The sequence below is a fragment of the Panthera uncia genome, chromosome A2 (assembly GCF_023721935.1).
Source record: "Panthera uncia isolate 11264 chromosome A2, Puncia_PCG_1.0, whole genome shotgun sequence".
NCBI lineage: Eukaryota > Metazoa > Chordata > Mammalia > Carnivora > Felidae > Panthera > Panthera uncia.
In genome coordinates this window covers 275,034-335,885 of record NC_064816.1, presented here as the reverse complement: position 1 = coordinate 335,885, position 60,852 = coordinate 275,034, and the positions used below count along the sequence as shown (strand labels likewise).

General features: G+C 62.5%; 2 protein-coding genes and 1 long non-coding RNA gene across 6 annotated transcripts; 1 reads left to right on the top strand and 2 right to left on the bottom strand.

Annotated features, from left to right (window-relative positions):
• The first annotated feature begins 15,960 nt into the window (after positions 1–15,960).
• On the top strand, positions 15,961–21,790 carry PLPPR3 (phospholipid phosphatase related 3). The gene is made up of 7 exons (XM_049639488.1): positions 15,961–16,200; positions 18,680–18,865; positions 18,955–19,096; positions 19,206–19,401; positions 19,494–19,551; positions 19,641–19,814; positions 20,319–21,790. Exons 1-7 carry the CDS (start codon positions 16,126–16,128, stop codon positions 21,693–21,695), a joined length of 2,208 nt encoding a protein of 735 aa, XP_049495445.1. The 5' UTR covers positions 15,961–16,125; the 3' UTR covers positions 21,696–21,790.
• Positions 21,791–23,433: 1,643 nt separating this feature from the next.
• PTBP1 (polypyrimidine tract binding protein 1) lies at positions 23,434–38,665 on the bottom strand. Of its 4 annotated transcripts, none has more exons than XM_049639467.1 (15): positions 38,530–38,664; positions 31,773–31,803; positions 28,465–28,540; positions 28,137–28,309; positions 27,910–28,056; positions 27,632–27,802; positions 27,428–27,538; positions 27,179–27,353; positions 26,847–26,924; positions 25,984–26,132; positions 24,816–24,849; positions 24,290–24,382; positions 23,985–24,201; positions 23,820–23,897; positions 23,434–23,732 (listed from the first exon to the last, which is right to left on the bottom strand). In XM_049639467.1, exons 1-15 carry the CDS (start codon positions 38,550–38,552, stop codon positions 23,600–23,602), a joined length of 1,689 nt encoding a protein of 562 aa, XP_049495424.1. In that variant the 5' UTR covers positions 38,553–38,664; the 3' UTR covers positions 23,434–23,599. The 4 variants fall into 4 exon arrangements, with proteins under 4 accessions (XP_049495424.1, XP_049495425.1, XP_049495426.1 ...); XM_049639468.1 differs by lacking the exon at positions 38,530–38,664 and adding an exon at positions 34,470–34,581; XM_049639469.1 differs by lacking the exon at positions 26,847–26,924 and having other exon boundaries at positions 38,530–38,665.
• Positions 38,666–54,390: 15,725 nt separating this feature from the next.
• LOC125928794 (uncharacterized) lies at positions 54,391–55,227 on the bottom strand. The gene is made up of 2 exons (XR_007459752.1): positions 54,945–55,227; positions 54,391–54,821 (listed from the first exon to the last, which is right to left on the bottom strand). It is a non-coding gene; the product is annotated as an uncharacterized LOC125928794 (long non-coding RNA).
• Positions 55,228–60,852: the final 5,625 nt, after the last annotated feature.

The following is a 60,852-nucleotide window of genomic DNA, read 5'->3' as shown; positions in this document are numbered from 1 at the left end:
CCCCCCCCCCCCCCCCCCCCCGCCGAGCCTGGCCTGGCCAGTGCCCTGGCCCCAGCTGGGCCTGACCTCCAGTTAGCCGGAGTGCTCTGCCCAGGGGCAGCCGAGGGTCCCCAGGGCCCAGCCCCCTCCCCCGTGACCCGTTTCACTTCCCGCCTCCCCCGGGATGCTCCAACGGCCGCTGTCGCAATAGGCAACGTCCTCGGGGTTCGGGGCTCGGGCAGGGTGCGGGGAGGGAGCCAACGGACCTGCTGTGGGAATGGGCGGGCCGGGGCCCCAGGGACGCCCAGAGCCGGCGCCTCGGCTGGGGCCCAGTTGGTCCCCGGGCTCCCTCACCCTGTGGCCACAGGCGAGCCAACCCCACGGTCCCCAGCGATGAGGGTGACGGCCCTGCCCTCCGGAGCCCTGCACACAGCGGGTGCTTGGCACCTGCCCTTTCTCCCTGCCTTGGCCTGAGGCACAACCCTCCTGTCCCCGTGGCAGGGTCCCCCCCACCCACAGAGCACTTAGCAAGCCCGCGCTTGTAGTCTGGGGATGGGGGAGGAGGACGTGGCTCTGGCAGGGAGAGCAGATTTAACCAAAGCTGCCTCTATCGAGCGCCACCTGTATACTAGGTTCATCCGTGTCGTGGTGGTTACGTGTTGACTCTGGGCTCGTTCCCTAGTGTGGCCACTTGCCCACCGCACCAGCCCCGGCCACCGACTCGACCCCTCCCCGCCTCCGTGTCCTCGCCCATCAGATGGAGGTCTGAACACTAGGCTCCATCTGAGGCCGGACGCAGGGATGAAATGAAGGTTTGCAGAGTCCGCAGCTGAGAAAGTGCCGTCCTTGAGGGCCTGTTAGCCATTAACCGCCATCAGGAGGGCAGGGTGCTGCTGGCCTGGAGGGCTGCAGGCTGGGAAGCTTCTAATTCGAGATCACAGGGGTGGTGACCGGGTGCGGTGCCCGCACGACAGGCACTGGGTTCACGAGGCGGCCCCTGTATTGTTCCTGTGGTTTTGTGGCTGCCTGAATCTGCACCACCCCAGCCAAGCTCTGGCAAAGCCACCCGAAGCCCCGGTCCTCGCCTCCCCGCCGGGCTCTCGTCTTTGCCTTGTGCAGACCGATCCTGGCCAGCTTCACACGCCTGAGCCCATGGGAAACACCGGGGGCCGCATTTTCTGGGTCTTTCTGTTCCCAGCAATGAGCTCAGTCGACATCCCCTCCAACAAGCCTCGTTCACTCCCATCTCTGGGCACCAAAGGCCCCTCTGGGCTTTTTATAGGAACCGCTTCCCTGCCTTGGGCTCCTGGGAAATTCGGGAAATTCCTGGCCTCCTCCGATGCTCACCAGCATACATTTCCTGGGGTTTGGCAACGATTTGTTCCTGGCACCGCGGCTGTGAACCGTGGCAGCTCCTCCCCTGGGGTGGTTGGAGAGAGGGCCGGCCCAGAGTTCTCGCTCTTCTTGAATTTTTATGCTGCCACCAGGTGGCAGCAGAGTAAATCAATAAGGAAAGGGCTGCCTTCCAATTCTGTGTCCCCTCAGCGGGTAGGCTCCTCTCTGAGCCTTAATGGCCTCATCGCTACGACCAGTCTCCTGCTCCACAGCTGGCCGATGACCTTCATCTCTTCCTGCCTCAGACCTCGCCTCCAGGCCCACCCTACTTCCTTTCCGCGGCCCTGCATGCCACCCCCTCCCCGACCCGCTCTCCTCCTCTGCCCCCCTGCCTTGCTGCCTTCCAGCCGCACCGAACAGCCTGGCAACCCTCCTGAGAGTCCTGTTCGTGCGGGGCACTCAGCCCAGGCATCACCACCTCCTCCAGGAAGCTTCCCTAATAACCCCTGTGCCGCCCCCGCTTGGATCAAGAGCCCCCCAGGCCCCGGGCACTCCATGTTATCACGGCCTGGTCCTCAAGCAGTCCCCGAGCTGGGAGACGGATGCAGGGGTGGGCACAGTGTCACCGTCCCTGAGGGCCAGGGTGGGGCTCCTTGGACAGCTCTGGGAAATGCCTCGGGTGACTCCAGACAAGGAAACTGAGGCACAGAGATGGGCATCGACTTAACCAGGGTCGCCCGGGCAGGGCTGGATTAAAACCCACATCTGTGTGCGTCCAGGCAGGGAGACCACTGTGACCTGGGCCCTCTACTGATCTCCAGGCCTCTCCCTAGCCCCCCAGCCCGAGTTTGGGGCTCAGACGAGCAGCCCTCGGCCCTCTCCCCACGCGGGAAGGACAGACAGGAACCCGGGGCTCCTGAGAGCCCCGTAGGGGTGGGCGGTGCAAAGGGCCGTCTGTGGGCCCAGGCGTGGAAGAAGAAGTCCCTTTCTGAGGCCACCCTGTGTCCAAGCTCCCACCTCAGGGCTCGCTGGCCTCATGCTTGGGGCCCCCGTGGGAGGGGGCGGCCCTCCCCCCTGCACTGCTCGGCACAGCCCCAGTTTAGCCCCTGTACGTATGGGAGGCGGGAGCAAAGAAGTTGGAGCGCTCCTGGGAAGTTCATTCCTGGACCACGGCGGGTAGCGGCTGCTGAGTCCCCCAGGCGGGGAGGGAACCGGTCGGTCAGTCACCCAGGCTGGGCGAGGTGGCCAGGATGTGACTACATCAGGGAAAGGGGGCTGGGAGTGGTCTTGCGCCACTTAGGGGTGAAACGTGTTGAGTCTGGAATTTTCTTTAGGACACGTGGACAAGAGACAGGGCCACGCCAGAGGGGAGCAGGTGTTTACTGGCCTCCTACTGTATACCTGGACCCCTGGATTCTGGGTGTGGCTGCCAGAAAACACTGGACTGGTCACCCACACCTGCCCGCGAGGTGGGAGAGGCCCCAGACCCACGAAGGCTGTGGGGGTGAGGCCGCTCCACACGTCAGCCCGCTGAAGCCCCCACCCCCCTGCCTTCCCCTGGGCCTCTCGTGAGTTCCTCCAGCCATGGGACCGAGGCCCCAGGTGCTGCGAGCCAGGTGGGCATGGCCACAGCAGATGCCGGAGCTGTGACACGCACACGTTCCGTGGCCACAGTGCCTTTGGGCTCCTGTACAACCTGAGCAAGGTGCCAGAATCCCCCACCACGGCCAGGCGCCGGGTGCCATGGGCCCCCGCGACCTGGGCATAGAGGGTGGCCGGAGGTCCATCTGGGGCCGAGTGCTGGCAGGAAGTACCTCCTCCAGGGACCCTGCCACGTGGAGCCCCTCTTTGTAACATTTGTCACTGGCACACTAATTCACTTACAAAACCAACCGTATTCTTGGTCCTGTGCTGGCCCTGGGGTCCTGCCTCTGCCCAGGTGCCTGATTTTCAGGGTGGCAGGGCTGGGAGGAGGTGGAGGGAAGGTATAGTCGAAGGAAGTATGGCCTGATGGTCAACGTAACCCAGAGGAGGTCAGAGTCGCACCAAGTAGAGTGAGGGTGACACCAAGACTTGGGTGAGGTATCCGGGGGCGGCCAGGGCAAGGCTGGGAGGTGGGGCTGGGGGCGGGGTCCCATGTGTCCAAAGGGCAATTCTGGGCTCCCCTGGGTGGCTCTCTCCCCACCAAGCCTGCTGTATGCCAGGCTGTGTCCCCGCATCTGCACAGGGCTTTGTATACAGTAGGCGCTCCATAAATGTTTACTGCAGGATGAATGACAGAGATCCCACTGGCCTGCTGGCTCTGCCCACCTGCCTATAGGAGGGGAATGTCTTTGAGCTTCTGCTCTGGGTCCTGGACTGTAGTTGATTTCAAACAGGTGAGTGACGCTGACCTTGGCCGGATGGGCTGGGGGTCTATAGGTGGAGGGCCCGGGCACCGCACTCACCAGGATGGAGTTTCTGAGGGACCGGGGTGCCCATCCCTTGACACCCCCCCCCACTCACTGGTGCCCCCTGTCCTGTGAGACCCAAAGCACAGCCCCCTCGGTGACCCCCCACAGCCTCCCCAGGGCGTCCTGACAGCCTGCTCTGCACCCTTGGCCCTGAGTTGCCAACAAGAGGGACACTGGGGCCTGAGGTCAGGACACCCGTGAGCCCAGCCCTCCCGGAGCCTTGTCCCGATACCAGGGGTGGGGAGCGGCTCAGGCTGCAGAGCAGGGCAAGTGCATCGCCCAGTTTGGAATGGGGTGACCCAGGGCAGGGTCGCCTGCACGCACTCATGGGTCCCCAGGCAGTGGGCAGTGGGCAGCACGGAGCTTGGGTGGATGCCCGCCAAGGAGGGCCGTGAGTGGGGCTCAGCTTTGTGCCCACCCATGGTCTCTGGGGGGTGGGGCGGGCAGAGCCACGGTGCGACCTCGACCCTGGCGCATGGCCTCTCCGAGTCTGTGTCCCCATCTGCACAATGGGTGTCCTGTGGCTTACAGCACAGGGGGCTGCGGTCTGCTGGTGGAAGGGGGCCGGGCCTGGCAGGCAGCCACTGCTGGGGCCAGAGAGCCTGGCAGCTGGGATCCTTGCTGTTTCAGAAGGTTCCCTGGGGACGGTGGCACCCGGTCTGGAAGGCCAGGGAGGTTTCTAAGAAGGATGGCGGGGGTGGGGGGGGGAAAGCCGGTGAGGCGACCCATTTTGCAGATGAACAAACTGAGTCATGGAACATCTTCATCAGGATGAGGGCTCTGGAGGGCCTCTGCCTCCTGCCCCTCCTCTGGCCCTTACATCATTCACCTGCCCCCGCGTGTCCCCCCCCCCCCCAGACCCACACACACTCACTGAGCACTTGCTGTGCCGGCCAAGGCTCAGGAGCTCATGGCTTGCATGGAACTTGCCCGTTTTACAGGTGGGGAAACAGTCGAATGGCCCAGAGACCCCCCATTCTCTCTTCTTCCCCTCCCCTTGGGGCACGCATCCCAAGGGGCAGACAGAGTCCTGGTCTGGTCCTGCCTCGGTGTCCCCATTTCACTGGCTGGCTTGAGTGGACGCTCCCCCAGAATCAGCAGCGCCCAGACAGACAGATGGACGTGTGGCCCGACGCACTGCCAGTGAGACGGGTGCGAGGGCAGAGCCACGGGGTAGGTGGCTGTGGGCCGTGGTTGGGCAGGGGCTCCAGGGTCACCCCGCCTGCCACCCTTTCTGCCCCCTCCCCAGCTGGGGAGGCCGTTGGGGCGGTCCCACACCTGGGCTGCTGTCCTCACATCCTCCTCGCATCTTTGGGGCCACAGGGAGCCTGGGGTCAGAAGCACAGTCCGCGGAGCATGCAGGGGCTGGGCCCAGGGGTCCTGACTCCAAGAGGCATCTCTCAGACGCCCTGCACCCCTTCCCTCTCAGGGTCCCTGCGGCCCCAGCAAGGCAGAATGTGGCCTGCATGTCTAGGGACTGGGGTGAGCCCCACTCAGGTGGGTGGGGGAGGGCACAGAGCCGTGTGCCCTCCTGAGACCCCCAGAAACATCTCTGCCACCTTACCCATTACAGATTCGCTTTTCCTTCGCAGGCAGGGGCTCTTTCCTGGGGTGATTCTGCCCCAGGGGACCCCTGGGCAATGTCTGTGGTTATCACGGGGTCGGGGGGGCTCCCGGCATCGAGGGGGTGGGGTTCAGGGATTCCGTTCCATCCCACAGCGTCCAGGACGCCCCCACAGAGAACACTCCGGGGGCTGCAGGGCCCAGAGGGAGAAGCCAGGCAAGAAGGAGATATTAGGGCTTATTTATAAATATTCATTATTATGAAAAGCACAAACGTACAGAAACAGAGAGAGAAGAGCTCACCAGACTTGGGGACCAAAAAAATGCTTTTTAACGTTTCATTTTGAAATGGTTTCAAGCTCACAGAAGTCCCCAGAATTCCCAGGTTTGCCACCCCCAGCTTCCCTGGAAACGCGGCCGGAGTGAAGGCTGGTTCCGATCGGCTCCTCGTGGATCTCCTGCAGCTCGGGCACCGTTCCCCGTCTGGTCCTGGTGTCTCCTCCGCGCGGGACGGCCCACAGCCTTTCCTGTCCCTTGTGATGCGGCAGGAGTCCCACGGGCGGGTGGCCGCGTCCCCCCCCGGGCACCACCTCCCCGTCCGGGGGCGACCATCAACTTACTGCTGACGGTACTGACCTTGGGGCTTTCCCCTCGGAACGCATGCAGCCTGTTTCTGGAATGTTCGCCCCCGGGTCTGCTGCCCACAGCAAGCAGGGCTGGTTCCCCTCCTCCTGTCCTCCTGCAGACATCGGCTGAACCCTTACATCGGTCCAGCCACCTCGGGGCGCCCCCCTCACCAGTATGCGCTCCGTGTGCCCCCGGGCCCGCCGGTGCCCCTGCGGCCAGCCGCCTGGGTCCTCCACCCCCACCCGTGAAGTGGGCAGGGATGGGCTGGCTGGTTGTTTGGAAAGTGCTCCGCCCACGGGGAGGGTGAGGGAAGCGGGGGGCGCTGCCTGTCACCGTCACCACCACCGGCACCTGTCGCCATCACTGTCACCACCTGTCACCATCACCACCACCCGTCACTGCCACCTATCGCTATCATCACCACCCCCACCGTCGTCCCCTCCCTTCCCGGCAGGTCACACGGCCCCTCCGCATTCCCAGGCTCTCCTGGGAGTAGACATGCACCTGCTGCCTGGGCTCAAATTCTGCTGGGCTTTGTGATTCTGGGCTGGAAATACCGCCTCTTGAGCCTCAGTTTCCCCACCTGCTAAGTGGGAACGATGAGAACAGCCCTCCCCCACAGGCCTTCAATTACCCGATACAAGTAGGAGTGTAGCAGGGATGAGGGACAAACACAACGTGTCCGCCGCGCGCACGCGCGCGTCCCTCAGGTGCAGCCACCGTGCACGCGCACGCGCACTGATGACCGCGCCCCCGAGCACGCGCACGTCCCTCGGCCGCGAGCAGGGGCGAGGCGCCCACCCCCGCCGCCCCGCGGACGGACCCCGGACACGCGACGACGCTCAGGAAGGGAACCCGACACGAGAGGCCACGCGGGGTGTGAGTCCGCGTGCGCGAAACGTCCAGAACGGGCTCATCCAGGGACGGGAAGGGGGCTCGCGGGGGCAGGGGGCTGCGGGGGGTTTGCTGGGGGAGGTGATGGCTGATGGGGCTGGCGGGGGGGGGGGGGGGGGCGACTGGTGGTGGAGACGGGGCTTCCTTTTGGCGGGGGTGGTGGAATGTTCTGGAATCAGAGGTGGTGGTTGCACAACTTTGTGAATGTACCATATGCCACGGAATCGTTAAATGGATCAGCTCTACGGAACGTGAAGTGCAATTAAATAAAACTTAAGAAAAAAAAAAAGACAGAGAACTGCCGGAAAGCGGGCGGGCCGGGGCCCTCGTGACCCCCTCCAAGTGCTCTGCTCTGGGTGTGCAGCACCCGGAGACCTGGGGGGCGGGCAGGCGACCGCGGGGCCAGGGGCTGCCTGGAGGCGGAGGCGTGGCGTGAGGCGGTGTGGAGCCCTGGGGGCTCCTCCAAGGGGCTGGGCGGGCGGGCGGAGGGGAAGTGGGGCCTGGAAGCTGCGGCCTCGGCCCCTCCGGCACCAACTGTGGGTGACGCAACAGGCAACGGCCGAGGGCTGGGCCGGGTGGCCGGTGGGGGCCGGCGGGACCCGAGCGAACGCCCCAGCGTCCAGGGAAAGTGCGGGAGGCTCAGCCTGTAGTGTCTCTGTGTCCCTCTGTCTTCCCTCCCGGGTGCGTCCGTGTGGGGCCCCCGCCTCCTCAGCCTCAGTTCCCCTTCTGAACAATGGGCGGGCAGCGAAGGACCTCTTTTGGGTCCAGGCGGGGCCCCTGAACCAATCTAGCGTCGTGCACCCTGACATTCCTCTCTGGGCCTCAGCCTCTCCATCTGCCAAGTGGGTTAATGGCAACTCGACTAACGTTGGTGGCCAGTCTGGGTGAGCACTGGGGGCTTCTGGGGGTGCTGGGCGGCATTGGGACACCCCCGGGGGCAGGGCTGGGGGCTGGGAGACGGCTCCGGGCAGAGGGCTGGCCCCCGCGGGCCCCTCTCCTCACGATCGAGTTGGAGAATAAGCACGGAGCCCCCACGCAGCTGCTGGGAGAGGACAGAGCCCCGGGGTTTGAGGCCCGTGTTTGCCTCAGACCCCAGGCGATCTGTGGTGACCTCGGGTCGGCAGCGCTAACAGTTGTCCGGACACAGCGTTACCCAGATCCTGGCCCCGCCGGGCGCTCGCCGGTGCGTTGCTGCTCTTTATTCTTCATTTTTAAATTTTACTTCCACCCTCGTAAGGTTCAAGGTCGAAAAAACGTGTAAACAGTCCCTGCTGGAAAGACGGGGGTCACCGTGCAATCCGCGCCCCTCTGCCCACCTCACCCCGCATGCTCGCGGGCTTCCTGGTTGGTGCTTCGAGCAGCCGGCGACAGGTGTCCCCCGCCACACACACTGCTCTCCGCTGTCCCATGAAGACCCCTCAGGGCAGTGGCCCGAGGACTCCGTACCTTCCACGCGGCTGTGGCTCCCCCGGTGGCCTCCTGCTGGGAACACGGACTGTTTGCAGCGGGAAGATGCCTCGTCGCCCGCCCAGGGGGACGCCCGCACCGTTCTCAGCAGCTTTGTGTCTGTGTCCTCGTCAAAAGACAGGGTCTCCGGGGAGGTTGCTCAGTCTCTCGTGCAAACCAGTGAGGGTGAGGGTGTCCCCACGTCGTCGAGAGACTTTTGTGTTTCTCTGCTCTGAACGGTCTGCTTACAGCCTCTACCTGTACGATCGACTGGGCTGTTGTTATTGGCTTTAGGCACTCTTTATATATGAGCTTCACTGTCATATTTTATTATATGTTATGAAGTATACATGTTGTAGACATATAGTGATTTATAATAAATATGTATGATCTATTTCAATAGAATTTTATTTAGCTTAAGAAACTATAATACATGGTATATAATTATTTTCACATTTGAATATTTTAATATGAGTAATATTTATGCTTTAGGTCTTTCTACGTGGCGCACATCAGCCTCCTGTGACTCAAGTGGCAAAGAGTCTATCACCAGTTTCTCGTGTGTCTTTTGACCTTGCTGTACAATATATTCTCCGCACAAACGAGAGATGGTCCAGGGGAATCTGACTTGGGATCAAAGCTCACGTTGGCTGTGTGTCTGCAGGCGAGTTGCCCAACCTCTCTGAGCCGTGGTGGCCCCTCCCTCTGTCTGCTGGAGAGAACAGCCCCTGCCTCTCAGGACTGCGAGAGAATTCAGTGAACACAGGCCCCTCGGGGTGGAGACCACACTGCCAGTTAGCGTCCATGAACTCCTGCTGCCAGCCCCGCCCGCCCAGCAAAGCAGCAATCGGTGTCGTCGCTTCTTAATGTTTATTACTTATTTTCTGAGAGAGAGCATGAGCAGGGGAGGGACAGAGAGAGGGACACAGAGTCGGAAGCAGGCTCCAGGCTCCGAGCTGTCGTCACAGACCCCGACGCGGGGCTCAAACCCACAGACTGTGAGATCTTGACTTGAGCCGCGACACTTAACTGACCGAGCCCCCCAGGCGCCTCGGGAATCACTTATTAGGGTCACAGCCACGGGGTCAAGGGCAGGGAGGCCCAGTGGTGTGCTGGGCACACGAAGGGCCAAGGATAGAGGCACAGTGTGGGAGGTGGGGCCGGTGATGGTCAGCTGGGCCCCAGAGGAGGTCACAGCACCCCCAGGCTTGTCTGCTCTGATGGGGGCTGAGAACAGAATCTAGCCTGGGAAGAGACCACTCCAGCGAAGACATCAGGGCTCCTGCCACAAGGCCCCAGGGAGAAAGAGGCTGTGCCATGTGCCAGGCCGTTCCAGACAAGATCCCCACCCCCCATCTCCCTGGACAGGTAGCAGGAGACTCAGGCCAGCCCCCTGGCTCCACCTCAGATCTACCCACCTGGCAGCTGCTCTGACAACTTGAGCCTTTCTCCTGCGACCCACCAATCTTGTTCCAACCCCAGGGCCTTTGCACATGCTGTTCCATCTCTGCATGCTTCTCCCCCCTCTTTTCCTGATGAACTCCTACTTGACGTTCGGGTCCCAGATGCCTCCAGGAATTTTCTGATGCTCGTGGGCCGGGTCAGGAGGCACGCCCCCAAAGAGAATCACAACGTCCTGTGCACATCTCTATTTTTTTTGATTACTTTTTGTTTGTTTGGCACCCCAAGTGGGCACAAACCCACAACCCCTGGCACACCCCTATCTTCACACATGTCTGGCCCCCCCCGCCCACAGGGTCTGGGAGCACCACAGGGCAGGTCCTTCTCCGTCCTGTCCCTCGTCGTCTCCAGCCCCACCCACGGGGCTTGGCACGTGGTGTTTAATAAATGCTGTTTCCCACACTGTTAAGATGCTCAAATGTTTGAGACATCTAATTCCAATTCCACACTCGGTCCTGGGGCCTCATCCTGGATGTCCCCCGCCCTGCTGCCGGCTTCCCCCCAGGCGGTCTGCGGGGGCCTTCGTGAGGCTGACTGGACATGAAGTCAGGAGAGGGGAGAACTGCAGACCAGGGCCCGAAGGGGCCCAGCCGGGGCCAGTGCGGCCACAGCACACGTTTCGGTCTGTACAGTGATTCGGGTTCAAATCCCAGCTCTCAGTAGTAGTAACCTGCCGCGGGATCCTGGCCAAGTCACTTTAGCTCTGCACCTCGGTCCCTCTGCCACAGAAAACGAAGAGTCAGTCGGTTCCAAACCCAGTGGGTCTGTGATGGTGGGAGAGAGCAGGGTGCTTTCTCCAGGAAGCGGGTGACCTGGGAAGAGGGTGGACAGACGTCCCAGAGACCACCTCCCCATCTGGGCGAAGGGGGCGCTGCGAGCAAGGGGAGCCGGTGCCCCGCGGGGTCAGCAGACCCTGAACAGGCTTGCTGGCCTCTGAGTGAGACGGGTGTCTCCAAGGGCCATCAGGCCTTATCTTCTGGGAAAGCCTGGCCTTCAGTCCTCGAGGCCGGTCGTCTGCAAATCTCAAGGGAAAGGGGTTAGTTCTGCCACAAACCCAGGGCTTCGGGCGGCAAGCGGGATGCACACGCTGGGAGCAAGTCCACCCGTGGGGCGTTGATGGACCCACGAAGGTGGTCCTGAGGGTAAACCAAGGCACGGAAGGCACCGGGCTCCCCGGGAAACACAGATAAAAGCGGAATACCCTTCCTGCATAACAAGTGGCAGAAAATGCCAGAACGGCCAGTGTCAGCAAAGACGTGGGGACACGGGCAGTGCTCAGTTCTGCGGGGGGGGAGGGCAGGTGGGCCCGGCTGCTGTGACCGCCCCGGAGAGGCTTCTGCAGGGAAACACGCACAAAACAGCTCATCGTCATTCCGTCGTGACAGAACATCTGGAAACGTGTCTGCCGGCAGAAGGCTGGATAACTGGACCGTGTGACCAGGCCCCGGACGGTGGGCCCCACACAGGGGCGCCTGTCTCTCTTAGCCCTGTCCCCCAGCCCCCTCCCCCGGGCACTGATCCCCCCTCCCCCTGCACCTCCCCATGGCGCCCCAGCATCGGTCCCTGGCCCCCCCTACCACTGACCCCTCTCCCCCCTCCACCCCCCTACCCCACCCTGCCCTGCCTCCCCTCTTCACTGCCCTTCCCACCTCTGCCCGGGGACCAGCGCCACACCTCGTGGCCCCCCCAGCAGCAGGGCCAGGACCTGAAGGCTTCGGGGCAAAGTGGAGACACCAGGCTGGGGGCCTCGACCTCAGCCCCCACCCTGGGAAGAGGCTTGCAGGGCAGGCAGGAAAACCGGCCCCAGGGGACACCCGCTCGCCCTCCAGGTCGCCCTCCACATCGCAGGCAGCACAGGGTGGGCTGGGGGTGGCTGGGGAGGGCAGCGGGACCCAGGCACCCCCCACCCCCTGCAGGGGGCCAGCCCCTCCCAGCAGGAAACAGGAAGTTGCCCAAGGCCTCCACCACCAACCGCTCCCAGGGCCTGCCTGGACTCCGGCAACGGCCCCGTTCTGTGCCTCAGTTTCCCCCTCCGTAAAGCGAGCCACAGCTCCAGGTTTGGGTGAGGGTGATGTTAACTAACCGTTGCTGAGGCCCAGCGCGCGGCACGCCTGAAGCAGACACCCAGCATGGTAACAAAATGGTGAGCGCCACTCACGACGCGGGCTTAGGCCTCAGTTTCCCCAGCCTGCGTGCTGGAGAACCCCACGTGCCGGCTGGGCCTGTGCAGGCAGCAGACCGGGGACTGGGTCCTGCTGGCTTCGGGGAGTATGTGTCACTCCCCTGCTTTCCCGAGAGGCCCACGGGGATCTCATTCACACGTCATTCATTTTCCCCTTTAAAGCGCACACTTCAACGGCTTTTAGTGTCTTCACAGGGGCGTGCGCCCCCGCCCCCACGATTAGGGGTAAAACAACCCATCATCCCAAAAAGAACACCCCCCACCCCTGCCGACCACTAGTGATCACTCCCCAGCCCCCAGCCCCACGAGCCTCTTCTCGTCTGTGGATGAGCCCCTTCCGGATGTTTCACACACGGGGGATCACACGCTGTGTGGTCAGCTTTTCGTGACCAGCTTTTCACTTTTTAACCTGTGAGAACTTGGGTGGGTCCCTCACCTGCCCGCAGTCGGGGCATCTGTCAAGTGGGTGGGAGTGGCCGTGGGGCCGCCGAGCTGGGTGGCGCTGGAGAAGTGGCCTCGCCGTCCCATCTTTGGAGCAGGGCCTTCCGAGCTGCGACACCCAGGACGGGGGCAAGAGAGAGGGACCACGGACAGGGAAGGACGAGGCTGGGTTGCAGAATGCACACGGAACTCTCACAAGTCAACAAAAAAACAGCCCGGTTTAGAAACGGGCAAAGAAGCTGAACAGACACTTCCCCTAGAAAGTAACCAAAGGCCAAGAAGCCATGAAAAGATGCACAAAGTTATCAGTCATTAGGGAAACGCAAACCAAAGCCACAATGAGACACCACTGCATATCCACCGGGACAGCTCGACTGAAGGACAGAAAAATACCAAGTGTCATCAGGGATGTGGGCAAATCGGGACCACTGAGATGGGGCAGCCGCTGCGGAGAACAGTCTGGTGGTGCTTCCTCAGAAAGTTCCACGCAGCAACCATTTCTAGGCGCGTGTCCGAAAGAGCAGGGGACGGGGGGGGGGGGGGGGGGGGGGGGGGGGGCCAAGGGGGGGCCCCGATAAGCACGCACGACGTTCACAGCGGCCTGATGCACAGCAACCGAGACGCAAATGTCCATCGACGTGTGAACGTATACCCATCACACGTCTTCTGCGCACGCGCACGTCCACAGAAGACCGGGTCCACCGCGCACGCGCACGCCCCTCAGGTGCGTCCACCGCGCACGCGCACGTCCACAGACGACCGTGTCCCCCGCGCACGCGCACATCCCTCGGCCGCGAGCAGGAGCGAGGCGCCCGCACCGCCGCCCCGTGGACGGACCCTGAACACGTGACGCTCAGGGAGGGAACCAGACACGAGAGGCCACACGGGGTGTGAGTCCACGTGTGTGAACGTCCAGAATAGGCCCATCCACGGACAGGAAGGGGGCTTGCGGGGGGGCTGGGGGGCGGGGGCGATGGCTGATGAGGCCGGGGTTACTTTCTGGTGTGATGGAATGTTCTGGAATGAGACAAGGGTGGTGGTTGCACATCTCCGTGAAGATGCTAACAATACCACTGCGTGCTACAGCGTAAGGCAGTAACTTTGTTAATCAAATGCCAGCCCAACTTTTTGAAAGTGGTATTTGTTTCCAAGGTGAAACTCGGGTTTGACAAGGGTGGTGGCCACCCACGCCTCGGGGTTGCCACTTTGTGTCTGGGGCTGTGGAAGGTTCTTCCAGGCTGGTTTTGCTCCCAAAGGCAGATGTGGGGTGGTTTGGGGCTTGGGAGTCAGGGTAGGATGTTGGGGTCCTGGGGGCTTAGGCCCCGCCTTGGTCCTCACCAAGCCACACGGCGCAGCTGCCTAAGTGTCCCCCGCACGTCCCTCAGGCCTGCTTCCCGCTCCCCCCGCTCCCGCCCGCCCACCAGGGTGGCCAGAGCACAGCGGGAGACAGGACGCCATCCCTTCCCTTGGGTGACCTCAGTGTTCCCTCTCAGCAGACCTGCTGCCCCATCTATGCAACAGGGACATGAACAGGCTGCCCCCCCCCCCGCCGCCCAAGAGCTTAACATGGGCAAGTTTCTGAGCAGCATCTGGTGCGCTCAACCCCTCTTTCCCCCTCTAAACTCTCCCATGGCTCCCTCGTGTCCCAGACTCAAGTCCAGACTCCGCAGCTGGGCAGTGTGCCACCACAGCCGAGCCTTGCCCCATCACCACCGGGGGCTCCGATGGGACAAGGACCCCCCCACCCCTGATCCTTAGATTCCCTGACACCCTCTCCCAGACCCCCGAGACACCAGGAGGTTCCCCCGAGACAACGCTTCCCGCTTCTGCCCCCAGAAAGCACCCAGGAGCGATTGCCCCATTTTCTCCTTCTCTTGCTGTTTGTGGACAACTGCCAACACCAGGACTCCCAACCGCTGCCCTGGCTCCGCCCCTGGAGAGCAAACTGAGGCCCACCTCGAGGTCCTGGGAAGGGGGAACAGCCAGCCCGCTCAGGGCAGAGGAAGCGGAGGCCCCAGTGGGGTCGGAACCTTCTGGGTCCCACTCTTCACCACACATAGAATCGTCTTTCAAAACCCATGGAGCTCTTTCTTTCTCAATGTACGTATTGTAAGTAATCTCTACACCCAACATGGGGCACGAACTCACGACCACCCCCCCTCCCGCCCCGCGTCAAGTGGGATGCATGCTCTTCTGAGCCAGCCTGGCGCCCTGGAGCTGTCGCTTGCAAAACAAGAAGGGTCAAGGCGACAAACTGTAGGTGCTCAATTAATGCAGCCTCACCCCTATTCTAATGAGACGCTTACTTCAGGATTGATAGGGTCTGCCCCGCTTCCCAGTGGCTCCCCGGTGACTGTTCAGGGTCAAGTACACAGTGGGTGCTCAGGAGATGATGAATACACCAGCCAAATACAATCCTGTCGTTTGGGGCCTGGCGACCTTGGACGGTGAACGAAGTTCCCAGGGCCTCAGTTTCCCCATTCATAACACCAAGGCTCAGCCAGTCCCTAGCCTACGTGGTTGTGTGTGTTTCGGAGGAAACACCTGTCTACGGCGTCGAGTCGATGCGCGGCCGTACCCGCCACCCCCGCGCCCCGGAGCATCCCGCCGCGCGCCCTGGGAGCCTGGCGAGGGGCCTGGAGGCCCGCAGAGCGGACCCGGCGGGGGCGCCCGGGCCGAGGGTGAGGGGGCCGAGGGCGGGGGGGGGGGGGAGCGGGGACGGTAGGGAAAGCACCCCACCCCCCACCCCGGGCTCTTTTGTCTCCGGACTGCGCCGGCGCTCGGCGCCCTCGCCATGGAAACGCGCGCCGGGGAGCGGCGGGCCCCGGGAGGGGGACGACACGGGGGGAGACCCGGGGAGACACGAGGATAGCCGGGGCCCCAGGGGTCCGGACGCCCAGCCCCCGCCCCCGCCGTCCACGGGGCTCCCGAGGCCGAGCCGGGAGGGGAGGGGGGCGGCGCAGACTCCGGTCCCAGCCCGCCCCTACGGGGGGCCCGAGACCCCCCCCCCCGACTCCCCGGGGCCGAGGGAGCGGGAGCCCTGCGCGCGGCGAGCGCACGCCGGGGGACCGGCCCGGCGAGGAACGCGCGCGGCGCCCCGGACGCGCCGAGACAAAGAGCCCCCGCCCCTCGCGCCGCACGCAGGCCGTGGCGGGCGCGGGGTCTCGGGCCGGGCGGGGCCCCCTCCCCTCCCTGCGCTCCCGCTCGCCGCTCCCCCCGCCCCCGCGGGGGAGGGGCCGCGCTTTGTGCTCGCCGCGCCGCAGCCCCCGCCCCGCGCGCCCGCCGGCTCCGCCCTCCGAGCGCCCGCGCGCCAGGTGAGGGGCCTGCGGGCCGAAGGCCGGGGCCGCACCCCTCTTCCGGCCGCCGGGACCCTCCCTTCCCTCCCCCGCCCCCCGCCGCGGGCCTCCCCACCGTCCAGACGCCGGGGAACGGCCCCCGTCCGGGGACTCCTAAACCAGGCCGGCCCCGCCCTCTGCCGGGCCCCTCCCGACCCCCGATCTGGGGTGTAGGGGTGCCAGGCAGCTGGGTTGTTGGGCAGGGCCGCAGTGCGCGGGGGGGGGGGGGGGGGGCCGCGGGGACACCCCTCTCCCCCAGCCTCAGTTTCCCTGGGCGGTACGGCGCATCTTTGCCCGCCCCTCCCCCGCAGGCGCTGGGCACCGGGTCCCCCCAGGGCTCAGACTGCGCTTCCCCTCCTCCAGCGCGTCTTTGTCCCCTCCAACCACGGCCTGTGGAGCCCGCGGCACCATGATCGCGACCAAGGAGAAGAATAAAACCCCAAAGGACAGCATGACGCTTCTGCCCTGCTTCTACTTCGTGGAGGTGAGGGGGGGGGGGGTGTCCGCACTGATGGGGGCGGGGCAGAGGCCTCTGTGGCACACGCCATCGGGGACCACCACTCTGAAGGACACGGGTGGGCGCATCGAGGGTGCCTGTTGAGGGGGGCTGGGGGGACTCGGGTTCTGCAGGATGAGTAGGAGTTCCAGAGGCACACCCAAAGCAGCAGCCGGGGCAAATGCTGGGGAGTGGGACCTCCAGACTGAGGTAGGGGTCAGTGGCTCACCTGGAGGGGCTGGAGCAAGGCGGGGGGTGGGGGGGTGGGGGCACCCATGAAGGGGCTGGGGGGATGCCGGCTCTTCATGCAGCACGTGGGCTGTGCAGCCTGAGGGTCCAAGTTCAAATCCCTCCTCTGTTAAGGGGCCGGTGCCCTTCCCATAAGCACGCTCACAGAACAGGCCTGGCACGCAGTGAGGGCTCTGTGAATGTTCAGAAAAATAAAATGTAATAAACGCAGTCACCGGGCACATACTAAGTGCTGATGATGGCACAGGGTGACATTTACCCATCCTGGGACAGATCCTTCAGCACCTACTAGGACGTTCCTGTAGCCATAGTCTTCCCCACTTGACCTGCCAGGAAAACCCCAGTCTGTTGAGCGGTCCAGGCAGGGCGTGGGTGGAGGCCAGTGGCTCACCCGCAGGCCAGTGGGTCCCTGCGCACAGGCAGAAAAGCCGTTTGTCAAATTTGTATTTAAATCCCCGTTATAGTAGCTTATACCTTCTCAGGGTGTCAACGTCCTTGCCAAGCAGCTCCCTCCCTGCGTCCTCCTCAACCCCCTGCTCTCACCTGGGTCCTTCCAAAACGTGTCCCACACCCACTCAAGTCTGTTAGATCTGTAACCCGTCCCCTTTTAAGACGGGTTTCGGCTCTTGGCTTTTTTCTAGTGGAAATCTTTGCTCACGGCTGACTCCGTCCCTCTTCACTGCCGTGTAGTACTCGAGCCCCGAGTCACCGTCCCCACGGAGCTGGGCCTTCAGGGGCTGCCTGGCCTTTGCCCGTGTCACGCACGTCCCCGTAAGGAAAGCCCTTTGGTCTGCCTCACCTCGAACCAAGAGTGAGCTTATCTGCAGATAACATCCCTGGGGAGCACGCTTGGTGGCTCAGGAAGCGCCCCAAATTCCCCCCCCCCCCCCCCCCCCCCCGCCACCTTCGAGGCCACAGTGTTTTCCTTACCGTCTGCGCCAGCACTGTGTTAGCGGTGTTTGGAGCCTGGCCGGCCCGTGGGACGCAGAGCCATGTGTGTGCCTGCTCTCATCCGCCTTTCCCTTATCGTGAGCCTTACTTCAGCGTGTTTACGCACACGCACACACGCGTTAAGTCCGTGGGCAGGACGTGCTCGTGGATCGTTTTCCTCTGGGCCTGATACGCTGTCAGTGTTCCCGTGCCTGGGTGAGGGTCTGCCTCCAGATGCAAGGACAAGTGGGGTGGCACACAGGGACCCTCTGGGGCTGGTTCCGCCTCCGGCGTGGCCCAGCGGGGAGGAGATGGGGCCGAGGGCCGAATTGGGGAGCCAGGCCGGCGTCACAGCCGTGGCCGCACCGCCTGGGAGCTCGGGGTGCCACGGGGGCATCGTCAGCATCACAGTTCGAAGGACCCTCTTGCCGAAGGAGTTGATGTGATGTGCCCGGGCCCCACCCAAACCCCTGCCCGCAGCCTGGAGTGCCCTGCCCGCCGCGGCCCAGTTGCGCTAACGGCCACGGGGAGGGATTCACGAGCTAGCGTTGACTAAAGGCTGGTACTGTCCGTGTACTTACTCACCCGGTCCTACGTCGAACCTGGGAGGTGGTGACTCTGTCATTCCGTTACCAGCTGGGGAAACTGAGGCACAGGGAAGCAGTGGAGCCAGGATTCAAGCCTGGGCAGGTGGCTGTGAACCCCTCCACTCAGCTGCCTTGGGCCACATTCCTGCATGCAGCTGGCACTCAGTAAGTGCTCTCTGGACTAGAGCCCAGCTCCCGCGGACCCAGCTTCGGCAGTTTCCCTCTGGGGACCCCCCGGCCAGGCCTGGACGAGGCCGAGGTGCCGTCCAAGGCAGGAGTTAACGCGGAGGCCTCTCGTGGGCCCCACCCCTGTCTGTTTCCTCGTCCATCAAATGGAGACAGGCATCTCCTGAGGCAGCCAGCCCCCCCACCCCACCCCAGGCGCCCGCTCACGGTGGTTCCCCCCCCCCCACCGGCGCCCGCCCCAGCCTGGAACCCGCGGGTGTTTGGGTTTGAGACCCTTGGAGCGGAGGAGGGAAGGTGCAGGTCACTGGGAGTCGGCTCTGCCCAGATCTGAGCCCAGTAGCTGCTCGTGGCCCCAGCGAGCCGGAGGCAGGCTGCGATGGGTGCCCGGACGGCGTGCGGGGCGGGCAGGTGGCTGGACGGCCCGGCGGACGGACGGACGGCAGCGTGGGTGGCGGACGGGACCGAGCTCACGTGGTGAGCAGGGCTGGGGTGACGCCGGCCTCCGTGCCCCGCAGCTCCCCATCGTGGCGTCCTCCGTCGTGTCCCTGTACTTCCTGGAGCTGACCGACCTCTTCAAGCCGGCCAAGGTGGGATTCCAGTGCTACGACCGGACGCTCTCCATGCCCTACGTGGAGACCAACGAGGAGCTCATCCCCCTGCTCATGCTCCTCAGCTTGGCCTTCGCCGCCCCTGCGGCCTCGGTGAGTCCCCGGCGCCCGGCGCGGGCCGGCCTGCGGGCACCGCCCTGCGGGGCGCTGGGCTGAGCGCCTGCCTCCTCCCTGTCGGGCAGATCATGGTCGGCGAGGGCATGCTGTACTGCGTGCAGTCCCGGCTGTGGGGCCGCGGCGGGGGCCCGGGCGGCGCCGAGGGCAGCATCAACGCTGGCGGCTGCAACTTCAACTCCTTCCTGCGGCGCACCGTGCGCTTTGTGGGTGAGTAGAGGCCCGCGGTCTGCACGCGGCGGGTGGGCGGGGCGGGGGGGGGGGCGGGGACGACCCGGGGCCCCCGCCAGCTCCCGGCCCTGACCCCGCCGCCCCGCAGGCGTCCACGTGTTCGGCCTGTGTGCCACGGCCCTGGTGACCGACGTCATCCAGCTGGCCACGGGCTACCACGCGCCCTTCTTCCTGACGGTCTGCAAGCCCAACTACACGCTGCTGGGCACGTCGTGTGAGGCCAACCCTTACGTCACACAGGACATCTGCTCCGGCCGCGACGCGCACGCCATCCTGTCTGCGCGGTGAGCTGCCCCCCCCCCCCCCCGCCCGCACATGGCGGGGTCCCGAGGCGCGCGGGGCCGGGCCGGCGGGGCTCACCTGTGGCCTCTTGCAGGAAGACCTTCCCGTCACAGCACGCCACGCTGTCCGCCTTCGCCGCGGTCTACGTGTCGGTGAGTCGGGGCCCGCCCCGAGCCGGCCGCCTGCGGGGAGCCCGCCGCTCTGCTCTGACCCGCTCCGCCCCGCCCCCCCCCCCCCCCAGATGTACTTCAACTCCGTCATCTCGGACACCACCAAGCTGCTCAAGCCCATCCTGGTGTTTGGCTTTGCCATCGCAGCGGGCGTCTGCGGCCTCACCCAGATCACGCAGTACCGCAGCCACCCCGTGGACGTGTACGCGGGCTTCCTCATCGGCGCTGGCATCGCGGCCTACCTGGTGAGGGGGCGGGGGAGGCCCCCGGGGTGGGGGCAGCTCTGGGGGAGCGGGGTTGCCCCCATGGGGAGGTTCTGGGGGCGGGGGGAAGGCCGGGTGGCTGGCGGGGGCGGGGCAGGGGGCGGCGATAGCGGGAAGAGGTGTGAAGGGGGAGGCTGGATGGGGGTGGGGGTGGGGCGCGGTGAGGAGGTCTCCCAGGGAAGGCCGGCCTGGCGAGGTCGGGGGGGGGGGGGGGGGGGGGGGGGGGGGGGCGCCGAAGGGGGAGACCCGGCCCCACCCTGGGGACTCTGATGAGTCTCCTCCCTCGGAACGCCGGAGTCAGAATCTCAGGGGCTCAGACCTGCCGAGTGCGCAGAGCGGGAGCGGCCTGACCGGAACCTGCCCCCGCGGGAAGAGAGCGGGACTCCCCGCTCTGACCGCACGGGGAGGCCAGGCTTCCCGCTTGGACCGCCTCGCAAGCCTGCCGCCGGGGAAAACCCTGGTCCTCAGCCCTCGCCTTGCCCTCAGGCCTGCCACGCGGTCGGCAACTTCCAGGCCCCGACGGCAGAGAAGCCGATGGCGCTGGCCCCCGCCAAGGATGCGCTGCGGGCCCTGACCCAGCGGGGCCACGACTCGGTGTACCAGCAGAACAAGTCCGTGAGCACCGACGAGCTGGGGCCGCCGGGGCGGCTGGACGGCGTGCCCCGGCCCGTAGCCCGAGAGAAGGCCTCGCTGGGCAGCCTGAAGCGGGCCAGCGTGGACGTGGACCTGCTGGCCCCACGCAGCCCCATGGGCAAGGAGAACATGGTCACCTTCAGCCACACGCTGCCCCGCGTCAGCACGCCCTCGCTCGACGACCCTGCTCGCCGCCACATGACCATCCACGTGCCACTCGACGCCTCTCGCTCCAAGCAGCTCATCAGCGAGTGGAAGCAGAAGTCGCTGGAGGGCCGTGGCCTAGGGCTGCCCGATGAGGCCAGCCCCGGGCACCTGCGGGCGCCCGCGGAGCCCATGGCGGAGGAGGAAGAGGAGGAGGAGGAGGAGGAGGAGGAAGAGGAGGAGGAGGAGGAGGAGGAGGAGGGTGAGGAAGGGGGGCCGGCCCCGCCCTCACTCTACCCCACGGTGCAGGCCCGGCCGGGGCTCGGGCCTCGGGTCCTCCTGCCACCGCGGGCCGGGCCGCAGCCGCTGGTGCACATCCCCGAGGAGGGGGCACAGGCGGCTGGCGGCCTGTCTCCCAAGAGCAGCGCCGCCGTGCGGGCCAAGTGGCTCACGATGGCGGAGAAGAGCGGGGCCGCTGTGGCCGTGGCCTCGGCCCAGCCCCGCGTGGCCAACCCGCCGCGGCTGCTGCAGGTGATCGCCATGTCCAAGGCGCCGGGCGGGCCGGGCCCCAAGGTGGCGGAGACCGCCTCGTCCTCCAGCGCCAGCTCCGACTCCTCGCAGTACAGATCGCCCTCGGACCGCGACTCGGCCAGCATCGTCACCATCGACGCGCACGCGCCCCACCACCCCGTGGTCCACCTGTCCTCGGGTAACGGGCCCTGGGAGTGGAAGACGGCGGGGGGCACGGCCAAGGGGGCGGAGGGCGAGGGTGGCTACGAGCTGGGGGACCTGGCCCGCGGCTTCCGCGGTGGGCCCAAGCCGCCAGGTGTGTCCCCCGGCTCGTCCATCAGCGACGTGGACCAAGAGGAGCCGCGCTTTGGGGCCGTGGCCACGGTCAACCTGGCCACGGGCGAGGGGCTGCCCCCACCGGGCATGGCCGACGGGGCCCTGGGCCCGGGCAGCCGTGAGTCAACGCTGAGGCGCAAGGCTGGCGGCCTGGTGCCGGGGGAGCGGGAGGCCACGGGCGAGGCGGAGGCCGAGGGCTACTATCGCAAGATGCAGGCGGCCCGCAGGTTCAAGGACTGAGGGGGAGGGGTGGGTGCCGCATGGGGCGCAGGCGGGGACCGCTGGGCGGGTGGGGGTGGGGGGAAGCACTTCGTGACCGGACAATAAAATGTCGACACCCACTGGAGTCCCGGCTGAGTCACTGTGGTCCAGGGCCCCCACGCACATGAGGGCTGGGGGGGGGGGGGGGGGGGGGGGGGGGGGGGCGGAGGACGGGACACAGATGTCACGCTCGTGGACTGAGGCTCATGCACGCGGATGGCGGGGGTGGGCAGTGGTGTGCGGCCTTCGCCCCTGGGAGGAGACCCTTGCCCCCCGCCCCACACACCTCATCAGCTCCCCCAAACCCCATCCCCGTCAGAAAGGAGAAGGCTAAATTCAGAGGAGGAAACAGCAGTGAAGGCAGAGGCGGAATAAAGAGGGAATCAAGTGCAGGATGCAGAGACATTTATTCAAAGTCCAGCAGACAGACCGGCCAGCCACCCTCTACAACGTGAACAGGAAGAAAGAGCCTACAGAGAAGGTAGGAGTTGTAAAATCGCTTTAATTCGGTTCTCTCTGCATTACAAGCCGTCGGGGCGGGCAGTGGAGTGCCTCGCTCCCGGCACAATACTGAGCCTGTAACTGCGGTTATCAAAATATACATCTGCGTCACCTTTATAAAAAACCACGTTTGCTGCCCCTCGTTTTACAACAGGTATAAAAAATTATAAATATTTACACCCTTGTTCCAACCCCACACGGAAACTCAAGGGTCCAGGCCCGAGGGAGGGGGCTGGCCAGCACGGGGTCTGCTCGCAGGGGCGCCCCTTGGACCCGTGAGTGCAGGACGACGTGTGGGAGACAGTTAAGACTCAGGGGCCGCTGTCCCACCTTCTGGGGCCCCAGCATTAGAGGCAGACAAAAAAACAAACAAAACTTTGGTCCAAAATTTGCAGGAGAAAGGAAACCCTGAAAGTTTACAAGTTTAAGAGCGCTTTTCCCCTGGACAGGGAACAGGTTAGGTGTGAGTAAGGCATCTGGAGGTGGTGGGCAGGGCCGGCCTGGGGCCTCACGGGAAGGGCCGGGGCCCCAGCGGGTCTGTCCTGGAAACTGGATCCTGCCCTGCGACTTAATTACAAGGAATAAAATAAAAAAGGACAGTATGTAAGGTCATAGGTCATACCACGAGGAGGAAACGGAGGTTATACTCATACCATTTTTATCATCTTGCTATATAAAAAGTTACTTAAAACTATTTCTTTTGCATATAAATGAAAAAAGATGAGAATATTTGGTCAACTGGAAATATTGCTAGGCACAGAGGTCTGCAACTGCATCAAAGCATAATACAGAGATTACGGTGAAAACAGAGCTCCGAGCTGAAGGAGGACAGGGCCGGTGCCTCGGGGTCTTGCCCCAAGTTGGGGTCCCGGGGTGGGGGTGGGGAGAATCACACACTTGATTGAACAGATCAGGGGGTGCCGGCTGGTCCCTGTGGCTCGCAGCCTCCTGCTGCGCCAGGCACATGATCCCACGCGGGAGGCCGACCCACCAGCCCCCACACCCCCCCCCCCCCCCCCCCCCCGGGGGCCCCCCGCGGGCGGCGGGTTTTTTGGGAAAAAAAAACCAGGGGGGGGGTGGGGGGGGCCCCCCCCCCCGGGGGGGGGGGGGGGAGGGGGGGGGGGGGGGGGGGGGGGGGGGGGGGGGGGGGGGGGGGGGCGCACTGTCCACTCGTCACCAGGAGCCTGAGGCCGGCACCCCACCTCCCCAGGGTGAGCAAGGTCGATCAGATTTAATTTTTTTAAAAACAGGTAAACTGATTTCTCTTTTAAAAAAATAAAATCTCTGGTCTTTTAAGGTCACTTCAGCTGCTTTTTAAAGTGGCTTTTCTCTGGAATGATGGAAGTTGTGGCCAGGCGCCAGCAGGCCGGTCCCTGGCGGCCCTAGATGGTGGACTTGGAGAAGGACACCCGCAGGTGGTGGTTCTCGCCCAGGTCGTGGTTGTGAAGGTCAATGAGCGCCTGGATGGCCTCCTCCACCGAGCCCATCTGGATCAGGGCCATCTTGCGGTCCTTCCTGAGGGACAGACAGGGCCAGGGGCATTGGGGGGTGGGTCGGGGCATCGGGCAGGGCGGGGAGCTGTGGGGGTGGGGCGGCACTCACTGGAAGAACTTGAACCCCTTGACGATCCCGCCATTGCTGGAAAAGAGGATCTTCAGATCGTCCTCGGACACGGAGGGCCTGCGGGGAGAAGAGGGGTCGGACGCTGGTTCTCGGGGAGGGCCCGGGGGGGCCCCAGGGAGGCCGCAGCCCACACCCTGCACGTACGGGATGTTGGAGAGGTGCAGGGTGGCCGAGGGCGGGAAGATGTTCTGGAAGTTCTTGGAGCCGGGCTTCTTGAAGCGGTGCAGGGGGGAGTTGCCGTAGTCCTTGGTCAGGCCCTGGTCCTCCTGGCCCTCGCGGGGCAGCTGCACGTTCTGGTGCTTGGACAGCGTGATGCGCACCGGCTTCCCGTGCAGCTTGTGGCCGTTGAGGTGGCTCATGGCTGCGGAGGCGGTACGCTCGTGACCCCAGGCCCCACGCCCACGCCCGGCAGCGCCCGCCCGCCCGCCCCGCAGGCCCCGGCCGCTTACCCAGCTGCGCCTGGCTCCCGTCCGCCATCTGCACCAGCGCGTTCTCCTTCTTGTTGAACAAGATCTTCACCCGCTGCACGTCGCCGTACACGCCTTCGAGAGCGCGGGGACAGGGGCGCTGAGCCGCCTGCAGCCCCGCCGCCACCTCCCCCGCCAGCCCCCACGCCCCGCACACCCCTCGCAGGGCTGGCTCTCCCCGAAGGTTTGCTTATTCTGCCTCTGGCACCTGCGTCTAGTCACAGGGAACGGTACCAGGAAACTACCTTCAGCAGAGAGGTCGTAAACTCCAGGAAAGGTCCGCGGCCAAGAACCGGCACTTTAGCATGCTACCAGCACGTTTAACTCTTCGAAAAGCATGCAGGGCAATAAACCATGCGTCTCCCGAGTCAGAATAAATACGCAAACCGAAGGCAAGCCACGTAACGAGGCAGAATGCCCGACTGCAAACTCATAGTACATCTTAGGGCGTAAAAAATAACCTCAACTAAATGAAAACAAGGTAATAAAAGTGTGAACGATAACATACCGAAAAGAATAAAGAGGCTTTGGGGTGTGACTCTCTTTAGAGGACAGCAGAGCAAGGCAGCGAGGGACAGGGAAAGGGAGAGGTCAGGGGGCGAGTTGCCAATCGTCCACCACGAGGAGGCAGCCCCACAGGCGTGCAGGTTGATGGATGATGAAGTTGTCAGGATGTTAATACTCAAGGGCAGGTTGGTTTCCGGAGAGCAGGGTTTGAGGGGGAATTTTGTTTTTATTTGTTTATGTTTTGTTTTGTTTCAAGCAACAACAGGAAGCAGAAGTGCCGTGCAGTCAGTTGGCAAAGAAATTCCGGATCAGGGCAAGAAAAAAAATTGGGAAAGGGGAAGGGGAGAAAAGAAAAAAAGTAGCAAAAAAACACAGGTCAGTAAATATATAAGAAACACGAGTGCTCCATCAGTCCAGATCTACACACATTACAAGTCACAGGTCCACCTCGCAAACACAGGCAGGAAAGCGCCCCCCTCCCCGCAGCGAGCAGCAGGAGGGCGCGGCCGGGACCCCCAGGCGGCAGCCCGGCTCCCAGGGGCCCCGGCCTCCTGCTCGCTGCGGCGGGCGGGCCTCCGAACAACGCTCACACAAGCACAAGGCGGAGCGAGTCTGTTAGTGGAGGCTTCGCTAGGGGCCGGCCGCCCCCGGGCCAGGAAGTCACAGGAGGGGCAGACAGATGAGAGACAGTCTGAAACGCTCGTCAAAGGCGGTCCCATCTTTCCCGAGTGAGGGACCGGGAGCCCTTCTCCGCTCACCCGAGCTCTCTCTGAGCCAAACTCTGCCACTGGGACGGGCACGGGTTTCGCCATCCCGGGGACCTCAGCTGCAGGGCAGCGTCCCCCCGACGGAGGCACCCGGCGGGCGTCCAGACCGCGTCGTGTCTGGCTAGAAATTTTAAGGACTGCTTTCACGTATCAAAGCGTATCTCGACCCTGCGTCTTACGGAATCGGAGACGTAAGCCGAGGTGTAAAGGAGAACGAGAGAACACTGAGCGCTGAGGTGGCGGCAGCGAGCGGACCGGCACGGAGGGGTGCCGCGACCGGTGGGACCCCGGCACCTGGGGCCAACAGGAGCTCAGCCCGCTCCCCTCCGCACTAAAACCCACTAGTGTGACACCCCCGCTTGCGCTTCTGGGAACGACAGCCTGGAGGGAAGAGGCACGTACCTCGGGGTTGAGGTTGCTGACCAGCAGGACAGAGTTTCCTGCCCCTGCCAGGCCGGGGATGGCGATCCGGCCCGCCGCCGCCGCCGCCGCCGCCGCCGATGGGATGGCCAGAGGAGCCAGGGCCCCGTGCACGTTAGGAACAGAGAGGCCTGGAAAGGGAAGGGCGGTCAGGACGTGAGCAGCAGGGCCGGGGGTTCTGCTGGGAGGCGAGTGCCGGTCCTGCCCGTCTTCTCGCAGGAGGAAACACAGGAGGCGGCCGCGGCCGTGCTCGGCCCGGTGCCCACTGTGCGGCCTGCCGGCTCCTCCTGCCTCTCCTCGTGGCACAGACCGTGCCAGCTTTGGCCCCATCTACATGCGCCCAACAGTACAGAAGCTCCACTGGGTGGATGCACAACGGAGCCCCGGACGGGCCTCGGCCGTGCGCGCATGCAGGCGCCCGTCACCATGCAGACGACACCCGGGCGGGACGCAGCAGGCCCGTGCCTGTCACAGGAGGGCAGGCTGGCCCCCTGGCAGGGACGCTCAGGTGTGCCCCCGCCCCGGTTCATGCCGCTCTGCTTACCGGGCCACTTAAATTCATCTACTAGGGACACATCCCTCCAACCACCGTGCGCGCTCGTCCTCGCCCGGGAGGTGCTTTAAGGGAACCAGACCAGAGACTCTGGGGTTAGCGGATTCTCTGCACAGCCCTGTCCTAAGACTGCCCTGTCCAGGCTCCTCAGGGAACCCAGAGACCCGCACCCAGGGAGGCGGGCTCCCCCCGAGACCGAGCCCACGTCAGCTGCCCGTGGAAGCACAGCTACTGGAAAGGTGTGTGGGCATGCACGATCGACGGTGGGGACCAAGGTCAAGTGTTTGAGTACCTGCAGCTTGAGGAATTGCAAAGGTGGGAGGGAAACCAGCTCCTGCATACGGAGAGGCTGACATTATACCAGGCGCACCTAGAAACAAATGAGACACTAATCATCGCACCCACCACCTCCGCCGCGAGCAAGGGCTGTGTGTGTGCGTGACCCCACACCCAGTGGGCAGTCTGGGCCGGGTGCCGTGCTGGCCATCTAAGGAGCAACAGGCACCAACCTCCCTGGGCACAGAGTCGGCGTCACGGGGTGCCTGGGGCACGGACACTGAGCTACGTACACATCCTCGCCTCCCACGGCACACGGCGGTCGGGGCACCTTGCCGGGCGTCTTACCGAAGGCAGCGGCCATGGTCTGGTCTAGCGAAGGCTGGCTGTCCCCGGAGGGCAGGTCAGGGCGTGTGTAGTCACGACTCTTGTCGTTGTTGTACTTGACGTTGAGGCTGGTGAGCTTAGAGAAGTCGATACGGAGGGTACAGCAGGCGTTGTAGATGTTCTGCCCGTCTAGCGACTGCAATGAGACAAGCCGTGAGGCGCTGGGGGCCGGGGGGCTGGCCAGGGAGGCGTCCCGGGGACCCTACTCACCAGCTTGGCGTGCTGCGCGCTCACAGGGTCGGCGTACTGCAGCAGGGCTTGAAACTGGTTGTTCTTGGTAAACGTGATGATTTTCAGAACCGTGCCAAACTTGGAGAAGATCTGCAAGAGAAAAGAATGGTCCCGACCTCCGCCCCGGGAACCCCACGGTCGGTAACAGGCCCGGGGGCGGCCGCACGCCCCCAGCCACCTCACCTGGTGGAGCACGTCCAAAGTCACCGGGTAGAAGAGGTTCTCCACGATGATCCGGAGCACCGGGCTCTGGCCGGCCATGGCCATCCCCGCGTCCACCGCGGCAGCCGAGGCGGCCAGGGCCAAGTTTCCCGACTGCACCGAGTTCACCGCCTGCAGCGCTGCCTGGGCCCGCTGTGGGGAAAGGGGGGGGGGGGGGGGGAGTTACGGCCGGGAGCCCCGCGCCACCGGCTCCTTTCTCCCCAAGTCCACCCCACCGCGCCCCAGGCCCGGCAACGCACCGCCTGGTTGGGTGAGCTGTCCGTCTTGAGCTCCTTGTGGTTGGAGAACTGGATGTAGATGGGCTGGCCGCGCAGCACAGGGGTCACGGACGTGTAGTAGTTCACCATGGTGTTGGCGGCCTCCTCTGTGTTCATCTCGATGAAAGCCTGGCAGGACAGGAGCGTGAGCCAGGCCCGGATTCCTGAGCCTTCCCAGGAAGGGCACTTGCCTGGCTACGAGCAGATACCTGATTTTTCCCTTTCAGCATCAGGAGATTGGTGACCTTCCCGAAGGGCAGTCCCAGAGAAATGACCTCGCCCTCGGTGACGTCACTGGGAAGCTTCCGGATGTGGATCACTCTGGAGGGCACGCCTGCACTCCTGTTGTCACCCTTGAACTTCTTACTGTCGTTCCCATTTGCTGACGGAAAAGCGGTGTGTAAGGCATAAAGCACCGTCCAGACTCGAAAAACCCTCTGTGCCCGGAACCAGCTTCCTCCGCGACTCCAGGAGGCCGCCAGCAGATGTCCCCTGCCCACCCACAGCCAGGGGACCAGGGACTGCATGCAGAGTTACCTGCAGAAGCCGAGTTGCTGCTCATGATAAAGGGTCCGTTAGTAACACAGGCAGAGAAGAGCTCGTCGGATCCCCGCTGAAAGAAACAGGGGGTGTGTGGAGCAGAGCAGAAGACCAGACGCCCTCCCCAACACCCGTGTCCACCTCTCCCGTGTGACCTGCTCTTGAGAAAAGACCGCACCCCAAACTGACCATTTCTCCCCCGCGATGTCCTCGCAATCCTAATCCCAAGACACACTCCTCCTCGACAAGGCAGGGGCGGGGGGCCCAACGCCTATGGCACGGGTTCACGCGTCACGTCCACCCCACGCTCTGCAGGACCTTCCTGCGCACACGGGGCCTCGCGCCAATAGCCACACGGGGCTGAGCCCGGCCCGGCTGTCCTAGAGAGCTCGGCTGTAGCCCTGCCCACGTCAAGACCGTGGGACCGTCTTCGATGACCACGGGGCTGCTGGCAGACTCGAGGAACAAAGCCCCCTTGTTGCACTGCAGCCACCTGCTCAGCCACAGGGCCCTGCCCTATTTTCCAGGCGTCTAAGGAAACCTGAGCCTCGCTCTAGTCGCTGTCGGACGGAAATACTACCTGCTCTCCATCCGCGCTGTGGGCGGCGCTGTGCAGTGAGGGGCGGGGACCCCGGCTCCCTGGGACTTGTGACCTGCCCCTCTCTTGCCACGTGCTGGGCTCCATGTACTGGAGTCAACCCCCCAGCACCACGTGAGACCGACCCTGGGTCCAGACACCATGAGGTGTCCCTGCTGCCAGGTGAGGCCCGAGGGCAGAACCAGCCTACACAAGGTGAGGAACCGCAGGGGACCAGCACTCCTCAGTCAGGGGCCCCGTGGGCCCAAGGACCCAGCTCCGGCCGCACACTCTCGCCGCCCAAGGCTCACGGGCTTTAGGACGGCGCCACCAGGAACCACAAATAACTCCTCAGATTCCCTGGATCCAAAACTGGCAGCCAGAGAGGGTCTCGGGGCCTCGGCTGCCCAGGCAGAAGGGGAAAGAGCAGCCCACCTGGGCCCCAGGGCCTCCCCCTTCTCCACGTGCTTCCTCAAGGACACCGTATCTTCGCTCCTCTGCTGAGCTGTGCAAACATGAGCGCACAGCACCCGGTGCCCCAAACCCTCCAGAACCTCCCAGCCCAGCAGCTGGTGACAGCGGCCGAAGGAAGCTAGAGGTTTAAAACTGCCCTTTGGGACAAGGACCGGGAACCGGCTGCCCCAGCTACTGAGACGGCTAATGTGGGCCTGTCCCCAAACCCAAACGCCTGGACAGGCAGGAACCCACACAGGTCCCCCACAGCCCAGAGCCCTGGAGCCCAGCGATGTGGAGGTAAGCGTCCACAGACCCGAGGCAGGACCCGCGTGGCTCCACCTGAGGAGCCGCCGTGGCTCAGGGAGAGCAGGACAGTCAGACTCCCTTCCAGGCTGAGGTCTGGCACAGTAAAGGGAAGTGTTAACCACCAGCCAGCTGCAGCCTATCACACCCCAAGCCTCCCGAGTCACGGAGGCCAAGAGGAAAGCCGGCAGGGACCCCAGGCAGGCCTGTCCACATCCTACCTGTCAGAGCCACAGGACAGCCCCTTCCTGTCTCGGGACTCAGGGGCCCGGGCCCTGACCTGCCCCCATCTGCTGGCCACACAACCCTCATAAGGGCAATCTTGGCCCCTGCCGAGGACCAGCAATAGGTGGGACCGGGACTCCCGTGAGTGGCTGCATCCGTGTCTCTGTGGGCATCGTGCTCCCTTGCCTACTTACACTCTGCTCCTCTCCCAGGACACAGACCCCCCCCCCACACACACAGCGCGGGTACACACACGGACCCCCAGCTCAAGAGGCGCGGATGTTTCGCAGGGCAGAACCTCAGGCACCAGAACACCACAGGCCTTGTGACTGGGCCACAGCTGGGCCAGGCCCAGGGACCACCCAACTGCCTCCAGCAGAGTTCTTCCCACGCCACACTTGGGGAGGCCACTGGGCATCGGCCCTCAAGTCAACGAAGCTTCGAGAGAAACCAATCCTCAAGCACGTACTTGCTACCGGACACAGCGCGGGACAGCACACGGCAGGACAACCTTTCCTTCCCCCAAACACCAAGTATCCCTAACCCTGGACACCACTCACTTCCCGCATAGCCGCTTCTAAACCCAGGAAGAACCACACTGCCCTCCCAGTGGGCCGGGGGTGCAGGTTCAGGGGGGCTGTACTGGCAGGAAGCCCCTGCCCGCACCCCCCAGGAGGTTCTGTCCGTGCAGGTGGGATTCTGGAAGCACAGGTCTCCTGGGAACAGGATGGCCAGAAGGAGACCGTTCCGAGAACAGCCGTTCTAGAGCTGTTCCGGCCGGAAAGCGGCTCCCACAGTAAGGGGAGGACAGTCTGCAACCCAGGCGTTTTCTGAGATCGTTACAACCCCCTCAGAAGACAGTCCCTCTCCCCTCTCACCACCTGACAAACAGGTTTTATCTGCAGGAAGATCAGGACAGGCAGCGTGTGAAGACAAGAATCCACTTGGGAAAAGTGAAACCCAGCCCAGGCACGGCTGCCGACTGACCAGAAACCAGCTGGCTGCCTGCTCAGGTCACTCGAGCCACCTGCAGGGAGCCCAGGAGCCATGGCCCGAGGAGACTCCCCCACCTCCCAGCACGGAGCCCAGGAGGCGACCAACTGACCGGCAGTGCTTACCGATCATCAGGCCCAGGGTTCCCCCGGAGGCCACGTCCCCGCGCGTGCACATGCCTGGCCTGCAACCGGGAGGGAGAAGCACGTGGCCCCCCAACTTCCCGTGGGGACAACTCTGCGTTCCTTCGTCCACCTTTCTTGCCACTGGCGTTGAGAACTAACGCCTTCCGCACAGAAGGGACACGGCGCTCTCGTGTCCCTCAGCTCACAAACACCAGAATTTCTCAAAACAGACAACTACCCAAACCACGACGCCATCAGAAGTAGCCCCAAACTGCCCCAGAGCCCCCACACCCCCTCCAATCTCACCCCCCACTCCACAAAGGGCTTGGAGCATAACCAGATCTTGACTTTTCCCACATCAAACCGAGGGCACTCAGAACTTTCTGGGGCAGACGCCCCCGTCAACCCCACTGCACACATCCCTCCTAACCCGTGAGCCGTAAAGCAGGACTCTCATAGGCTCTGAATTTCAGGGCAGGTGCCTTTTCTTCAGGGGAGCTAGGGAGCCCACTGGGCAGAGGACAGGGCCTGCAGCCTGGATGCCTCGGGAGCACCGAGTCAGAGGTGGCGCGGGCAGATGGGCCCAGGCCACGGGCACAGACTCAGGCTGAGCCGAAAGTACCTACCTTTGTACCAACTGCTATGTCTGGGACGATGCTACAGAGAGAGAAAAAAGAAAGCCGTTAGCCAGGTGCACTGCCGGTGTCCCCACTGTCCCAGGGGTGGGGAAAGCCCACAGCCCCTGCCACTAGGGTGTCGGGAGTTCCCCATGGCCACCAGCGTGGCTCGCTGCTGACTGCACACCCCCACCCCCACTAGAGCCCTTCAGGCAGGGAAGTGAGCCGTCGTCCAACTAATCTCAACTTGAAAAGGAGCCACCATTGTCTTCCAGCCCCCTCCCTCCCAGCAGGACCCCAGGCCCCGCCTCTGGACCTGTCCGAGGACAAAGCTGCCCCCTTCGAAAGCCCCAGGAGGGACCCTTGACGTTGTTACTGAGGTTCAAGTGCTGTCGTCTGCTTTCTAAACACTGGAAGCGCTTGGGAACATTTCTGAGCAAGACGGGGCCACTGAAAAGGCAGCTCTCAGGCCCCAGGTCAGAGCTTTGGCTCCAAGGGGAAGACAGGGGACTCCACGTCCCACGCGTGGAAGGTTCCCGGGAAGGGGGCAGCTCGGCTCCAGTGAACAGACAACATTAACACAGGTTACTTATCAACCTGGCTCCGCGTGACTGGACTTTCTCCCGCCTGGGGGCTGGACGGAAGCAGGGCTACCTGAGGGTCCCCGCAGCCCCGTGCGCCTCAGCCGCGCGCCAGCTCCTAGAACAGCACGGCGAAACCCTCTCCAAGGGCTGGTGCGCGGCAACCGTGAACCAGCGAGGTCCTAGGCGACTCACGGAGCATCCGTCCACAAAGGGAACTGAGTCAGCGACGCCCCCCACCGGGCCTGCCCGGTGGATGGAGCCACCCGCCTCAGCACACGATGGCCCCCGTCACCTGGCCGAGGACAGGCGGTCCCAGACCCCGCGGCAGGCCCTGGGGCAGCCACGCGCACCCCCTCCCTGCACAAAGGCCAGCTTCGCTGTCCAGCTGGGAGCCCCCGGTTCCTGTCCTCCGGGAGGCAACTCCCAGGACCCAAACCCTGGGGTGTCGGGACCCCAAAGCACCGGCCTAGTCCTGCTGCCTGCAGCTGTGGCCTGCTGTCTTGCCATCATTCCCCTCGAGGCAGGACCTTTGCCTCCTCACCGTTAAAAAAAAAAAAAGAACAAAAAACACCTCACGCCAGGACAGCAACACGTTCTTAAAAACCCTAGTGAGCCAAGAAAAAACTTCCCAGAAAAACCGAAAGAATGAAAAGCATGCAGCTTCCCGGCCACTAACCCAGGGCGACTCGCGGCCTCCTAGTCCCCCGGGGGGGGGGGGGGGGGGGGGACACGCTCCCACAGGAAGTGTTTCACAGAGGCCGGCCTTTCCTCACGCGGGATCTGAGCCCTGGCTGCCCGCCGAACCGGCACGCGGCCTCGGAGCGCCGTTTCTCGAGACTCCAGACCGCGACCCGGCCCGGGGAACACGTCCCCCCCAGCTGGCTGGCTGGGGAGGGGGTCCCAGGGGGAGGTCCATCCCAGGCAACATGGAGGACGGACCGCGAGATCATGCCCACCACGCCGCAGCAATCTTTCTAAGGGGCTGGATTAGATTCCGCCCGAAACCTATCATTTCAGGCCCGAGGCACACGAGGCACGTGACCCTCCAGGCATTTTAACCAGCTCGCCCCGCCCCAAGGGCCAGACGGGGAGGAAGGAGGGCTCGAAGCCCACTATCAAACGAAGTTAAGCAGAACTCTCGGGAAGCCTCAAACTTTAATAAAAGTGGCACCTCCCCCTCGCCCACGGGGATACGACAAACGGTCCCCCGGACACGCGGGATGCAAGTCACACTTTGAAGCGAGCTTCATTTTCCGCAGGTCCTGGCATTTCTCCCCCAAGACCAGAAAGAAACCTAACATCTGATAACAGGTCTCGGCGCCGCGGGCAGGCCCGGTCTCCGCGGTCGGCTCCGGCTCGGGGAACCGCCGGCCCGGGGCGCCCCGCAGGCGGGAACAAAGGGGGGCGGACGGGCCCCTCCCCGGCCCCCGGCTCGGGCGCGCGGCCATCCTTTGTGGGTAGCCGGGGAGGGGCCGGGCGGCCGGCGGGGGCGGAGGAGGGCCCGCGCCCTTCCGGGCAGGAGGGCGGCGTCTCCCGGCCGCGCCTGGGCCCGCGGCGGGCGGGGGGGGGGGGGGGGGGAGGGGGGGGGGGGGCAGAGTCCGCGCGGCGGGAAAGACCGCGCACGCGCAAAGCCCGACAGGGGCGCGAAGGGCTGCGCACGCAAGCGCGGGGGCTCGACGGGGAACGGGAAGAGCCACACGGGGCACGCGCAGCGGGGGGGTACGGGGAGCTGGAAGGCTCACACAGGGCGCGCGAACACTGGCGCGTGCGCGCGGGACACGGACGGGAAGCGGGAAGGGCCTCACGACTGCCGCGTGCGCTCGGGTTGAGGCGCGCGGAGGCCGGAAACGAGCAGGACTCGAGAGCTTGGCCTGCACCACTCTTCTAAGCCCAGGAGGCACTGCCCGCCTGGCGCTTCCCCCCCCCCCCCGCCGCCGCCTCCGGCAGCCTGCCCCGCGCACGCACCCCAGGCTCAGGGAAGGGAGGGACCCCGGAGGCGCCCGCGAACCCGGGCGGAGGAGGAGCGACGCGCGGGCCACGGCCCCGAGGAGACCCGGGCGGCGGCGAGGGGAAAGCTGGATCGCCGGGAGGTCGTCGGAAACCGCGGAGAAGCAATACTTACCCGTCCATTGCACACAGAGGAGACCCGCAGGGGACGGAGTGGAGGCGCCGGAATAGCAGGAACCGACCCAACGGCTCCGAGTTATAGACTCACAAAATGGCGGAGACGCCCGAACACGTCCCCCGCGCGCTCTGCCCATTGGCTCCCGCCACGGAGAGGGGGCGGGGCGGGCGCCGCGGGGCCCTGCCGGCACCTCCCAATGGCTAGGAGGTCGCTCGAGGGGTGGAGCCAAGAGGGATGGCAGGCGACCATTGGAGAAGGCGGCCGTCCGTCGGGGCTCGAGACGGAAACGACCCGTGGAGACGGGGGGAGGGGAGAAAAGGCGGGATCACGTCACGGAGCTTGAGCCAGTAAGCTAGCTGCGCTCCTGCGTGGGGCTTTGCGGGAGAAGCCATCTTGAGAGTGGGTACGTGGCGAGTCCGGCCGCGGGAAGAGTGCTTTCTACCAGGCTGCCGCCATCTTGCAAACGGGCAGGGGCCGTCCCTGGGCGTGAGGGTACAGGGAGCTGTGTCGCCATCTTTGGGTCGGGCAGAGAACCTACGGGGCTCCATCTTGCTTTTGGGCACGTGGCCGAAAAGCCTGATTCAAAAGGAGACCTTATTTTTAGGTTAGCACGCGGGGAACTAGAGGCCGCTTAACGCGTCCCAGACTAGCTAGGACTCCGTATCCACTGCTGACCTCCGAGCGTGCGGGCGTCCTTTGTTCACCCCCAGAGCAGCCAAGCTCGACCGCAGCCCTGTGGCCCGGCTGCAGGGATGGGGAAACTGAGGTCCGTGGAGCAAGGCGGCCCCTGCCCACCGGGGAACTGAGCCCCGGACGCACACAGCACAGTCTCGCTGTCATGGGGCATCCAGGCAGGGACGCATCTCCATCTCAGCAGCCAAAGAACATCCTAAACATTTTTCTGAGAGATGATGGCAAGAGTTGTACATGGTTGTGCGTGACAGGGGTAACCCTTAGGTCAGTGGGGTGGGGGGCGCACGGGACCAGAGAGGGAAGCACTCAGGAGACCCTGCGCATGGTGGGCTTGGCGCAGTACTCGCCGCTGAGTTGATGCTCAGTAGGTGAGGGACACCGGTGTGACTGCTATCTGTGCATGCTGAGAAAGGGGCCTTCGGAGTGGTGGGCGACGAGAGAGAGAGAGAGAGAGAGAGAGAGAGAGAGAGAATGAGAATGACAATGACATTCGTTGGGTCTGGCCAGCAAACAGCAGTGCTGGGAGTCGGGGGACAGCGCCAGCTCCAGGGCCGCAGCCCACCCGGCGCCAGTGCCAGAGAGCTGCCGCGCATTTCCACGGGGGCCTCCGTCCTCCCGCACGCAAGGCCATCTGTAGCCCCAGAATCGCTAATCAGGAATGTCCCGGTGGATTTAGGAGAATCTCTGACACATTCCCGTGGATTTGCTCGTCCGGAACTGCCATTTGAGCTGTGCTCTGGGTACCGCAGAGCTAGCTGCTCATCTTCCTTCTCTCGGGAGGGGTGCCAAGGGTGGGCCCTCCTTGACGGCAGTGGGGAGGGAGGGAGACGGCGGAGTGTCACGGCCCAGGGGGAGAAGAGGGCAGCTGACGCTGCTGGAGTGTCTACACTGTCAGAATTGTGTTAAAACCCACTTCCAGTCACAGCCCTCCCAGGGGCCCTGCCTTGCTCAGGGTGAAAGCCCAAGCCCAGTCCAGCGGGCCCCACACGGCCGGCCACCTGTCTGGTTCTGGCCTAATTTACACAGGCCTCCAGTATTTGGCTCGTCCCTCCTGGAGACTCCTCCCTAAATGACACTACTCTCTCCTTCACACCCCTGCCCCAGGGCCTTTGCCAAGGCCCCTCATTAGAACAGCTTCCCCAATGTCTTCTGGGAAGGTTGAGGGTAACATCCCTCATTTCCACAGTGCACTGGAGCTCCTTGAAGTAAATTAGAATTCATATTAGGTAGAAAATCCAGTGTTAGATAGCAAACACTGGCAAGGTGGCCAAGAGGCCACCGAGGGAGGTGTCCGTGGCTGAGATGAGGCCCCCAGCGTCTCAGGCCAGCCCGAGTCCTGCTGATTGCTGGAAGGGGAGAGGGCACGCGTGAAGGGGATGGGGGCAGGGGCTCCGATGAGAACCCACACTGATTACCACACTTGGACAATCCACAAGCGGGGAGGCCTACAACACACGTGCATTCCCGACTCCAGAGGCCCCAGCGTGTATGAATTAGATGTTTCGTGACTGGGCCAGGGCCTCAGGGGAGGCTCTGGGGGTGCCCCAGCACGTATGTACGTAGGAGCAGGTCGGTCTCCTTTTTCTTTTACATTTGCTGCCCTTTATCCCATCCCAGCCTTGCCTGCCAGCTGCTTCCTCATTAATGATTTAGGGTGAGAGTGGGTGTGTGATCACCTTGTATCTGTTTGAGAGTTTTGAAAACATGATCTTCTCAGTGGCAGGAACAAGGGAGGGAGAAGCCAGACGGGTGGAGGGGACTGGCCTTCCAGACCCCTGGGAGGGGGCCTGCTGGGGCCCCCTTCCTCATTTCAGATCAGATGGGGGGGGTGGCTGTTGATACGGTGCCTGTTTACTCTTTTGTCAAAATGAAAACACAGGACCAGGCCAGTCCCCCCTTGCCTCCCTGTGGGCTTTCCCCTGTGTTTCAAACGGAAATGGTTAATAGTTTTGGAATATTTGTTCATGTGTGTGTTTATTCATGCCTGGATTACAAAAACAGTAGGCTGGGGGGCAGGGCAGGGGTCGAGGGAGTGGGCTTGCAGGATTCACCCTGTCTCCATCCCGCATAGGCCTCCCAGCTTCTTTGACCCATTCTCTAGACGTCTGTTAGAGCTGGGACTGGAGGACCAATCCAACAGGCTGCCCCCAGCCCCTCCAAGCTGGAGCCCCGCCCCTGCCCCAGCTGGGTGGCCTGGAGCCTGGCCTGGCCCACAGGGAGGTCGGACCACAGGGAGCTAGGAGGCAGGACTGAAACGGCTTACTCTGGCCTGATGATATTCACATCAGAGCATGCCTCCTGCCCTGTGGTGGGGTCACGCTCCCCAGCCCCAAGGCTTCTTGCCCACCCTCCTCTTTAATTAGGGGAGGAACCGCAGGCCTCTTCCTCCCCTTCCCCTGCTAGGCCCTGCCCAGCCTCCAGCCCCTAAGGGAAACCCTGTCCCTGCAAGGTCCTTCCCCTGAATCGTCACCTCTCAAGCGTGTCACCTCTCAAGCGTCGGCTCATCCCGGACCCCTCCCCCCCCTTCCCAGATGCAGCCTCCAGAGAAACCCTGCGTCTCCCCGGGGCCTGCCCTGAGCCGGAGCTGTCTCTTCACCCCAGGCAGCCTGACCATGCATTGGCCACCTCCCTGCACACTTCCCTGTTGTAACTTTTTAATCGTCCGCTAGGAAATACTTTCATTTCCTTTTCCCAAATAGAGGTGGAGCGAGCTGCCTGAGCCTCTCAGCCCGTAGGAGGACCCACCCCGCCTGACCCAGGCCGCTCCACCTTGCTGCAGAGGGGTGGCCAGTGTGGCCAGTGCTCCAGAGGCTCAGGGAGGAGTTAGCACCGGACTCAGTCGCCGCGCGCGCGCGCCCGCCACTCGCCCTCGGCCCCACGACTCAACAGCAGCCCCAAAGCGGAAGGACCCAGCGTCGGCCGGGAGTGGTTAACGCAACGTGTGTCCACCGTGCACGTGCACGTCCGCAGATGACCGTGTCCATGGCGCACGCACACGTTACCCGGGTGTGTCCACCGCGCACGCGCACGTCCCTCGGCCGCCAGCAGGAGCGAGGCGCCCACCCCCGCCGCCCCGCGGACGACCCCGAACGCACGACGCTCAGGGAGGGAACGGGCCACGAGAGGCCACACGGGGTGTGAGTGCGCCTGCGTGAAACGTCCAGCACAGGCCCATCCACGGACGGAAGGGAAGGGGGCTAGGGGGCGGGGGGAGGCAAGGGGATGAGGGGCAGGGGGCCCGTTTCTTGGTAATGAAATAAATATTCTCAGACTGGCTGTGGTGCTGGCTGCACAGCTCGTAAGGGCTGAGTGGTAAGGGCGTGAGTCGCGTCTAATAAAGATAAAGCAACTTGTAAGCACTCACTCCCACGAAGCTGGAAGTGCCATCCGCCGGCGAGGGCTGGGTGGGGAGCGCGCGAACGGCCGCCGGCGGAGGGGTGCGGTGCGGCCACTTTGGGAAACAGCTTGGCGGCTCCTTGCAAAGTTGCCTGTGGGCCTTCCCGGAAGGGCAGGTGCTGCCGCGTGCTCACCCGAGAGAGAGGCGTAGAAGTCGTTCCCAGAAGCTTCCACGAGAGTCTCCAGAGCGGCTGTTCGAAAATGGCTCCGGGACGCCGGAGGGACGCAGGCTGCTCACCAGGCCTGGGACGGGCCGGTCCGCGGCGGGCGGTGGCGCTGCCTGACCTCCTGGTGTGTTACAGAACCGCACCAGGATGGCTGTCCCAGGCGTTTTGGGGAGCGGGCCTGTGATCGCAGGCGGGTGAAGTTCAGGCCGGGGTGTCACTCCCTGGCGACTGGGGCGCTCTGGGGGCTCCCGGGCTGAGCGGAGGGGGGGGGTGCGGGGGGCGCTTGGAGGGGGGGCTCCCGGGCTGAGCAGGGGGGGGCCGCTGGGGCCCTCGGGGGGGCTCACAGGCTGAGCAGGGCGGGGCGGCTAAGGCCGCCGCGTAAAAGGCTTTGCGATGGGGACGCTGCTGTCTGTAAGTTATAGCTCCGTGGACATCCGACTTGGGAAGGACCATCGGTTGTCACTATTGGCGCGCGTGTGGCGTGCAGCCTGCTCACAAGGCCGGGCGTGCGGAGCTCTGAAGCGGCCGAGCCTCGCTCACCTCACCGCATCCACACCTTACCTGGTCTCCTGCGTTCCGGTTCAGAGACCCCTTACCTGGCCCATATCATCGATTCGTTAACATCCACGTCCCGGGCGACAGCGCCATGGAACAAAGCACATTCGACACACGCGTCTTCTCCCAAAGGCACGTCACAGCCTTCTGGTGGTCGGGAACGCTCGGGGGGCCGGTTTAAAGCTGAATCACCCAGAAAAAGCACCAACGTGCAAAACACACGCACTGAATAAGCCTCCGAAAGGGCGCTTCTCTCCGAGCAGAGCTGAAACGAGAAGGCCGGGTGTTGCCGTCGGAGACCGGCGGTTTTGCCGGCCTGGGTGTGCCCGCGAGGGGCCACAACGGCGCCGGGAGGGTCAGTTCAGGATACATTTGACAAATCCACAGAGAGATTTTATACGTAAGTTTACAGACAAAGACACATAAACGTTAGCGAGTAGGTGAGTTTGTAAATCCAGACTCTATAGCAAGGATCTAGCAAAATTTGAATCTACGCCCCCGATAACGTGGCCGCTGGCCCCACGTGGCTAAGTTTACGTTAATCACGAAGAAGTGAAACGGACGGTTCCGAGTCCACCACGCTCCCTGCGCACCCTGGCGGCTCCGCAGTCGCAAGGTGAGGAGGCCGTGTCCGCGGTGGTGGGAAGTCCCCGCGCAGGGAGCTGAGGGACAGCTGTTTGTGGCCATTTCCTGTCGCTGTTCTGCTTCGCGGGCCCAGAGGCCCACCTGCCCGCATCACCTGCCGGCTGCGTGTTCTCGGGCCTCCGCGCGTGTGGGCAGCTGTGGCTGCGCTGGGTACAGGGGTCATCCCGCTGCTGGTAGATGGGTGTGCGTGCGTGTGCGCGCACGCACGTGTGTGTGTGTGTGTGTGTGTGTGTGTGTGTGTGTGTCGGGACCCGTGGAGAGGAAGAGCGGGCCCTGCGGCTGGACGGGGCTGAGGAGCAGCGCTGCTGGGAGTGTGTTAGGTGTCCTTCCAAAGGGGTGACTACAAGGAACAGCATCAGGGGCAGAGGGAACAGCAACCTTGGGCTGAGGGACAGGGTAAGCGTGGTCTGGGCTGGACAGGGTTTGGGGTGGGCGGCCGCACAACAAGGAGGGAAGCACGCAGACCCTAACCAGCAAGACTCTGGGGTGCAGGAAGTGCAGGCAGTGTGCCCCTGGCTGGGGGCGGGGGGCCGCCGGAGGTCACGTGCAGGGTGAGCCTGGAAAACGCACAGCAGCACAGGGAATCGGTGTGTGGGGGGGGGTGGAGAAAGCTCAGCAAGCTGCCAGGGGCTGCTGAGAGGCTGCCCTTGCGGGGGGTGCAGCACACGGGGCTGCTGACCTGTGATTCCTCATTCCGGGCGGTCTTCTCGGTAGTGGCTTTAGTGACATAATTTATACACCACGATTCACCGACATATGTTGTACCACTCAGCGGTTTTTAGTACATTCACAGGGTCCTACAATTCCAGAACATTCCATCTCCCCAAAAGCAACCCCATCCCCATCAGCCATCACCTCCACCCCCCCAGCCCCTCCCTTGGCCCCCACGAGCCCCCTTCCCGTCCGTGGATGAGCCTGTTCTGGACGTTTCACGCAGGCGGACTCACACCCCGTGTGCCCTCTCGTGTCTGGTTCCCTCCCTGAGTGTCGTGTGTTCAGGGTGCGTCCACGGGGCGGCGGGTGTGAGCGCCTCGCTCCTGCTCGTGGCTGAGGGGTGTGGACATGTCGTGTGTGTCCGCTCACCCACTGAAGTTTCCACCCTTGGCTGCCACGGACGTGCGCCCCCGTCTCTCCCGCGTGGGCTCTGCACGTTCCCCGGGGGGGCTGCAGCATAAACAAGCTGTTTCTGTCCCGGCTCTAGAGGCGTTAGGTATGAGATCACGGCGCTGGCAGTCTCCTCCTTGTGTCCTCACAGGATCTTCCTTGGGTGTCCCTGTAAGGGTCAGGGTGACCCTCGTGACCTTGTCATAACTCGATCACCTGTGTAAAGACCCTGTGTCCCATCTGGTCCCTCCAGCATTCCTGTTTTGGGGGTGACTCTCTGCCCGGCCGCCCCGTCTGCGTTCCCGGCACTGCAGTCAAAGGCCACTGTCTGTCCACGGATGCGCCACACCGTCTTTACTGTTGTGATCCCTCGGCCTCCCGTGTCCTCGTTCTGTCCCACGACCCCATCGGGACACCGCGTGAATCGGGTTCTCACTCTCCTTAGGCCCCACTGGGCTGAGATGCTTTCTCCACCTCCTCTCCGGTGGATGCCCCGGGCAGGCGGTCAGGAGGAGGACTGGACAGGCTTCCCGCAGGATGTCCCCCCTGCCGGGTTCATCCCACGATGGCTCTGAGCGAAGTGTCTGGCTCATGCCGTCACACCTGGGGCCCCCGCTGCCCACGAGGTTCCTCACCCCCGACGTTGACCTTGGTCTCCGGCCGGGTGTGCCGGTCGGGCTCCACATAGTCCTTGTGGGCAGGGGTCGCCGTGTGCAGCCCACGCAGAAGGGTAGGCCAGGGGCCTTTCTGTCAAGCTGCTGGCAGTGGGGACACAGACCTCTGCCAGGCACTGGGCCTCAGGAAGGTGGACAACAGACACAGACCGAGGGCAGCACACATCGGCAACTGTGACAGGCCCCCACAGGAAGTGGCTGCCGGAGACAGAAAGGCAGGAAGGGGAGGCCACATCTAGTCTGGGGACTCAGGCCACGAGTGCACAGGAGGGAACCCCAAAGGCCTGTGTTGGGTTAGATCGTGGTCCCCAAGCAGTGTGTCCACATCCTGACCTCTGGCAGCCAGAAACGCAGCCGTATTTGCAAGTAGGGTCTCCACGGACGTGATACGTTGAAATGAGGTCATGGCGGAGCAGGGCGGCCCTGATGCAATGGCTCATGTCCTTGTAAGAGGGAAATGCAGGCAGGGACGCAGGGAGAAGCTGTGTGACGACTGATGACGGGTGGGGGATGGGGGGAATGTGGCCATGAGCCCCGGGGCACCAAGGTCTCCGGCAACACCAGAAGGAGCCACCCCGCCAGGCCCCACGCAGGGGGAATACTTGAGTGTCGTTCTCTGGAAACCCGGACCGACTGTGGTCCTTGGTGACACGGCCACAGGAAACCTGTCTTGCCTGCGATCCTGCGGGGGCTGGGAGGGCGGAGTGACGGCTGTGAAGTGATGGGGCAGCTCGCTTCCTCGGTCCTGCAAAATTCATGAAAAGGAAGATGTCTCGATTATGAGGAGGGAACGTGAGCCGGGCTGTAAGCGATCCCGTGGCCACCTGTTCACCTGCCACCTGCCTGTCCACAGGGTCACGGGCACGAGGAGACCGCAGCCCCCATCGCCCCCTCCCCAGTGAGGAGCCCCCAGACTCAGCCGTGTGGCAGACCCAGAAGAGCCCAACTGGTGTCAGCTGGCCGGTGTTGGGGACGCCTGTGGGTGTCACCCTGGGAGCTCCTGGAGGGGAGGGGTGGATACCGCTCAGCCCCACAGTGCCCAAGACGCCCCCCCCCCCCCGCCCTGAGAACGACCTGCCCCCAGCGTCCTCTGCAGTCATGCTCCCCAGAGGTTGGGCCTCCACATTTTGGGAGACATGGGAAGCCAGTTCTGGAAGGATCCAGGCACAGAGGACGCTGGGACTCCAGGACAGAAGGCAGACTAGCCTCAGGTTTCATAACAGGCACCATGTGAAACCCAGACTGCGAGCCTCTTGCTGGAGGCACCACGGCATTAATAGTTTATGGTGGGAAACAGATACGTGATCCCTGTGGGCAGCACCAGCCCCAGCGGCCTGAGGGCCACCTGCCCGGGCGAGGCCCCTGACAACCCACCCTGGGCCCAGGGCAAGGCCCGTCCGCGCGTTGGGCTGAACGCACTAGAAGGTGGCCAATGCAGAGGCCACCCCTTCTGGGCCTGGAGACACCGTGTCCCCTGTTATTGCCGTTTTGGTGGGCCAAGGTGTGGGGGCTGCGTGGGTGCTCAACCAGAGGAGTTTGGGCGAAGGTCTGTCACGCACCTGCAGGGGCTTCTGCTCCTGGCTGCCTGGTGGCCGGGGCGGGGGGGGGGGGGGGGGGGGGGGGGGGGGGGGGGGGGCAGCCGCTGGCTCCAAATTCCTCAGCGGCTTTGATGCGTGTTTCTGCACAGCAGTTGGATGAATGACCGACGAGCACATGAAGACGCGCTCAGCCGTCAGGGAAATGCTAACTGAACCCACAGTGAGCTGGCGCCTCAGACCCTCAGACCCACGAGGGCAGATGGCGAGTGTGGGCCAGGCTGTGGAGGCTGGAGCCCTCCCGGCGGGAAGTAAAACGCTGCGGCCACCGTGGAAAACAGTGGCTGTTCCTCCAGAGGTAAACCTGGAGTCACCAAACGCCCCAGACACAAAGGGCGTGAGAGTCCACGTGTGTGAAGCTTCCAGAACAGGCTCATCCACAGATGGGCAGGGGGCTGCTGGGGACGGCGGCTTCTTCTCGTTCCTGAGACTTTTTGTCCATGTTTTTTCTTACTGAACTTAAAATTTATGTATGTCAAATTCTCACTGTACACAATTAGCCACGTAGAAGAAAACGAGAAACCAGCCGTGACAGCCCCCAAGCCAGCGAGACCTGCCTTTAGCCTCAGAGGCCTTCCCGCCAGAAAGGGTCCTGTACCTGCTCGTCTCGAACGGGGGAGGCGCGCACACGCAGACACAGGCGTGCGTCTCACCTGCCTGTCCCGTGTACCGCGTGCGTGTTGATTCACACGCGTAATTGGGATCCCAGTCCGTGTGTGCTGAGCGCTGGCCCAAAATTACTACATACGGTTGAGGGTGGCCCATCATCACTCCCAAGTGTTGCAGGTCCGTGGGTTTCAGGCGGCCCTCCAGCCTTCTGTGTCCATGTTACCTGGACACATTAAAGCCCACCCAGCGGGGTTTAGCGTCCGACGTTGGCTCACGTCACGATCTCACAGTTCCTGGGCTCAAGCCCCGCGTCGGGCTCCGTGCTGACGGCTCGGAGCCCGGAGCCTGCTTCGGATTCGGTGTCTCCCTCTCTCTCTGCCACTCGTCTACTTGCACTCTCTCTCTCTCTCTCAAAAATGAATAAACATTAAACAATCTTTTAAAATAAATAAATAAAATAAACCCGACCTCAGCCCCCAGGCTGAGTGGAAAATACTCAAACATAGCCTTGCCGCGGAGCAGGGGGTGCGCATCCTGGCAGTCAGCCTGGAGGTGACCGCTGCTGCTGTTTGGATGTTATCACACGGAGCAGGGGTTAAAAATTGTATTTTGTAGCTTTATTCTGTCTTGGCCAAAGTGAAACCCGTTTCTCCCTTCCCTTTATTTGGTTTCTGGATGATCCTAACATTCCTCCTGAAACCATTTTTCGAAAGGACATTATGGCACAATGCACATATCGTAACACGTATCCTTTTTACAATTTCCGAGCGCACAGCTCAGCGGCGCTGAGCACGCTCACGTTCCCGCAACCATCCCCACCGTCTGTCTCCAGAACTTTCCATGTCCCCAGACTGGGGCTCTGGAAAAACGCCATATTTGTTTAAAATTATTTTTTAATGTTTGTTCATTAAAAAAAATTATTTTTAATGTTTATTTTTGAAAGAGAGAGAGAGAGCACGAGCAGGGGAGGGGCAGAGAGAGAGGGAAACACAGAATCCGAAACAGGCTCCAGGCTCTGAGGTGTCAGCACAGAGCCCGACGTGGGGCTTGAACCCACAAACCGTGTGATCGGGACCCGAGCCAAAGTTGAATGCTTAGCCGACTGAGCCACACAGGTGCCCCAATGTTTATTCATTTTCAGAGAGAGAGAAGAGAGAGGGAGAGAGACAGAACGAGTGGGGGAGGGAGCAGAGAGGGGGGGAGACACAGAATCCGAAGCAGGCTCCAGGCTCTGAGCTGTCAGCACAGAGCCCGACGTGGGGCTCGAACCCACGAACCACGAGATCATGACCTGAGCCGAAGTCGGATGCTTAACCAACTCGGTTTAAGCTGAGCCAGCCAGGCGCCCTGGGAAAACACCATCTTTAACTGGCACCAGTCATGGCTTCTGATGGTCGCACCTCCTCCTCCTGGTCTACCTGCCGCACGGGAGCCCGCCACCGCCCTCGTCCCGCTGGCGGGGCACCTCTTGCCCTGGCCCCTCACACTCACCGGCTGGCCTGGCTTGTCGTCACTTGCTGACGACTTACTAGCGGCCGCAGGCCGCGGTCAGCCCTGAACCCAGGCGCTGCTCAGCACACACACGTTTCTGGCTGGCCCCGGCCCCACATTCGACAGGGGCCGTTACCCTCCCCAAGCACAGCTGGCCTGGGACCTGCCGCCTGTCCTGTCCGGTTCTGGGACCACCGGCCCCTCCCTTCAACCAGCCCAATGGCCGAGAGCCTTCCCGTCTGAACCACAAAGCTCAGCAAACAACAAGAAGAAAAGCCCCGAGGGACTGAGATGACCGTCTTTCTTTCCCTAAAATCCAATATCCTTTTTTTTCTTTAATGTTTATTTTTGAGAGAGAGAGAGAGGGAGAGAGGGAGAGAGAGAGAGAGAGAGAGAGAGAGAGAAATCCCAAGCAGGCTCCACACTGTCAGCGCAGAGCCCGACGTGGGGCTCGGACTCACGAACCCTGATATATTAACCTGAGCTGAAGTTGGACGCATAACTGACTGAGCCACCCGGGTGCCCCCGGTGTCCTTATTTTTTTCAAAAGCAAGCTACATTTTGTCTTGCCCCTCCCCCCAAGCTTCTCTGACCACCAGGGCTTAACATTCCCAGACGTTCTCCTGGCGGAAAATTCTAAACTCAGGTGGGAAGAGCAGGCCTGGTTGGCTTCTTGTTTTCTTGGCGACTTCCTTTTTGCTGAAGATAAAATCGGTCCCAAGAATAAAAACGAACAAACTGAGATACTCGTGTTTATCTCCAAAGCACAGCCTCTGGCCTCCGGAATGTTCTTGTGTCACTTCCAGATATTGTGTGGGGTTCCGGCAGACAGCGTGGACACAGCCGACAGAGAACAGGGCCAAGGCTTTAGAGACAGTTTGTGGTTATTTCTTCCTGGGAAACCTTGGTCTCTGGAACCTTCCATGGCGGTCCATTTACACCCCAGACTTGCAGAATTCAAACCGTGAGGGCCTCCCACCCAGACCCCGAGTCCCCCACAAGGCAGCACCACTGTGCCTGGACCTCAGCAGTGCCCCCATGCTTTCTTATCCAGGACTTCCAGCAGGAGCGGAAGGGGGCCAGAAGGAGGGTTCGGGGCAGTGTTGATTGCTTTTTCGTTAATAATTTTCCTTGTTCCTCCCCCAGGACACCGAGAGGCTGCAGGGAGCCTGGGTGGGCCCTGGAGGCCCTGGGAGGGGAAACCGGCCCACATGCCTGGCATTCCTGCTCTGCTCCCACATTGTTTGTTTGTTTGTTTTAAATTACAGCCGGCAGGAGTTCCTTTCTCCTTTCAGATTCTGCTGGGACTTTTAGCAAGTTCTAGAACCACCCCCTGGCCCAGGCAGGGACCTGCCAGCACCCTCCGGGCTACACCCCCCTCTCCCCACCCCGACACCCACACCGAGGATTATCTTTCCTTGGAGTGTGTGCATCTAGGCTGCACGTGCACCCTGGCCACGCAGAGCCCACGCCCAGTGTCTCTGGGCCTCCCCCGTCGGAACCGGAACCGCCACCCTGCGGGGAGGTGGGGGGTGGGGACGGCCCCGCCGAGGGCAGCAAAGAGCAGATTTCTGCCGCTTGGCCAGGCTGAGCTGCGGTGGACGCCGAGCCTGGGTCCAGGGGAGGGGGCCCGACCGTGGACGCCGGTGGACAGCGGCCAGCCTCCCTGGTGAGGAATCCCAGCTCGCTGTGAGGTGCACACGCCAGGCCTGTCTTTCCACGAAGTCAGCTTTATTCGGTCATGAAGCAAGGTTAGTGTCATCACGAGACGGGTTCGGGATCGGAACTCAGTGACATTTCACGACGCGTTGAACTTGGCTTCCTCGTGCACGGGCACACGAGGCCGGGCGGCCTGGGTCAGGTCGAGCTGGGTCAGCTTGGGCACAGGCTGCTTACTGGGTTCGAGCGGCGGAAAGTCTGTTTTGTTCAGAGGTCAGTCTGGAGAGTCTGACAGTTTGTGCGAATCCTCCCCTTTAAGGGGATTTCATCAGACTTAGGCCTCGGCTGCTGGCGTCCCCGCCTGACGTGAGCCACCCCATCTTGATCTCCACGCAGGCCCTCGGGTTCCCGGCGGGATCCCACCGAGCCTGCAGCCCCGTGTCTGTGTCCCAGTGTGCAGTGAGTGACCTCCTCGGGGTGGGGGGGACAGCGGGCTGCTTCACTGCCCGGACCCAGACAGGGTGTCTATGCTAGGGGCACGGGGGGCACGCCTTGCAGAGCTCAGAGGTCAGGTCAGCTGGGAGCCCGCGACCTCAGGGGCGCTGGTGTGGGGCGGGGAAGGCCCCAGAGCCCCCCTGTGTGACCAGGCCTCCTTCTGGAAGGAAAAGTGGGGAGAAACGAGGTAACATCTCAGGCCCCCGTGTGAGCCGGATGGTTTTTGCGATGAGATGGTTCTCGGGAAACTGGAGATGCGGGGCCAGGCTCAGGCGCGAAGTAGGTGCTGGGGGTCCCGCGGCGGCAGCCCGCCCAGCACAGAGCTGCATGCGGGGGTTCCGGCCAGTGAGCCACCGGCGCCTGGGGTGGGGGGGGAAGGAGAGTTGCTCGGAGCAGAATTCCTGTTTTTCTAAACTGAGGGTAAGTTCACATAATGTAGAATTATCCATTTTTAAGTGAACAATTCAGGGGCATTTGGTACATTGGTTATATTGTGCCACCATCACCCCTATCTAGTTCCAGCACATTCCATCACCCCAAAAGAAGCCCCTGTCTCATCAGCCATCATCTCCCCCCGCCCCCACGAGCCCCCTTCTCATCCGTGGATGAGCCTGTTCTGGGCGTTTCACACACGCGGACTCACACCCCGTGTGGCCTCTCGTGTCCGGTTCCCTCCCTGAGCGTCGTGTGTTCGGGTCCGTCACTCCTGCTCGCGGCTCAGTGATGTGCGCATGCACGGGGGACACGTCGGTCTGTGGACGTGCGCGTGCACCGTGGACACGTCGTGTGTGTCCCTCCACAAGTGGGCGGGCATCTTTGGCTGCTGGGAACAGTTGTGAGCGGGCATCGTGGGCACACTCGTGTGTGCAGTTTGAGACATGCACACACGGGCGGCGAGTCTCTGCCTGGCTGTCTTCCACGGCGGCCGCCCCGTTTTACCGTCTTCCCATCGCTGCGTGGACGCGGCACGGATCCTGGGGTCGGACCCTGGCCTTGGTGCCTGGTGGACTCAGGCCGTCGCCAGGCACCGCGGACCTCGTGGTGTGTTTTCATCGTTCGAGAGCCGGGTGCACGGAGAGGGCTGGGAAGCTGGACAAGTTTGGGCAGCCCCACGAGGCGCTGCTGCCTTGGACTCCGTGGGCTGGTAAAACCTGCCCCGAGTGCTCGCCGCACCACTTTCTTGAGCGTGAGGTTCGTGTCCCCGCGAGGCAAGGCGAGGCGCCAGGGGCCACGAGTGCTTGCTCTGTAGTTGCGCCCGGTGGCTTCTTCCCAGCGTTTTCTTCCTGAAGTGGGGGCATGGGGAGTGGGGGGAGGGGGAGGGCAGAGCAGGGATTCCCTCCCCCCCTCCCCCCCCCCCCCCAGCCTGCAGGAGCCCAGGCAGCCTCTTTTACCCTCCCCTCCAGGCCTCATCGCAACTCGGGAAACTGAGGCTCAGGCGGTCCCAGTCGGTCACTCCTCCCAGAGGTGGGGGATATGAAGCATCATCTGCCTGATCCTGGTTTCCAGCCACCTTCAGGGTCCGTCCGGGCACAGGCAACCCACCTTGGTCCCGTGGATTCCTGTGATGGTCTCACAGACAGTGGCCTGAGCTCTGCGGAGGCAAATGGTGTCCATACACAGCCCACGGTGTTTACAGCAGCTTCATTCAGAATTGGCCAAACTTGGGAGCAAGTGTGCTGCCCTTCCTTCAACAGGTGACAGATAGACCGCGCTCTATCCGGCACTAAAAACGGGCCATCGAGCTGCACAGAGACACGGGGGAGCCTCAGACGCACAGCACTCGGTGACAGAAGCCAGGCTGAGGAGGCGACACACGGGGTGGTTCCCAGTCCAGGATGTTCTGGACGAGGCAGGACCACGGAGGCATGGCTGCCGGGGTGGGGGAGGGTGAATGGGAGGAGCACAGGAGTTTCAGGGCCGTGGGTCTACTCCGGACGACACCGTGGTGGTGGGCAGGTGTCCGTGACATTCGTCCGAACCCACGGGGTGTGCCGCACCGGGAGCGACCTCGTGTCCCCTGTGGACCGTGGTTCGTCACGTTCAGAGCTGGCTCACCCGTGTGACTAACGTACCAGGCCAATGCACATTGCTAATGATGAAAAGACACCACGGTGAGGGAGACGGAGGGAACTCTATGCAGGTTCTGCTCAGTTTTTTGTAACCCTCAAACTGATTTTTTAAAAAGCCTACTTTTGGGGCGCCTGGGTGGCTCAGTCGGTTAAGCGGCCGACTTCGGCTCAGGTCACGATCTTGCGGTCCGTGAGTTCGAGCCCCGTGTCGGGCTCTGTGCTGACAGCTCAGGGCCTGGAGCCTGCTTCCGATTCTGTGTCTCCCTCTCTCTGCCCCTCCCCTGTTCATGCTCTGTCTCTCTCTGTCTCAAAAATAAACAAAAAAAAGTTAAAAAAAAAAATAAAAAGCCTACTTTTTTTTTAAACAAGGATACTGAGAAGCAGGGCGTGGGTCCTTGTAAAGCGAGGTCTGGATGTGACACCGATGACAAAACGAGCAGAGGATCTGAACAGCTGTTTCTCCGAAGAAGCCATCCGGATGGCCACCAGACACATGAAAAGATGCTCAGCATCGCTCAGCATCAGGGAAACGCACGACAGAACCGCAGTGAGTCCCACGTCACACAGTTGGGAGCGGCTGAAATCCACAGCTCAGGAAACACGTGTTGGCGAGGACGCGGAGAAACGGGAACCCTCTTGCACTGTTGGTGGGAGTGCAAACCAGTGCAGCCGCTCTGGAGAACAGCGTGGAGGGTCCTGAGAGCACAAATACTACCCTTGGGTCCAGCAATTGCACCTCTAGGTACTTTCCCAGAGGGAGTGGAAGCTCTGGCGCGAAAGCATCTCTGCTCTTCGGCGCTCACGGGGGGCTTCTCATAGCGGCCCAGACACCAGCGGCCCGTGCCCCGCGGCGGATGAGCGAGTGAAGACGTATCCGCACCTCACATCTTGTCTGTCCGCCCAACGGAGTCCCATCCAGCCTCAGAAAGGGCGATCGGACCATTTGTGACGGGTGGCGGGGCACGGAGGGCCTTGTGCTGAGGGGCCCAGCCAGACCGAAAACACAAGCACCGTAAGATCTTACTGCCACCTCAAGCTCACAGGAGCGGAGACGGCAAACGTGGCCTCCAGGGACTCGAGGGGGACAAGGAGATTCATCAAAGCACCAACTTCCAGTTACGAGGTGAGAAGGTTCTGAGGATCGAACGCACAGCCTGGCACACCGGACGGTTGCTGAGAGAGGGTCCCATTCATTGCTGGGCGTCCATCGCTATTGATAACTTTCAGAACATCGTGTCGCCCAAAAAGCAACGCGTCGCAGCCCCTCCCCCGGCCGCCACGAGCCCCCTTCCTGTCCGTGGATGAGCCTGCTCCGGAAGTTTCACACACGTGGACTCACACCCCCGCGCGGCCTCTCGTGTCTGGTCGCCTCCGTGAGCGTCGCGCGTTCAGCGTCCATCCGCGGGGCGGCGGGAGTGGGCGCCTCGCTCCTGCTGGCGGCCGAGGGATGTGCGCGTGCGCGGGGGACACGGTCGTTTGTGGACGTGCGCGTGCGCGGTGGGCTCTTTCCTCTGTGGGCGTGCGCGTGCGCGGCGGACACGCCGGAGGGGCGTGAGCGTGCACAGGGGGCGCCTGGGTGTGGCCACCTCCTGCGTACCGCCAGCCGGCGTGTGCAGGTTTGTGCGGAGCTCGGTGTTCGGGGCTCTGATTCGCTTTCAGCCGGGAGGGGGGGGCGTTGCTGGGTCCCACGGGGAGTCCACGTTTGACCTTCCGAGGAAGGGCCGACCGGTTAACAGCCCAGCGAGGCCCCTCGTGGCGCGGCTGCCTCTCGGCTGCTCCCCGGGGTGGGGGTGGGGGGGTACTGACGTGTCCTGCCCGTGACTTATTGATGAGCGCAGCTCGGTGGAGCCGGGAGAATTTTCCACGGTTCGCGGTTCCCGTTATAAATGGGGCTGGCGTGAGAGCACGGGCTGCGGGGCCGGCGGGGGGGGGGTCCCCGGGCCCGGGACAAGGCCGCCCCACGCCGGCTGCCTCCTGTGGCATCTGCAGTCCCCGAGTGTGGTCAGGACCACCTTGCTCTCCAGCGGCCAGCCACGCCTGGCTCACGACCCTTTGAGGGGCTGGGATGGCCGCTACCGCCCTCGGGGCAAATGCGGGGGCTTCCGGCTGCCTTCGCGTCTGTGACCCCCACCACCCCACCCTTTCTTCCGGGGGGGTGCCCTGCAGTCTCGGCCCCCAAAGCGGGGGGGGGGGCGTCTTCATTCCTGGGAAGGTGTGGCTGACCTCAGACCCCCACCTTCACGGGGCCAGGGATGGGGGGGCCTGTGTCCCACCGGGTACCTCCTCAGTCGCGAGATGTATGCTCTCTGCCTCCTTTTTAAAAGGTTTGTGAAAGCGCAGGCTGTCCCCTGACGAAGTAGTGGTGATAACCAGAGAGGCCGTTCTCTTGGGCCCGACACTCTGGCCTCTGTCGGTGGGAGCCGGTGGGGACTCCTTTCTCCAGCCGCGCTGGCCCCTCCCTCCCCAAGTTCCCCCCAAGTTCCCTCTTGCTCCCTGAGTTAGGGATCACTGCTCGGGTGCATTTTACAGGCAGGTAAACTGAGGCCCGGAGAGACCGCCCTTTCCCTTCTTCCCCTGGGCGGCAGAGGGACAAGAGGCCTCATCTGGGGGAAAGGAGTACAGGCAGATTGGGGTCTCCACCTTCCCCCAGACTCTAGGTGACAGCCACATGGTTGTTGGGGCCCCCGGGGCCAGGGGCAGGCTGCCAAGGGGTGTTTCTGGAACCAGGGGCACCCAGGCCTCTGTTGCCCGACCATGGCTGTTGGGTGACCCTGGACGTGGCCCTGCCAGCCCCTGCTTGTTCCTTGAAGCCCTGGAGCCCACCCCGCGGCCGGCACCGCCCCTCGGAGAGCCCAGGCGGCGGTCAGGAACCCCAGACAAGCTCCAGCCACACATTCTGTTTGCTGACTCCTACTTTAAGCTTCTAACACATACACACACCTTCTGTCCCTAAAAACAAAGCAACCAGAGGACTTGGTTTCACCCTAATAAGGTGGCCTGGGACCCGGCAGCCGGCTGGCTCTGTGAGCTCCTGAGCCTCGGTTTCCCCCATCCGCCAACCCGGGTCAGGGCATCACCTCCCACCATATGCAGGTGGTCATGTGAGGGCTCATGTGCAGGTGTCCGCGGGGAAGGGCAGGCGGTGGCCTGGTCGGAGCAGGGCTCTGGGGCGGGGGCCCGAGCTCGTGAGAGACCATCTTCTCTGGAAGGTTCTGTGTCAAGTCAGATGCTGGTTCTGGACAGAGGACCCTGGGCCGGCGGGCCACTCTGCGTCTGGCACCTTTCTGCACACTGTGAGCACTTTTATTCTAAGACACATTTCACAGTCTGTCGGCTGTGGTCACGGTATCCCAGGGACACATGCACATGGAAAACTGCCCGGGGCTCAGCCACACCGATTCAAGACAGGGTCCAAGAACAGACAAGGAGGAAAGAAACGAAGGGGAGAGCAGCAGCTCTGTGCGCCCAGGCACACGTCGGACGGAGACCAGGCCCGTCCATGGGCCTCTGCGTCTGCAGAGAGAAGCTGCAAATGTTAAACCTATCTTTTAATTGAGGTAAAATCCACGTAACATAGAATTAACCATTTTAAAGTGGCATCCACAAGGCTGTGCAGCCGTCCTGTCTCTAGTTCCAGAACATTCCATCTCCAAAGGAAACCCCGTCCCCATCACCCCCTCTCCCCTCCCCCAGCACCACGAGCCCCCTTCCCTTCCGTGGATGATCTGGACGTTTCACACACGTGGACTCACACCCCGTGTGGCCTCTCGTGTCTGGTTCCCTCCCTGAGTGTCATGTGTTCAGGGTCCGTCCCCAGGGTGGCGGGGGTGGGCGCCTCGCTGCTGTTCCTGCCAACGTGCGCGTGCGCGGTAGACACATCTGTCCGCTGATGGACAGTTTGCTTCCAGCCCCTTCCCTGCTGTGAACACCCATTTACACCCATTTTTGTGTCAACACCTATTTCTAGTTCTTTGGGGTTTGTACCTACAAGTAGGGTTCGGAGGCTCCAAATATTTGTGCCCAGAAAGCCTGGGCCGTAATTGCCCGCTGTGCTCGCCTGGCCCCTGCCAGCACCCTCTGTCCCCGTGGGAAAATCTGAGAAGACCCGGAGGTGGACCCGGGGGGCCCTGGGCAGGGGACACACGTCCTCTGAGAGCCCTGTGGGTGGCCAAGCTCGCATTCCACACCATGTGGTCACACAAATGACTGACCAGCCGGAGTGGACAAGACATAAACAGAGACCTCCCCGTCCCCAGTCTTTTCCGTCCGCCTTGGCAGGAAATGAGGTTTTGTAACTTCAAATGGAGAGCTGCATATGCCAAACTGCAGATCTGCTCAGAAATACCCTAACGAGGGCCAAGGGATGCGTCTTCCAGAAACATCCCTGGCAGACGTCTCCCCAAACCAGGGTCAGGAGCGCAGAGCTGGGGCTGCCGCACCAGGTGACCCTGAACACGTCAGGGTGCTTCGGGCAACGTTCATCACTTTATCCGTGAGTGAAGCCAGGCTCATTCCCTCTGCCCTCCCGTGAAAAACCAGGAGCAACTTTGGCGGACTGTCTCCTCAACGATTCATGTTAACCTTCTGGCCTGTAAAATTTATTTCTAACTAAACACGTAGTATTTTATTTGAAACAACTTGGTTTGTTCAAAGAAACCATTAGGGGAGTCAGAAGGCAAAGCGCAGACTGGGAGAAAATACTTGCAGCACACGTAACCCAAAAAAGGACTCCGGTCTAGAATATGTAAAGAACGCTCACAAATCAATGACAAAACTCAAACAACCTAATTTAAGAAAATGGGCCAAAAATTTGAACTGGAAGTTCCTGAAGACAGACACCCAAATGACAATGAGCACGTACTTGATGGTCCGTACTGACGGACGCCTGGGTTTTCCTGGACACCTGCTGCAGCAAACACAGGTGCACAAGGGTTTGTCTCAAGGTATGTGTTCAATGCTTCGGGGCCTCCGAGTGGAAGTGTTGGGTCACGTGACAACTCAAAACTTTTGAGGAAACTCCAGACTATTTCCCATTGTCCCCACTTTACAGACGAGGGACCGCAGCTCACAGGAGCCAGGAGCCACGCGGCTGAGTCCAGACCTGGAACCTCAGGATCCTCTCCGTCATCTTGGTAACGCATTCCTCGTCCACGGGGGACTTGGCCTGCAGGCTGATCGTGTTGTCCCAACCAGGAACCTAAGTATGGGAGAAAAGTCCCCAGGACCCCTGGTCAGCCTGTGGAGCTCAAGGACACCCCCGAGCCACTCCGCTCCCAGCCAGGTCCTTCCTCCTGCAAAGAGCTCCCAGGGGGAGACAGACCCTCATCCACAGCTGGACGGAGGTGAGATGGGGGGCTGCTGTGGACAATGGTCAGCAGGTCCTCAAAAAGCTCAACATGGACTCATCATATGACCCAGTGACTCCACTCCTGAGTGTCCACCCCAGGAAAGTACACACACATCCCGGTAAATACTGGACATAGCGTTCACGGCAGCCAGAACGTGGGAATAATGCTAACGTCCATCAGGTTAAGGAAGGACACACGACGGGTCCGCTGCGCACGCGCACGTCCACAGATGATCGTGTCCACCGCGCACGCGCACCTCCCTCGGCCGCCAATAGGAACAAGACTCCCACACCCGCTGCCCCGCGGACGGACCCTGAACACACGACGCTCAGGGAGGGAACCAGACACGAGAGGCCACACGTGAGTGATCCCATTTATCTGAGGTCCCTAAAATAAGCAAATTCATAGAGACAGCAAGTAAATACAGGTTACCTGGGGCTGAGGAGGGGGGTGACTGCTAATGGGGGCGGATTTCTTTTTGGAGTCAGAATGTTCTGGAAGTTGATAGAGGTGATGGTTGCATAACCTCGTGAATGTATGAGAAACCCCTGAATCATACACTTTAAGAAGCCCAGCGGTCAGTTTTATGTTATGTGAATTTTGTCACGATGTTTAAAAGTGGGACAATGAAGGTGGCTGCCAGCGGCTGTCAGAGTGCGAGGGTGGGCGCTGCCCGCGGTCACGCACGGGGCCAGGCGGGCCCTTCTCAGGGGCTGGCCATGCTCTCCATTGTCATTGTGGCCGCTCCAGAAAGCAGGGGGGAGCCTCGGTGGAGAGGCATCGTCAGTGTCACCGTGTCACAGCGCGATGGCTCCCCCACCCCCAGACAGGAGGGAGGGACAGAAGTCAGGCGGACGGCAGCGCCCCCCCCCTCCACCCCTTCTCCACCTCCATTGCGTCATCCAGTAAACACTTATTTAGCACCTACTGTGTGCGGGCCTGGGCTGGTGCTCCATTGGATGACCTCGTGTTAGGTCAGTGCAGAGGGAGGCCCGATCCTGAGGGTCTCACCTCTGGCGGCAGCCTGAGACCTGAACCCAGCGGCCCCTCCCCCGACCCCTCCCCCCCGCTGGCACTCCGTGCAGCTGCGCGGCCTGGGTCCTGCAGGTGGCCTCTCTCTGGGCCTGCGGGTCTCGGTCTGTGACCTGAGAGCCTGCCTCACAGGCTCACTTACTCAGCCGGAAGTTACTGAGCAGCTACTACGTGATAAGGGGGGAGTTGGGCGGAGCCTCGAAGGGGGTGCGGGATCAAGTTGAAGGGGCATTTGGGGAAGAGTGTACTAGGCGGAGGGCACCGCGGGTACAAAGGGCCTGAGCCTCAGGTGCACCGGGCGTCCGGCAGGAGCAGCGAGGAGGCCCGTGTTGAGTGGAACAGAACGAGCGATGGGGAGAGAGGGAGCGGGCCGTGCAGGGTCCCGGGGGAGGCACCGCGGAGCCCGGAGGGCCGCGGGCAGAGCTGGCACCTGCTCGAGCCGGTGCTCACTGGCGCCCTCTGGCGGCCGCGGGGAAACAGACCGTGAGCGGGGCTCAGGGGAGGGGGCTGGTCCCGGATCGGTGGGGTCCAGTGGGGCCGTGGGGGTACAGTGGCGGGGGGGGGGGGGGCGCTGGCTGAGGGGCCCCCTGGCCCTGCTCCACTCTGCCTCCCTCTTAACCCCACAGAACTCCGTCCAGTGAGCCCCTAGAATTCTCCGATGTTGCCAGAGGCTCTTTGCCACATGAACTCTCCAGGGAGAGCTCAGCAAATCCCCAGCAGGAAACCAATGCAGGAAATACAGTTCGCAGAGTCAGGACTGGGGACAGAATGATACATTCTCTTTGTCGTTTAAATTAAGACAAAAGAATGCGTGTGTGCGTGTGTGTGTGTCTGTGTGTGTGTAACTAAAACGACGCTGTGAGTTTTAATACACCGACTTTTCAGTTTTGTGATATTTTTTCCAACTACTTCAATGTTCTAGAGAAAATTAATTGAGGGGATTTCAAATACAGAGAAACATGTATAAAGGGCATGATTTTCTCTAATATGGCTTGGTAAGTCTCTGTCCACCACCACTTCCCTCTTCGATATCTCCACCAGCCTAGGGGCATTTTGTGGGACCGGGACCACCCTGACCCCTACCTGGGCCCTAAAGGGGCTCTGAAAATGCCTGCCAGTTAGAGCCGCGGGAACTTGAAAGAGGCAGTAGGCGGGTTTCCCTGGGGAGAGGGGAGAGCTGGTGCAGCAATGTTTATGTTGTGCCGCCCCCTGGTGGCAGTGTGCATTTGCTCTCAGCCTCAACCCAGGATAATTGGTCATTAAGTCCCTGGTTGTCTGGTGAGGATTCATTTATTTACTTTGTCAATAGCGACAGGAGTGAAGAGCCAACATTTTTCCAGCATTGACCGTTGGCCAGGTGCCTGGTAACCCTCAAAATGTACCACTCCCGTCCCCCCCCCCCCCCCCGGCGCCCCAGGCTGAGGGAAGAGAGGAGCCTCGGGCAGGATCACGGAAGGTTTCCTGGCAGAGCTGGGACTTGAACCTGCGGGCTCTCAAGAGTGAAGGGAAACTGAAGTCCCAGTTTGGGTCCTGGAACCAGCTGAGCCTGAAGCCGGTGCTACTTTGACTTTCCAGTTATACAACCTGGTAAATTCTTGTTTTGTCAAAGCCCGTGACCTGAGTTGGCTTCGTCTTCTCTTGTGATCAAAAGCCCCGAGGGCCTCTGCCCAAACCAGCTTCAGTACCAACCCCAGCCACTGCTGGGCCGTCGTGTGACCTCTGGGAGTTATTTGACCTCTGATCTCTCATGGCCTCAGGGGGTGTAGGTGGGATTAAATGAGCTGTGGGCCTTCACCAAAGCCGCAGTGTCACTGATCGTAGGGGCCACCGACATTTTAGGCTCTAGACACTCAGGGCTTTCCCATCACTTGGAAGGCCCATCTCGTGAGTGTTGGAAGAGCGCTCCCGTGGTGGTGTGGGTGGAGAGGGTTCTCACACAGCGTGGTCTGGGGGCCTTTCCACACGCACAAGTGTCACGGGCCAGAGATCGGCCCCCAAAGATACCAGATCCCAATCGCAGGAAACTGCAAATGTTACTTTATTTAGAAGACATGTCTTGGGGCGCCTGGGTGGCTCAGTCGGTTAAGCGTCCGACTTCGGCTCAGGTCACGATCTCACGGTCCGTGAGTTCAAGCCCCGCGTCGGGCTCTGTGCTGATGGCTCAGAGCCTGGAGCCTGTTTCCGATTCTGTGTCTCCCTCTCTCTCTCTGACCCACCCCCATTCATGCTCTGTCTCTCTCTGTCTCAAAAATAAATAAACGTTAAAAAAAATTAAAAAAAAAAAAAAGAAGACATGTCTTTGCGGACGTGACCGGGGGCCTTGAGGTGGGCACGTTTTCCTGGAGGACCCAGGCAGGCGCTGACTGGCGGTACAGGGAGGTCTGGCGCCCCCAGCCGGGTGATGGCGTCCGGCCTCCAGGGCTACGGGGACAGGTCCTGATGCCCCGCGCGTGGTGGCCCCGAGACACACACAGCAGCGCTCCAGGCAGCAGAGAGACGCCGGGGAGCGGCACCCACCGGCCACGCGCCCACGGGCCATGCTAGCTCCACGGGGGGACGTCTGGCAGGCGCCGGAAACCCCCCGGATCCGCCCACGTCGCAGACCGGCACGCCGAGGGAGCGGAGACCCGGGTGGCCGCCCGCTCGGCGTGACCTCGCTTAGCGCCGCCAGTCGCACCGCAAAGGCCCTGCTTCCGTGGAAGGTCACGGTCCACGGTTTGGGGGGGACGCGAATTTGGGGGTCCCTGTTTAACCCGTGACAGCAGCCGCCTTCGCAGAGTGGGGAGCGGACACCCTCAGACGGGAGGCCTGCTTTTCACTGTGAATTGGGTCGTGCTGGAAAGACTCGGTCCCGGGCACAGGCTCAGGGGGTGTGACGTCCCCGTGGCCTTCAGCGCGCCGGCCGCGAGCCGCGAGGACGGAGTCAGGTGTGGCTCCATAAAACCCAGTCCACCCTGGCGGGAGAACAGGGAATTCTCCAGGCACGTGAGAACACCAGATTTTAATGAAAATGTCCTGATGTTTAAATTTGGCAAATTCTTTGAAATTCTTGTTTTTTTTAATGATTTTAATTATTTTTGAGAGAGAGAGAGAGGGAGAGAGGGAGAACGTAAGCGGGGGGAGGGGCAGAGAGAGCGGGAGACACAGAATCCGAAGCAGCTCCAGGCTCCGAGCTGTCCGCACAGAGCCCGACGCGGGGCTCGAACTCACAGACCGTGAGGTCATGACCTGAGCTGAAGTCGGACGCTTAACTGAGCCACCCAGGCGCCCCGAAAGACTCTTAAAAGTGTAAAACACTAATGGCCACGTAAGAGAAGCCTGTGTTCTCAATCCAGCCCTCCGGCCACCAGTGTGGGACCCCAGGGGTGAGGCATTCCTGCTCACTTCATTTCATCTGCCCATAAATCCTGTGAGCGAAGAGTTACCCCCCTTTTCTGACAGGGAAACTGAGGTTTGGACAGACAAAATGCCTGGTTAACTTACGGCAGCCCAATGAGTAGCAGCAGGGGGTGAGGTTCGAGCCCAATCTCTGCCAACAGAGCCCACGCCCTAAACCCCACCTTAGGTCTTCTCAGGATGACCAGAATTCTGAGGTGGCCCAAGACCCCTGCCCCCGGTGACACACCCTGTGTAACTCCGTGAGTGTGGATGGGATTTGGTAAAAGTGGGCGGCTTTTTCAGATGTAATTAAGGTCCCCGAATCAACTGACTTTTGAGTTCATCAAAAGGGAGATCCTGCCAGGTGGGCCTGACCTAATCAGGAGAGCCCTAGAAAGGCCAGAGTGAAGCAACCGGTCAGGTTGTGAACTGTGAAGGGGCCTTGGGACAAGCACGAGCGTGGGGTGGCCAGCAAGAAAACCGGGACCTCGGCCCTACGAGAGTAGGGAGATAGTTCCAGCAACAGTCAAAGGAGCTGGGAAGCGGGTCCTTCCCCAGTGGCGCCTTTGTCTGCTCAGGCAGCCCCGTGGGGCTCTGAGCCGAGGCCCCGACACCCCGTGCGGGACTTCCGACCCCCGCAGACCCTGAGAAATGGGCGTTATTGGAAGCAGCTAAGTGTGTGTCAATTCGTTACCAACTAACACAGTCAACTTGATAACCAGTGTCTAGTTTTTACGTTTTGCACTGACGCATCCTGAGGGTCGGCGGTGAAATTTCCGGATGAGCCCCGTTCGTCCCTCCTGCCCCCGCTCACTGCTGTGCTCACTCGTGCGTGCGGCCCCAGGCCCGTCTTGAAGACGCGGGCGCCCTCCGCTCTGGCGAGAGTGCTTTCTCCGGGTCCCGGGCGAGCAGGGAGCTCCGCCCCTTTTCTCCTGCTCGCGCAAACCGCGGGTGCCTTCGTGCCCGAGGGCTGGACGACGTGGCGGCCCCACGTGCCCGCGCCCGGGGCCTGGCGGCTCCGCAGTGCCCTGTGCTGCCTCGGGGCAGGGGCGTTTGAAGCGCCTGCACCCGGGTGCCCTCTCCGAGGTTTCTCGGGGGAACCAGGAGGTGGCCAGAGTTAGCCAATAAAAGTACAGGGCATCCAGTAAGTTTTAACTTCGGGTAAACGATGAGCGATTGTTAAAAGCACAAGTATGTCCCCAGTACGGCACGGGGCGCACTTCAAGTATGCCATCCGCCGTTGGCCTGAAATTCAAATTTAGCCGAGCGTCCTGAATTTTAGCGCAGCCGGGCGGCCACCCCCGCCAACAGAGCCCTGGCTTCACTTGTGTGAGCGAGGGGCCCCTGCACCCCACCCCCCCACACCGGGCTGGTCACGGCTGCAGGAGCCCGCCCCGCTGCCCCCCCACCTCCTGGATGAGCCCGCCCCCCTGCCCCCACTCCTGGATGAGCCCGTTCCCCTGCCCCCCT

Bases quoted from the DNA above. Each gene is read 5' to 3' on its own strand.
- PLPPR3 (XM_049639488.1), top strand. From the start codon at position 16,126: ATGATCGCGACCAAGGAGAAGAATAAAACCCCAAAGGACAGCATGACG. The intron at 18,866-18,954 runs GTGAGTCCCCGG...CCTGTCGGGCAG, and splicing joins TCGCCGCCCCTGCGGCCTCG to ATCATGGTCGGCGAGGGCAT. The intron at 19,402-19,493 runs GTGAGCTGCCCC...GGCCTCTTGCAG, and splicing joins CACGCCATCCTGTCTGCGCG to GAAGACCTTCCCGTCACAGC.
- PTBP1 (XM_049639467.1), bottom strand. From the start codon at position 38,552: ATGGCACTTCCAGCTTCGTGGGA. The intron at 28,541-31,772 runs GTAGGTACTTTC...TGTTTCTTTCAG, and splicing joins ACATAGCAGTTGGTACAAAG to CGGGGATCCGACGAGCTCTT. The intron at 23,733-23,819 runs GTGAGTGCCGCC...TCTGTCCCTCAG, and splicing joins AAGGGGTTCAAGTTCTTCCA to GAAGGACCGCAAGATGGCCC.